This window comes from Aethalodelphis obliquidens, unplaced genomic scaffold (genome assembly GCF_003676395.1).
Source record: "Aethalodelphis obliquidens isolate GAN/ISIS:26980383/991018 unplaced genomic scaffold, ASM367639v1 scaffold12, whole genome shotgun sequence".
NCBI lineage: Eukaryota > Metazoa > Chordata > Mammalia > Artiodactyla > Delphinidae > Aethalodelphis > Aethalodelphis obliquidens.
In genome coordinates this window covers 5,166,871-5,234,789 of record NW_020837956.1, presented here as the reverse complement: position 1 = coordinate 5,234,789, position 67,919 = coordinate 5,166,871, and the positions used below count along the sequence as shown (strand labels likewise).

At 47.3% G+C, this 67,919-nt stretch overlaps 3 long non-coding RNA genes across 3 annotated transcripts; 1 reads left to right on the top strand and 2 right to left on the bottom strand.

The window, feature by feature from the left end:
• Positions 1 to 8,120: 8,120 nt before the first annotated feature.
• LOC113623743 (uncharacterized) lies at positions 8,121 to 22,894 on the bottom strand. Its single transcript, XR_003434043.1, has 5 exons — positions 22,475 to 22,894; positions 17,581 to 17,805; positions 14,812 to 14,942; positions 11,564 to 11,699; positions 8,121 to 8,473 (listed from the first exon to the last, which is right to left on the bottom strand). It is a non-coding gene; the product is annotated as an uncharacterized LOC113623743 (long non-coding RNA).
• A 1,076-nt stretch (positions 22,895 to 23,970) lies between these two features.
• LOC113623742 (uncharacterized) lies at positions 23,971 to 31,024 on the bottom strand. Its single transcript, XR_003434042.1, has 3 exons — positions 30,733 to 31,024; positions 29,310 to 29,431; positions 23,971 to 25,483 (listed from the first exon to the last, which is right to left on the bottom strand). It is a non-coding gene; the product is annotated as an uncharacterized LOC113623742 (long non-coding RNA).
• On the top strand, positions 29,538 to 37,993 carry LOC113623741 (uncharacterized). Its single transcript, XR_003434041.1, has 3 exons — positions 29,538 to 30,423; positions 34,759 to 34,889; positions 37,536 to 37,993. It is a non-coding gene; the product is annotated as an uncharacterized LOC113623741 (long non-coding RNA).
• The last annotated feature ends 29,926 nt before the right edge of the window (positions 37,994 to 67,919 follow it).

Sequence of the window (67,919 nt, the reverse complement as noted above, 5' to 3'; positions counted from 1 at the left end):
ACAAAAAAAAAAAAAAAAAAAAAGAAGAAGAATTTCACAGGTTGGCAGGAGGATGACGTTAACTCAACCAAAGCAAGTGAAAACCATAGTAGATAGTGTATCATAAAGTATTAAATCAGGTGCCACCAATTTCACATTGAATGAAATCAGAGAAAGGGAGCAACCCTTGGGACGTGGGCCGGGGTGATCATGGAAGCGGGAGTTGAAGCTGAATTGGCATCACATGGATTGAGGGGAGAGAGGAAGGATTCCAGGGAAGCGTGGGTCTGCGCAAAGGCCCAGGCTGGAGGGGAAAGTAATCCTGGGGAGTAAGAGAGCCAAGCTTTGCAGGCCTTGAATGCCAGCTTTAGAGGTTTGGGTTTTAGCCTAGACTGTTAGATCTCAAACTTTGGTGTACTGCAGTGTTGCCTGCGGTGCTGGTTAAAATAAGTTGCCCTGGCCCTGGCCCTTTATGTATGGGGCATTTTAAACAAGCATCTTAGTGGCCCACAGTCGAGGTGGCTGCAGGTCCTCTCCTCGGCATTTCGTCCCTCCTGTGGGTAAAGATGGGCTTTGTTAGCACCATGGAAACCATGAGGCTACAGAGGATTCCCAGCTTCTGTTAGGATGTTGATCCTTGTCTCCTAGGAACCTGGAGGCTGGGGCAGTGGATGATTTTGACTACACAGTAGCCAAAGGGAAAGCAGTCCTGATGAAAAACAAAATAGAAGAGTTACACCTGTAGAACAGTGGAGAAGCTACCTTAGATCTTGGGACCCTGTGGGCCCCCTCTTAAGCTATCCCACTGAGTAAAAAGTGGAGCCAACAAAGAAGTTTGGTGGAGATATTTTTTATATGATAAAGGTGTTCAGCTCTAGGTTTCTTTCAATAGCCATCGCCCCTTATCGTTGTAACATGCATCGGGTCCCAGACCTGCCCTTTAATTCATGGTTTTTATGGTAAGTTACTGGCCCTCCCTATTAAACCTATCTGCTCAGCTTCTCGATTTCTACTGGGAAATTTTCAAACCTAGAGAAAACTTGAAAAGATAATGCGGGAAAACCTATAAATCTTTCATCTAGACTTACCGAGTGTTAACATTGTCATTTGTTTTTTTTCTGTCTTTATACAAGTATATAAATATTTATATAAATATGCACATATTTATATACTATATACATACACTTTCTTTTTACAAAAGCATTTAAAATTCACAGATATCCTGACACTTCATCCTAAACACTTAAGAACCATTCCTCCAATAATTCCTCCTATAAGCACAATATCCTTATCACACCTAAGAAATTGAACATTGATACAGTAATATTAGCTTATAGAACATATTTAAATTTCTTTGATTCTCCCAAAATATTCTTTATGGCTTTTTAAAAAAAAAATCCAGGATACAATCACGATTCACACAGTATATTTAATTGTCATGTCTCTTTAGTTTCCTTTAATCTAGAACAGTCTCCCTGCGTTTGTTGTTCTTGTTTATGACATTGGCATCTTTAAAGAGTCTTATAAAATGTCCCACAAACTGGATTTGTCTGATTTGATCCAGGCTAAATATTCCGAGGCAAGAATATACTATGAAAGTGAGGCAGTGGCCTTCCCGTGGCATGCCATGGTGTCAGGAGTCACGCCATGGCTGTTTGTCCCATTGGTGATGATGAGAAGTTGGATCACTTAGCGAAGGTGTGCACTGGACATTTTGACACCTGGTTTCATCTAAGCACCGCACAGATCTTATTGATCAGTTCTGCCGGATTATAAAGTGCTTGAGGGCAAGAACTGAGTCTTCTCCTTTGGAAAAGAATGCTTTCCAGTTTACCAGACTCTTTCATATAGATTATCCTATTTCCTCTTCAGACACACTGATGGAGAGATTTTTACTCCCATTTACAGGAGCGCAAAATTTCACAGTGCTCGGGAACCCTGACGTGGAATCCCAGACCTACGCTTTAGTTAATGGGTTTTATGGCAAGTTACTTAACCTCTCTTTTAATTCTCTGTTTGCTCAACTCTAAGATGGGGATAATAATATCTTCCTCCCAGAGTTGTTGTGGGGACTAAATGAGGGTACCAAAAAGAAAGTGTTCGACATAGGTCTTAGCACATAAAGAATGCTCAAAAAAATGAAAGTGTTGTATGGATAGAGCTAAACACATCACACACACAAACACTCAACATGCGCGTCTACACCAATACTCGGAGAGGTAAAGGTCTGCCTTGTGGTCACTCGGCTGAGCAAAGAGCAGAGCCTGGATTCAAGCCCCATCCCCCTGACTCCAAATCCAAATTGTATCCCCATACTCCACACGCCATCCTGCGGCAATGCGCTAGCCGGCACGGCCACCTAGGAGCCATAGGATCAAAATCATACGAGTAGGGCTTCCCTGGTGGCGCAGTGGTTGAGAGTCCGCCTACCGATGCAGGGGACACGGGTTCGTGCCCCGGTCCGGGAAGATCCCACATGCCACGGAGCAACTAAGCCCGTGAGCCACGGCCGCTGAGCCTGCGCGTCCGGAGCCTGTGCTCCGCAACGGGAGAGGCCACAACAGTGAGAGGCCCGTGTACCGCAAAAAAACAAAACAAAGCAAAACAAATCATACGAGTAGTGTGTGAAAACTAGACTTGATTTCAAACGTCTTATTCACACCTAATTTCAAGATGCATGCAGCCAGGCACTATTGCTCTGATCATCCAGGGTTGGCCAAGGGGCCCCTCACTGATACCCCTTCTTCTGCCACGTATGGCCTTCAGCTCATCGCTGTGTCACTTGGCAATCTCATAACATCCCCGAACTCACCACATTGAACAGCAGTCACCGTGCTCCCGGATGCAGTGCATTGTGGCTGGAGATCACTGTGTGTTCAACCAAAAGGTTTCCCCTGCCCTGCCCCTGCAGAGCAATTGGTCTAGAGTAGGGGCAAGACTGGAGAATTGTCCTTGGTTAAAGTGGGGAGGCTTTAGGGTTCCAAGCCAGGCAGAGGTCCCTGAAAGTCCCCTATTGTTTTCACTGGAAATTCCCCTTCCTTCTTTCTACCCCAGCCCCAATCCCAGTCTACAGAGGGGAAAGCCAAGCAGCAGCAAACCATCGTTTTGAGCCAAAGGTCTTTATCCCATACAAACTAGGATGCGTCCAGTTAGGAACTAATCCCACCTGGCTGGGATGGTGAAGTGTGTGTTTGCTGTTCAGATGTGTGTTTGGGGTCCAGGGGAGGGAAAGATCATTTCTAATGAAGATTTCACGGAGATGGTGGGCCTTGGGGAAGAGTGGGTTGGAGCTGGATAGGAAGGAGGAGAAGGAGGAAGGGTCGTCCTTATTTGGGGGGGGTGACGCTTGGGGCACAGAGCATCAGTAAAGGCACAGAGGTAGGATAACAAAGGGCCTGGTCTGGGGATCGAGGGCAGGTGTGTGCTGGGCAAGAGTGGGAGACAGGCACTGAGCAGGCGCGAGCCCCTCCCTTTCAGGCGCAGAGCAGACCGTGACTGTGGAGTGGCTGAATATTTCATTGATGGAAAATTGGATGTGGCTGTAGTACCTGGGATGCAGATTCTGATTTCATGGCCAGTGTACCCAGATGGCTGATTAGGCCATCTCCTAATGGAGGGGGAGACACCGCCACCCTCCTCCCCCAAATTTCCCAGCCCAGGAGGGCACAGATACTGACCTTCCTCCCCAACACCTCCAGAGCCACCTTGGCTCCAGTTACTCAACAGACATTATTTAGCACCCATTGTGTGCCAAGCATGATGTTAAGCACAAAGGAGACACAGATGCCTCTGCCCTGGGTGGCAGCTTGGGGACACAGAACCCCTAACAGGTCTCTAACTGTGGGAAGAACAAAGCACTGTAGAGGTCTGGGGGTGATTCAATTCCCTGGGCCTGAGACTTCACAGAGGACTGGCCCCCTGTGCTGATGGGTTCCCTAGACAGACAGGAAGGGAAAGGATGCTAAGCAGCATTTAGCGAGGACTTCATTTTGGCAAAGCACTGTGCTAGGAGTTTGTCCTATACTACAGCCTTCAATCCTCACAGTCATGGTAAAAATAGATATGCTAATTCCTAATTGTGTACACAAAAGGCATTTCTGGTGGGAACATGCACAGGAACACACGCGAAAGGACTTGGGAATATGGGGACCGTTTAGCAATTTGGAGAGGCGGAAGCCTTGGAGGCTTAAGGGGAGGCTGGCAAGAAATGAGCCTAGGAAGGCAGACTGGGGCTTTTCACGTCAGGATAACAAATCTGGACTTTATCCACTTGGCCGTGGAAAGCCTCTGAAGAGTAATGAAGAGGACGGTGCCAAATGTCCCACTAACTCTTTCTGCACTGATGGCCTCCCTGGTCCTGGTCTCCTCTCCAAATCCTAACCACTGCTCCTCATATCAACAGATACTGACTGTACACCTCGACTGTGGGCCAGGCGCTGTGCTGGGTGCTGGGCATGTGGCAGTGAACAAGACAAGGCCTAATGGAAGAGGGGGCAGTAAAGGGAGACAGACATAAGACAACACCTAGTAAACAAATACACAAATAAATAAAAGACCACGATAGGTGCTATGACAAAAATAAAACACATAAAGGGGACAGAGAGAGTTGGGGGCGGGGAGGGGAGGCTGCTTTTAGTTGTTTTCTCTCCTGTCCATGGAGCTCCGGTTGTTACGGGGAACAGGGGTCTTAGAACAGGGAACTGGGTGGGGGGTGGTCAATTTCCCCCATCGCAAATTCTCTTCTGAAAGGAAGTTAAGTTCTTAGAGAACCATGGTCCATGCTTCCAACATTCCTGGGCCACTGATGCTGCCTCTCCCCAAGACCCAGGCAAAGAGCACCTAACTATAAACCAGCGAGAGGCATGGGCTGGGGCAGCCAGGGCGAGCAGTGCCTGAATCCCAGAGCTGGAAAGGAGGACCGCAGAGACCACACAGAACAGATGGTAGATGTTTGGAACCCATTTCCAGAGATGGGTTTCTTTCCCTTCACCCATGAGCCGCTACAGAATTTCATCTTCTTGGCAGCCAACAGGGTTCTTCTTTCTCTGAACCGACCCCTGTGCTTCAGGGCCCAGTCTTGGCCATTCCTCACAGGCAGGGAGAAGACAGACTTAAACCCAGGCCAGTGGTCCTCAGAGAAACCAAGTCTGTCTGAGTCATCTCTTCACAAGCTCACAAAATCCTGAGCCCTTTCAACATCTCTGATTACCCGCCCTTGGTGGCCAGATCGATGTTTGTCCTGAGAGTGAGGGAGGAGTACGTGGGATACTGGCGGGGGGGTGGGAGGGGGAGCTTATCATGCCCCAGTTTCTGGAACGTGGAGCTGGAAAAGCCAGGAGGGCTACGCTGTGGACCTAGAAAGCCCAAGGAGGGGCCCTCAAAAATGAGCCGAGTGTCAGAACTGGAACAGACCTGATGGGACGGGGGTCTATATGCCTGAAGGGGATGGCGAGCAGGTCAGACTGGTGGGGCTGGATCCCAAGCAGGGCCATCCCGGAAGGAGATTGGGAAACCAGCAGATGCTAGGCGAGGCTTGGAACAAGAGCCTAGCTAATGACTGCATCAGCCTGGAGGGAGGAGGGAACAGGTTGGGGAAGGGAAGGGTGAGGATGGGCCCTGGACAGCCTGCGGGCCCGAGGCTGTGTCGGGGTCTGGACTAAAGTTAAGACGTTCTCCTAAATACAGAGAAGGAGGCAGTCCATGTTGGCCGTCAGTGTCTTTCATCCCTCAGAATAATCCCGCTGGGTCTGGTCTTATCACAGCATTTTTGCCCTCCTGCAAACATGGAAACAATCTGGGGCCCTGGAAAATAATTTGGTAGCCCCCTCACGTGCTTAGAGGACCTCTTTCCACCTTTCCACTCTCCCTGGGGGATTTCCTAAAGCCCAGCCTTCTGAGAGCTGACAAGAAAGGAGAGCGTTTTCTTGATTTCACAGAGCAGAGCATTACGCCTACCTACCAAAGCTCAAGATGATGCAGAATTTGAGGCCGTGTGTGTGAAAGAGTGCAAATCCATCCTCACAATTTTTCTGAGATTCCATCTCAAGCATCCTTAGGCTGAATAATGAGGAATTCAGCACTCTTCCCTACCCCCTTCTCTCTCTCTCCACACACACACACACACACACACACACACACACACACACACACACTCCCCCGCACCCATCTCAGAATCTTCTCTTTTTTCTGCCACAGTCTCTGCTTCCTTCTCCTTCTTCCCACCTCCCATCTCAGCAGGAACACACCAAGACCAGCAGCCTCCCAACCACAGGAACAGGTTTCTCAGAAGGAGTAGTTAATGCAGACCTGACCACAAAGTCAGTGCTGCCCTAAGCCCATGTCTCAGTCTCACCACATCTAATGTAACCCAAGGAATGATGCAATTGCATCCTGCAGCTTTTACCCAAACAGGGCCTGGGGTTGCCCTGGAGAGCTGGCTCTGCTGCTGTTTTAGGAGCCGACCTCACTTCTTGTGGCAGGAGCCACTTGGTCCCTTCCCAGGCATCAGCTGCTCCCATGGGCTTGGGAAGGGCACTTATAAAATGGGGATTCGTAAACAGGCTGCAGAGGGTCCCCAAACTGAATGCACACGTGTGCGTTCTGTCTGATTCTCAAAGGAATCAGAGACCCTCCGAATGGTTTTACTAGTCTGGGGCAATAGGTAAAACAAGGATTTGAAATTCGCCTCCTCTTATTTCGTTCCCCAGTGCGTGTGAGTTTTATGCAATTCCTCATCTAAAAGGGAAGCCTGAGCCCATGGAAGTCGGGGGTTTAACATCCTGAATATACAGTTCTTTGGATAGTCACCAAAAGAGGATCTGAGCAGGAAACATGAGGTCACCTTCAGGGAGGAGACTCTTGAGCTGTCTGGAGTGAGGGGACGAGGAATGAGGAGGATCGGCGGCCTTGAACCCCACAAGGAGAGGCCAGAGAAACTTTCTGGGATGCAGTCCAGGCTCTGCCTCGAAAATGCAGCTCCAAAAGAGACGCTGTGCAGATTCCAAGCTGCCAAATCCCGGAGGCCCTATTGGACAACCCAACCTCCATCAACCCAGATGGTACTGGGCATCCTGGGCCCTACCCCCCAAGATCAGGAGCCCAAAGTGCAGAGCCACTGCAGAGTCAGACCTGAGAAGCTCAACACCAAGCCCCAGCTTCCCTGACCTCCCACGGGAGGCGTAAGAGAGAATGGGAGCCTCCACCCACCCACTCACCAGCCTCTGAATCTCTAGTCCTTGGCATTGGTAATTAACAGCCGGGAAGTTATGCATCAACCTCAGCCAGCTAATGTGGCAGGAGCTCCCTCCTGACAGCAGAGCTAATAAGAAATTTGCTAATGCAATTGATCACTTTAAACAGCCATATGTCAGCGGGGATGAGTGCTTCTTTGCAGCAGCTAGTCTAATTGTCAGAGCAGAGCAGCGAGCTGCTCTCCAAAGGGGGCGAGGATGATGTCTTCACTGAATCAATGGTGCAATGCAGCAGGCAGGGCCTGGGAGGAGGGGGTGTGGTGCTGAGCACGAGGCCCCCAGCTCTTGCGGCTCCCAGGAAGCCAGTCTCTGCAGGCCTGTTCTAAGGACATATTAAGAGCCCTGAGCTGCAGCCCCTGCTGGAAGCTGCACTTGCAGTCTCTCAGTTTATGCCGCAGTATTAAAATAAGAAACAGCTCTGTCTGCAGTGACAGCTGATCTCAGCCTCAGCCCGTGAGTGTCAACACTCCAGACCCCACTCAGCCTTCTGCTGGGGGCAGGGCTGATACCTCCGGCGAATTTGCTTTTTCTCTCCCACACCCCGCAATGACTCCATCCACCAGTTCTGAGTCAGATGCAGGCAAAGAAGATTGAAAATCCACCTCAGGGGACTTCCCTGGTGGCGCAGTGGTTGAGAATCCGCCTGCCAATGCAGGGGACACAGGTTCGAGCCCTGGTCTGGGAAGATCCCACATGCCACAGAGCAACTAAGCCCGTGCACCACAACTACTGAGCTCGCGTGCCGCAACTACCGAAGCCCACGCACCTAGAGCCCGTGCTCCACAACAAGAGAAGCCACCGCAATGAGAAGCCCGCGCACCGCAATGAAGAGTAGCCCCCACTCATTGCAGCTAGAGAAAGCCCGGTGCAGCAGCAAAGACCCATCGCAGGCAAAAATAAAAATAAATAAATACATTTATTTATTTTAAAATAAAGAAATCCACCTCAGGCCCACCAAAGTCTGCTCCCAGTTGAGACAAAAGGCAACTTTCTCTGAATACCTGGTGTTTGACAAAAACAAAGTATGTTTTCCAGAAGGGGGAGAAACCTCTGCTGTGGGATTTTGCTTCCAACACTCACTCCAAACCATTTGCCCTCCGAGCAAATCCATAGAGAAGCAAGACAATCAACTGACCTCTGTGGGAATGGAGCTCAGGGCTACCAGGAACACTGTTGGAGGGATTAAGGATGTCCACGTGTCTGGATCCCCACTGCTTTCTGGAATAGTCCTCACTCTCAGTTATCTGTGGGAATGAGGGGAGGGTGGGGAGAGGGATGAGGGAGGACAGGCCACCAACATGCAGAGAAACGTCATACCCAGTCTCGATCAGTTCAGCTTTCCTCTGAACCACATGTTGATCCTGATTGTTCCCCATCCTTTACATTAACGCTTTGAATTTTGGGTGGAGACAAAGAAGACAAAACACAAGGACCCAGGTCATAACCAGTGTGTGTACCACACCCAATAACCCAGAGGAGCCTAGTTCCATGTGTCGGCAGTGCCTGACGCAGCAGGCTGCCTTCCTACTCAAGACCTTCCTTGGCCTGATGACTCCCCTAGCCTCTGGGGTGAGGGCGAGGCCAGGTACCAGGAACTGGTGAAATTTCTTTATGAGTCTCATCTGTAGGAGAGGAGGTTTTGCAACAAGGCCCCCCAGTGAGTTGAAGCCACCTGTGTGTCTGTGAGCAACCTGAAGGCAGTTGGCAGTGGGCAACTCCTCTGGCTTCCCAGAATACCCTGTCCAGCACCGGGGCAGAGCAGCTAGGGCGGCTTGGGGTCTGAGCAGCACAGCCTCCAAGCCCTGGTCCAGGGGCTTAGCGGCCAAGGATACAGGAACAAAGAGGACCATCCTCTGGACCTGCTCAAGCTAAGGGTCCCAGGGGCCCCTTTATGTGCCCTTGAAAATGTACTTTAATATCTAAAGTCCTATTCTCTTATTTAAAAAATTATTTTTTTAATTTCTCCTGGTTCTCCTCCCAACTTTATTTTTCCCAAATCAATTTTAATACTATTTTGGCCAAATTTAAAACACTGATTAGAATAACACTGAATTGGATTTATTTAGGGAAAGATTTTCACTTTTACAAAATTGAGTCTTTCTACTCAAGAGTATGGGCATGTTTTGCTATTTAAATAAAGCCTTGCTATCCAAGGACTTTTAAAAACTCCACATTGGCTCTGTATTACCTCCCTTGAAGGCTCATTGCCAAAGGTCCCATAGACTGTTTCTCACCAAGGCGGTAATGTGTTACTTCATCCTTGGCACTGGGGTGAATTACACTCTAAAGAGAGCTTCCTGGGTGCCTTAACTGAAACCAAAGGCAATGGGACAAACGGCCACCTCAGGGTGTCTTGGCTCTGTGACTTCTAACAGAGATCCCCTCAGTTTGGATCCACTCGACACACAATCTCTACTCCAAGGCCAACAAAACTAAAACACCCCACACTTTCACCTGGTCAACGGTGAGCACCTCTGGGTCCCAGGAAGGAGACCTAAGGGAAAAAAGGCCCCTTCCTTTAAACCCAGGGTTGGTGGTTAACTTGCGAACAGGTGTTAGTACAGACTCTCCCCCCACTCACACTTTTCTTCAGTAACCCCTCTGTAGGGCCAGCTTCACGAGGGCGACCTTGTTGTTGCCCAGGGGCTGTGCTTAGATGGACCCTGCGCTTGGCTGCAGGCTATCCTGTCACAATCTTGGAATTCTTAATCATTTTGAATAAGGGACCCCACATTTCCATGTTGCACTGGCCCCGGAAGTTACATAACTTGTCCTGCTCCTCTGCAACACTTGCAGGCTCAGAGACGGTCAGGACCAGCCCAGGTCACACTTGGAGGTGGCTGGCATTCGAGCACAGGCCAGTCCAGGTGCTAAGCTGGGCCCCCGGGGCCAGGCTCTGTGTCCAGTCGCAGGCAAGTCCTCACTCCCACCTGTATATAGGCCTGGCTGATGGACTTTTAAGGGACACATCACAGGGGACTCGATGCTTCCTTCCTGGGCTCCTCCTCCCTGCCCGCCTCCCAGGGTCCGGGCTCTAACAGCCCACTTAGATAATCCTCGGCAAAACTTGCTGGCTGTCATCTGGACTGCTTCAGGCACGGGCCTGCTCAGTATTTCCAGAGTTTAGACCCCAGGAGCGAGTGAGCAGTCTGCGTTCTCTCTCCAGACTTCTGCCTCTCTCAAGACCTCCTGGGAGTCTGGGTCAGCAGGAGAGAGCACTTCCAGACCATTAGCAGGAGCACATCCGGTCTCCTGGGCCAGAGGAAGCCACCGCAGTGGGAAAGAGAAGGGCCAGGGACATAATCCATGAGGGTTACTCAGCCACCAGTCAGTGCAGCTGGGAAGGAGGATGAGGTGGGGCTCCAGCCTGGAAAGCTCGGGGTCACATGTGCCTGGGAACCCTAGGATCTCCCCTCCTTCAGATCCCTCAGCCAGGAGGATGGAGCTAGCTTGGGCAATGAAGGAGTCAGGGTACCACCGGGAGGGAAGAGGCTCAGGGAACTCCCCATGGACATGCACTTTTGAAGGAAGCCTTTCTTCCTGAGGCCCAACCATGAGGATTCTGGCAGCAAGAGAAGGATTCGTTTGTAACCTCCCAACTGGAGAGGTGGAAGGAAAATGTTTAAGTGTTTATTTAACTCCATCTATCCATTTACACATTCATCCCTTCATTAATTTAGCACTTACGTGAATGCTTATTTAGGGATCAGTTGTGCCAAGTGCTATGAGGACTATCGACTCACACGGTGGAAAGAAGGCAAGAGTACTCTCTGGGGTCCCTTTTATAAGAGCACGAATTCCATGCATGAGGGCTCTATACTCATGACCCGCTTAATACCTCCCAAAGACCCCACCTCCTAATACCATCACATTGGGGGGTCAGGATGTCAACATATGAATTTGGGGGCAGACACAAACATTTCATAACAGAGTATAAGCTCTGTGGGGTGGGGACCATGTCTGTCTTGCTCACTGCTGTATCCTCAGCCCTTGCCCAGAGGGTGGCACATAACTGGGGCTCAATAAATACTTCTGGAATGAATGGATGAGAGATCTGACTGCTCTTTGGAAGCTCTATAAGAATTCAGAGAACATCTATGTGGGCTGGAAGAGCTGGTGTTGACTTCATAGATGAGACATAAACACAGAAAAAGTTAAATAACGACACAAGACAACCGTACAATAAAGACGACAAGGCAGCATGGGACACACGTCAGGCAAACAGTGCAAATACTGTGCGTTAAAGCAAAGGAGGGTGTATCAGCTCTGTTTTTGTCAGCAAGTAACAAAAAACCTCAACTCAGACTGTCCTCAACTGCAAGGGGATTTATTACCCTTCATAGCGCAGGTTCAGAGGAAGGGCAGGCTCAGAGCGTTGACACCGCAGCTCACGGAGTCCTTTCCCTCCTGCTCTGCCATCCTCGAGTGGGCTTCATCCTCATGTCGGGTGGCAGGATGTCCACAGCAATTCTAGACATGGAAACATCCTACTGAAGCAGGACAAACTGTCTCTTCCCATGTCTCTTTCCCAGGAGCTTTCCAGCAATTTCTCCCTTCATCTCACTGGCCAGAGCTGGGCCACATGCCCAATCCCAGGCTGACTATTGGTGAGGGGAGTAGGATTCTGTGACGAGCACAGACCAGCCACAATCCACTCTTGGAGCTGGGATGGGATAACTGTCCACTGAGTTTAAATGGAGGAGTAAATATCCCATAGAAATTAGAATCTGTTAGACATGAATAAATGGGAAGATGAATGTTGGCTAAAAATCAACAGTAGCCACTGCAGCCCACCCCTTCGTATATCTAACGTCTACTCGCACCATACAAAGAGGTCCCCCTGTGCCGAAATTGTCTAAAAAAGGCTTGATGGAGGAAATAAGATTAAGTTACGTCTTTACAAAAAAGGTAGGACTTGTACAAGTGGAGAACGGGCAATAAGAAATGCGAACCTGGAGGTGAGAATTAGCCAAGATTGCACCCAGAAAATGCCCCCCCAAGAGACCAAGAGCTCAAGAGCTACTTAAACCCAGGCAATTCTGTGTAATGGAAAGAGCTGGACTTTGGTGGCAGAAAGGCTTAGGTTCACATTTTGGCTCTGCTACCTGAGTTTCTTAACGTCTTGGAATCTCCATTTCCCCCAGTGACGTAGGACTGGAGGGTCTGCCTCCCTGGAATGTGATCAGGATCACGCCAGACTGTTCAGGACAGAATCTTGCACACAGAAAGTGCCCACCACATGTTTTTCTCCTACCTTCTCCTTCCTTGGAAAGGAAGGCTGTTCTAGAGAACACTGAGTTGCCAACACAAACTTCAGCCCTACTGTGAAACAGAGGAACCAGCCTGTGCTCTGATGCCAAGAATTGAAGCATGAGTTTTCACTTCTCACTTTAGTCTTAGATGAATGTTGGGCCTCTTCTCGCCTTCTTTATTTCTAACCCTTGACCCCTTGTGGTATAAAATTTGACTGCAAAAATCCAGATGAGAAGCAGAGAACCTTATCTAGAGCCACGGAGGCAGAGATGGAAAGAAGGGTCCATGTAAGTGTCTCGGTTAACAAAGGATCTAGCGAAGGGCCTGACTGCCCAAGGAGGTTAGAGCTGTGCTTCAGGACCATTGGGGCCATCACACACCCACGAGAGAATCAGAGAATGTTGTAGACGCTCTTATCAGAGAAATGTACATATGTAAAAAGATTATTGTACATATATTATTACATATTATTGCATATAATTTCCACAGGTTCTGGGACACTCTAAAGTATCTCTTTAAACCCCAGAATGAGAAGTCCTGCATTAGTGAGTTTGTTTGGGATGGTCCAGGCCTGGTTTCTGCAAGCAAATGGGAGAAGAACTGGCTTTGCACCAGTATAACCCCACAGAGTGACCTGCAGCTTCAGGATGGGGACGCCGCTGCCGGCTCCTTTGTTCCTGGCTCCACACTCACACTGGCCTGAGCACAGTCTGGGGGATGGACTGTGCACCCGCCGACCCTTAGGGAGGGTTCGGGTGATGCTGACACTCTTGCTGACTTAAGAGAAACCAGCTCAATGTGTTTTGGATGACGGGTTCTTTGTCCTGAGAGTGATGATTACCTCCCTAAGAGCTCTTAAGAATACAGGGACAAAGAGGCAAAGCCGAAAAGACAAAGACGCAGATCAAAAAGGGGACGGAGATTTCAGAACAAAAGCAAAAAACCATCGGGAGAGCTGCCTCGGAACTTGTCACTGTGGCGGCGGGGGAGGGGTAGCTAATCAGAGCCGGGGTCCGGGAAGGGGCAGGTGCGGGGTTTAGGGCTGCGGATCTGGACACCGTGAGCAGCACTTACGTAAGACTGAGAAAACATCGGTTGTCCGGATCAGAGAATGGGGGAGGGGTGCCTTCCGGAGTTTAAGAGGAGGCTGAAGCCGTCCCCGGCCTCCCACCGTTGGCGCCGCCTCTGCGGCTCCAGCTCTGCAGCCCCGCGGTCTACAGAGGCCCAAGGACGCCGGCCGCCCTGGCCGAGGGTTAGCTGCTGCGAAGATGGCAGCCGGGCCCCTAAATGGAGCTCCCCAGGAGCCCAACTCGATTGGCTGCCTGCATTATTAATGCATTATGTCATCCTTCCTTGCACTCGCTCTCAGCTGCGGAAATTTTATAGAGCAGTATTATTAATTGAAGCAATTAGTGCGGGGGATATCAGCACAGCTACGTCAGAGGGCTGCGGACATGCAAGGCCAGGATCTCTCCCTCCCTCTCTTTGTGCCCCGCTCTCCCTCTCTCCCACCTCCTCCCTGTGCCTCCCCAGCCCCTCCTCCCTTGTTTCTACCCGCCCCCACTTTCTTCTCTCCTGCTCTTCCAGTTCTCTCTCAATATCCCTCTGGGGAGACTCAGGGTACCCACCACCCTTCCCAGGCTGCAATCATTCCATCTCCAACCAGCACAGGCAGGCAGACAATAACAGCATCACCGTGGCTGACTCCTGGCCTAGTTGAATTAGGATGGAAGACCATCCCTCATGGTTCTTATCTTGGCTCAGAGCCCCTAGTGGGGGTGGCGGGTGGCAGGTAGAAAAAGGAGGGGCTCACTACCTGTCAGACCCATTCATTCATTCATTCATTCATTTTTCCTCTGTGGGTACCCAGCCTTATAGTAGGTGCTGTGGGAAATAAAGAGGAGATAACAGAGCTTAGGCCCCGGAACTGAGGTTGTAACCAGAGAGACCAGACTGGCCACTGAAACAGAGCAAAATAGGGTGCAGCACAGGGTCTCAAGGGAGTGATCCCCGACGGGTTGATTGCCCAGCCCCGTGAAACACCCGCTGTGGCCCAGGAAGTGAGAAGTAAGGCCTAGGAAAGCAAAGGAGCCCTGAGAGGTGAGGAAAGCGAACTACCGGCAGGCTGCAGGAGGGTGGGAGCAGATGCAACTGCAGCGGAAGGAAGGAAGGAAGGAAGGAAGGAAGGTGCAGGCTGAGCAGGTTCAGGGCAGAGCTTGGGAGGGACTCCAAGCTGTGCTCCCTGCCCCCCCGGCCCCCCCCTGCTCCCCTACCTCCCCCGGCCCCCCCCGCCCCCCCACCCCCCACCCCATGATACTGAAGCTCTCACCAGCGGAGGCCGAGACCTAGAAGCAACTGGAAAACCTGGCCAGAGGCCAGGACACCAGGATACCTGGGCCCACACCCCAGATCCTTTCATCAGGAATCGGAGACACCTGAGAGGCCACAGGCTCAGGTTCCCTGTAAAATAAACAGATACCAGGATGGAAACATACAGGATGAACATTCACCCTCTGCCCCTCCCCACTCTCCCTGCTCCCCTCCAGGCTCATGGGAACAGGTGCACCTTGTGTTACAGAGAGAAACCTCCTTGGAAATCTGGGGGCAAGTGGTCTGCTTGGATATATTAAGTTTTAGTGGCAGAATGCTCTTAGCTTTTAAACTTGTTTTCTTATGGAAATTTTCAAGCATACACAGTGAGAGAAGAGACTAATGAACCTTCATATTAATATAGCTCAGCTTCAAAAATGATCACCTCATGGTCGGTCTTCTATCCACCTTCCCCCAACTTTTGCGGGGCAGGAGCACACGCTTTAAGGTAACATGCTCTTGTAAAAAATGGTCTGCTCGGGCTTCCCTGGTGGCGCAGTGGTTGAGAGTCCGCCTGCCGATGCAGGGGACACGGGTTCGTGCCCCGGTCCAGGAAGATCCCACGTGCCGCGGAGCGGCTGGGCCCGTGAGCCATGGCCGCTGAGCCTGCGCATCTGGAGCCTGTGCTCCGCAATGGGAGAGGCCACAACAGTGAAAGGCCCGCGTAACGCAAAAAAAAAAAAAAAAAAATGGTCTGCTCATTTTTCTTCTTTTTTTTTCTTTATTAAAAACAAATGCACGCACACCCCCTCTGACAGACAGATTTTCATATACAGTGCTTATTTAAATGTGAGAAAAGGATCTATCATGGGTTAAACTCTCCCAATGTGCCTGGGCAGGGGTAGGGTGTTAATTGTTTACTCCTCCCAACAGCTGGAGAAGTAGAGATAATTAAACGGTGAGAGGAAGTTCACACACAGTAAATTACAGAGGCCCACAGGGTCCAAGACCCCTGCTGCTACCCTCTACTGCCCCCTATCTCCTTACTCTCCAAGGGCACCCCTGGAGAGGCTAAGGCCAAAATGGGGGGAAGAAAAGAAAGATGTTGGGGAGTGAGGCTATTGATGGCTACCCCTGTGATCTGACCTCAGTTCCCTGAGCTCTGTTTACTCCTTTTCCTGGCCTGGTGGTGCCCACTCCCCACCTTCCAGGACCCTCGTGCTGACCACTTTTACCCCATACCTCTACTGAGACCTATTCCAAGGAAAGGGGCTCAGATTAGTGAGTGAACTACAGTATCACCTACATCAGGCTGCCCAACAGACTTTCTATGACGATGGAAATGTTCTATTCTGTGCTGTCCAATATGGCAACCACAAGCTACATGTGGTTGTTAAGCACTTGAAATGTGGCCCTACATGGAAAGTCTTGAAGAAGGCAGGATTTTGTCCTCGGGGTGGTAGGGAATTTTAGGAGGTATCTGAGCAAAGGAATGTTTTATGGGAGCAGGAAGGCTTTATGGTTTTATGTGCTTACTGGTTTGATTGCTACCGTTGACCCATCACGGCCTTCCAGGTGATGGACCCTGGTCTAAGCTCATGCACAATCTCATTTAATTCTCAAATACAGCCCTCTGAGGTTGATGTTTTACAGATGGAGAAACTGAAGCTCAGTTATGGTGAGTGTCATGCAGTTACTGAGTGGCAGAAGACATGAACCCAAGTCTGCCTGATTCTGAAGCCTCAGAGCACTGTGCAGCGCTGACTTTAAGAAAATTCAGCTGCTAACAGGACGTGAAAATGGGCTGGAGGAGGAGAGAGATGAAGTGCTCAGAAACAGCACCGGCACTCAGAGCGGCTACGTAAATCCTTGCTCACTTAAATTGAATTGAGTGAAGGTTCTGGAAAGTCTTTAATCCCAACCAGGTTGCCAGGAACTAAATATGGCCCAGGCCTCTAAGAAACCAGTTTTCACCTGGCAAGCTGGGGCTCCACAGCCCTTATAGGCTCTCACACAATTACTGTCCATTAGAGAGGCTAACAAGAGAAGCCACTTGGCAGGCCTGTTCCTGGGGGCTGTGGCCAAGCCTAGGACCGCCTGAAGGGGACAGGTGTGAAGACTTGCTGTGTGAAGGTGGCATTTCCGCTGGTCCTATCCTAGGGCCCTGCCAGTCCCCAGGTCCTTTCCAGGGATATCTGAGCTAACCTCCCCAGCTGGGAAGAGGGGCCTGGACCAGGGGCCTGTAAGGCCCAAAGACAAGGTCAAACGCAGAGATTCAGAGTTCAGGGAAGCAGGATCAAGAGGCTCTGATCTCCAGAAAATCACTTTAAGTGAAATTTGTCTTCACACCCTGGTTCAGCCCTGAGTCCTCTCCCAACCTACCCTCAACCAGAACTTCAGTTTCTCATACCCCCGAGGTCCTCTTGTCAGAAAACTTTCTGCAAAACACATTTATCCTAAGATGTTAGGACATTATAATCATCTATTCCCCTTACAGGAAAGTTGTTCCATGGTGGAATTCCAGGTCCTCAGTTTGGGAGGATGGAATTTGAGTTAAGGTCTAACCTGTTTGTAGACAAGACCAGTCTGGCTGATATGGAAGCAACTGGGAGAGAGTTTCTGAGAAAACAAGTAGGCATAACTAGGCACATCAAATTAGATGAGGTAACTCCTTCAGTCTGCAAGTATTTCCTGAACACCCCATCATATTCCAGGAGCTGAGAGGCAAACAGAACAGTGAAAGAGACAGCAGGTGAAAGAGCTTTGGAATTGGTGACAGAAGACATACCTGAGTTTTGAATTCGAGCTCTACCACTGATGAGCTGTGTGATCTTAAACAAATGATTGGCTTCTCTGAGTCTCATTTCCAGTTTTCTTTGATTTGGTAGACAGAGCCGAGAGGTTAAGAGCTTAAGCTTTGGCAATAGACAGACCTAGGTTTGAATCCTAGTGTTGTCACTCACTGGTGGTGGGCCTTGGGAAAATTCCTTGATCTCTGCCTCAGTTTCCTCATCTGGAAAATGGGGACAGCAGTTATACATTTCCTGGTTGTTGTAAGAATTAAATATAATAATAAATCTACAGTGCTTCATATACTGTCTCAGATAGAATCTCAATATGTTAATTATTATTATATTCATTGCTTGTTGCCCCAGGATTAGGTGTCAGACGAGGAGGAACAGGAAATGCTGGGAAACTGGGGGATGGATATCAGAAATGAAGCTGGGTCAGTGGGAGGATGAAGCCAAACAGAGATGGCCCAGGCTCAGGACCCAGGCAAACTTACTCAGAGCTGTGCGATCATGCACAAAGGTGATGGCTGAAGGTGGGGGTGGGGGCTGAAATCCCACCTCAACCCCACTCCCTAAACAAGCTTTGCCTGTGCTGGCAGCATCCTGCACAGGGCCAGGCAGGCAACAGGACAAGACCTGCTCTAAGGGGTGGGAGCAGGCCAGCCTCTGGGAAAGGCAGAGGCAGAAGGAAGGCAGTCTCACAGCTGAAGGAGTCTGGTGGCAGCAGCTGGTGTTCCAGGGACAGGACTCAGCTGCAAAGACCTTGCATGAGAGGGAAGGGCACAACTCAGTTCCCAGAGCCTTTCAGGGCTGGTAGGAAACCAAGGCAGGTATTCACGCAAGGGGCTACACAAACATGATGGTCAGCAGGCACAAAGCAAATGGCCCTGATGATGGAACAGACCGCAAGGTCAGGCCGGGCCCGGGCACAAGGTTGACCCTCTCCTGGGTCACAGAGGATGAGCGACTGGGGCCTGAGTTTGCTGCTACTGATGATGCAGTGGGCAGCTGTTGATGCTGGAGGGGGCAGGCTGTGGGGACAGGGAGCTGGGCAGATCTATACAAATTTTTTTCCAAACCCTTTGGCAATCGAATGCTCTTCACGATCTGTGAGGCTGTGTGGTAGGATTTACCTCTCTCAGGAAGGGTGGCCTCCCTAATGAAATGGTGTTAGGAGCAGGGGGATATTCCTCTGCTCAGGAATATTGCCCTTATGGTTCTCTGTGCCAGTGTAATCTCTTTGGATAAAGTCAAAGGTCACAAGCTCAGATGCTACAGGAGCCAGGCAGTGGCATAAATGGGAGAAGGAGATCAGACATAACGATAGGGAGCAGTAGGGAGTGGTAGGGACTGTGGCAAACCAGCAAGCGGATGTTTTAGCAAAGGTTTAAGGAAAGTAGCAGATGCTCAGCACAACCAACTCTTGCCCAGTGGGAATATATGACCAGCACTTTCAGTTCTTCCAATTTTCCAGAAGAAGCCAGAAACCTAAATTTTTATGTAAAAAAATTCTTTTAAATACCCGTTCTTTAATACCAGCAATGAATTATTATTTACTTTTTTTTTACAAAACTCTTGATGTTATCATGATCTGACCAAACCCACAAGCATTTGTGGGTCACACGTGGCCTCTGGTTTGGGAATTCCTCTCTCCAGGATCCCCTGGAGATGCAGCCCCCTCTGAGAGACGTCTCACATTGGGTCCCTAATCTCTCCAGGAGGGAGTGCTACTCCAATGTACTCTTTCTTTCTCGCCCCTAGGGTGCTCCTTCTTCCTTTCCCCCTGTCAGAGATCACGGGGTAGTAAAGGAGGCGGGACTCGCCCCCTGAGCTTTGGCATTTGTTTTATTATACATTACGGTCAGGGTTACAGGCTCTGTCTCCCAGAGGTCCTTCCCCAACTTCTACCCCCTCCCCCAACTTCCAATTAGGAAGAGGGTTTGAGACCAGACTGCAGGCCTGTGCCGGGAGCTCTCTGGAGAATGCAAGAGAAATGCAAGATGAAGTCTTTCGGTCTGGCTGCTAAGAGGAGACACACGTGGAACACCACAGAAAGTCTCCATTGTTCCTTCCTTCCTTCCTTCCTTCCACGGGCATTGACTGGGCCCCAATTGTGTGGCCTGTAACCCACTGGGAAGAAAAGACTTTGACTCCACCATGCTAAAGCTGTAAGCATCTTTTTGGATCATCTACTTATGGTTAATCTGGAGTTTTCGATCTCTCTCCCTCTCTCTTTCTCTTTCAGCAGCATTTTAGAAGCCTGGTCCATTAATCAGATTAAGGTGGGTTCTCTGATCAAAGCGGGTAGGGGAAATCCTGAAGTTCCTGTCCACTCGGTTTTCCTCCCCACCACCCAACCTCCCACCCCCAACCCCCAACTTCCAGGCTTCTGTGAAGTCTCTGAAAAACCCTCCTGAGAAAAACAGTTTGAAAAATCATTAATCCAGTCCAACCCCTGAAAATCCCAGTTTTGGAAACTGAGACTCTGAGAGGTTAAATTACTTGCCCAAGGTCATACAACTGCACCTCCTGATTGCACGCAGGTCTCTTTCTTTGGCCACCGTCCCATAGTAGTGTAAACTCAAAGTCTCCAGAAAGGGAAGGTAATTGGTGGGAAACCTGGAAGGCAGACAGCTCAGCATGGGCCCGCTCCCCTGTCAGGGAGGCAGGAAACTTGAGTGGAGGCCCTGCTGGGTGGTTGAGGGGGCAGAGGGTCAAGCAGGTGTTAAATTCCAGAAGCCTAGAGATAAGCAGTGTGAGGCCAGTGGAAAACTGGGATGGGGCTAGGATCAGGTTTGATGTGGAGGAAAGGCCTAGGGGGCAGGCTTTGGGTGGAGGTAGAGTTGGAAGATTGGTTTTTTTTCCCTCTCAGTTCACCCAGTTGAACCTGCTGATGGACCCCAAGCGTTTTCAACTTTGAAAGCACAACAGAAGGCTGCAAAGCCCAGGCAGACAGGCAGGCACACAGTCGAGTGAAAGTGGTGTATTAAGTAAGCCTTAGGGCGGCAGCTGGGTTGCATTAAAAATGAATCAAGAGGGCCTTCCCTAGTGGCGCAGTGGTTGAGAGTCCGCCTGCCGATGCAGGTGACACGGGTTCGTGCCCCGGTCCGGGAAGATCCCACATGCTGCGGAGCGGCTGGGCCCGTGAGCCATGGCCGCTGAGCCTGCGCGTCCGGAGCCTGTGCTCCGCAACAGGAGAGGCCACAACAGTGAGAGGCCCGCGTACCGCAAAAAAAAAAAAAAAAAAAAGAATCAAGATAATGTTTGAATGAAAACAAGAATGGAATGCTGGGGAAAAGGTGCTCTGAGGGTGGCCAGGGCTGGGCAAGGTTCCAAAGCAGGGCCAGGTCAGCCCCAGAAGCCAACTGGTGGCTCCCAGTATCTATGCAAACGAGACAGGAAAGGTGGAGGTAGGCTTGGAGACTGCCCCTTCCTGGGAGCTTCTGGGGACTTTCATTCTCTTACCCACAAAATGGACACAACCATCTCAACTCAGCCTTCATACTGGAGGCTGTTGTGAGAAGCAAATGACATCAAGTTGAGACCCACTGAAGGCTTTTACCAAGGCTAGGGTCGCGACTATACATGCCATCAGAGGTGGCGAAATGTGTGCAGTGACCCTGGAGTAAAATTAGCGGGGGTAGAGACTGGAGAGTGCTTGCCCTGCCCGAAGGCTTTCAGATGAAAGATTCTAAAGCCACATTCTGGCCAAATGAAATGCACCTGCCCCGCACCCTGTCCCCGGCATGCACTCCCTGAACTAAGGTTTTAACAGATGATTGCTTAAGGTCTGAGCCTCCCAGTGGGACATATATTCTAGAGAGTCCTCAAGAACTGCCCTGTCCCTGATAATAGCCACTAGCCCCATGTGGCAATTTACATTTAGATTCCAATTAATTAACATAAAAAATTTAGTCAATCACGCTAGCCAAATTTCAAGTGCTCCATAGCTACATGGAGCTAGTGGCTACCGAACTGGACAGCGCAGATATAGAACATTTTCCTCAGCACAGCAAGTTCTGTGGGTCAGGGCTGCTCTAGGACTATAATCGGTGGAATGATAGGTATTGCAGAGGGAGGTTTCTTCCCTGGGGCTTCTCAATATAATACATCACATATTGGCTTCTTACTCAGCCTAAATTCAAGGTTAATCCTGGAGCCCTTCACTGCTTTCCCACTTCCTGTAAGCCCCAGGCTTTGTTAACTCACTAACTCCTAAGAGTGAAATCTTCATGCTCATTTTGCATCCGCTTAGGACACAAGGTCTACTGGGAGAGGGCAAGGGCGACAACTGCTGTTTTCCTCTTCTAGCCAGAGATCTTCTGAGGTTACCATGTCTTCCACTACATTAATGATTAAGAGCAGGAGTTTCTGAACCCTAAGGGAGATGGCAAGAATGACAGAACTGAGGGAGACATTCTGGGCCAGTTAGGACTGAATGGTACCCAAACAGCCTGGTGGAGGTGGCCACCTGCTCTCCTACCAGGGAGGTAGGATAGCAAAGTCGTGACGAGCACATCCCAGCTCCTCCACTTACTAGCTGTGTGACTTGGCCTTTATATACGCTCTGAGTCTGTTTTTTCATGGATAAAATAGAAATGGCACTTACCTCAGAGGGCATTTTAAGGATTAAATGAGTTAATGGAAGGAAGGCACTTAGAACAATATCTGGCCTGGAGTAAGCATTAGTAGTAGTAGTATTTGATTATTTGTATCATGGCCTTGATTGAGGTTGTGAATAAGGCAAGTTCACATACTCAGTGCACTGGTATCCTCCCAACCCTCCCCACACACCTGCTAGATTTTTCCATCATGGCGCCTGTTGAATGCTTAATTATTTGTTTCTTCAATTTTAAGAGCCACTGCTGGGCCCCATCACCAAGGACTTACCCTGCCTTTGCCCCACCGTAGAGCTCCCTTGGTTTTTCCAACACTGCCTCTCCAGCACTCTGACTACTGCCCAGGCCAAGCAGTAGGCTGCCTCCCAGGCCCCAGGGCTCCTTCGGGAGAGCAGCACAGGCTTGTCCTTATGCATGGCAGTCGAGGGTTGGTCCTGAAGGTCCACGTGATCCAAAACCAGTGCATCCAGACACGGGTATCTCAGAAGGAGAGCAAGTGAAGCCAAAGACAGGTTGAGTCAATCAGATTCCTTCTCTCCAGAATCTGAATAAAGGAAGACCCAAAGACTGCACAGCTTGTTAGCAAGAAAGGCTAATGTTGGGGACTTCCCTGGTGGCACAGTGGTTAGAATCCGTCTGCCAATGCAGGGGACACGGGTTCGAGTCCTGGTCCGGGAAGATCCCACATGCCGTGGAGCAACTAAGCCCGTGAGCCACAACTACTGAGCCAGTGTGCCACAACTACTGAAACCTGTGCACCTAGAGCCCGTGCTCCGCAACAAGAGAAGCCATCGCGATGAGAAGTGTGTGCCGTGATGAGAAGCGTGTGCCGCGATGAGAAGCCTGCGCACCACAACGAAGAGTAGCCCCCCACTCAACGCAACTAGAGAAAGCCCACGCACAGCAAAGAAGACCCAACGTAACCAAAATAAATAAATAAATAATTTTTTAAAAAGGCTGAAAAATGAGGGGACCACAGAAGTCCACGATGGTCAAATGAGAGCTGAGGGGAAGGGGCAACAAAAATTACGTATGCAGGAAGAGAACCACACAGGACTCTGGGCTGGGAAAAGAAGATCTCTGGCTAGAAGAGGAAAACAGCAGTTGTCACCCTGTGCTCCACATGTGCTTCCTTGGCACTTGTCCAGAAACGTTGCTTCCTTTGCCTTCTTCTTCACTAGAAGCCTGGAAGGGACATGGAGTAACTATTAGCACAAAGGCTCCGTAAGCACCTTTAGGATGTGCTAGAACCACTAATAGAAAAAAGCAGCCACCATCAAAATAAACAATTTCTGGGTCAAAAATGTCAGCGCAAACACAGCACAGAGCACCCTCAACTGCCCAGCAGCTCCTTTCTGGTGGGCAGATGAGTGTCTGGACCCAGGGCCCGTCAGAGTGATGACTGCTTTCTCCTCCTGGCTCGAGGGTGTCCCTCCATCCAAGAGAATTGGCTTCCTAGGTAAAGAGGCCACGCTTCAGTCAAGGGTCTGCCAATGTGATTTTTTTTTTGTAATATCCTCTGTCTCTTTATTTTTTTATTGTTTTTTTTTTTTGCCAATGGGATTTGATGAACTCACAGTAGAGCCGTTCTCACCCAAAAAGACTCTTTGGATGAAAAGAGATGAGTCAGGGCTTCCCTGGTGGTGCAGTGGTTGAGAGTCCGCCTGCCGATGCAAGGGACAGGGGTTCGTGCCCCGGTCCGGGAAGATCCCACATGCCGCGGAGCGACTGGGCCCGTGAGCCATGGCCGCTGAGCCTGCACGTCCGGAGCCTGTGCTCCGCAACGGGAGAGGCCACAGCAGTGAGAGGCCCGTGTACCACAAAAAAAGAGAAAAAAAAAGAGAGATGAGTCAACCCAGGTGGCAATGTTAACTCCTTGAGCAAGTCCATTTACCTTTCCGGGATGCAGGGAACTTGTCCGCAGAAGAGGAGGAGAGAATATGGAGTAGATGCATATCTGGGGCTCCTTGCATTTTATTCATTGATCCCAGGGACCCTCAAAAGACACATCTCCTACTTTAGCCTATCAGCCCTTGGCCTTCCTAGCAAGCTAATCACCTATGAAACAAACCACAGAAATCCTGCTCTTTCTTGGTTTGTCTCCCCCTTTCCTTCCTCTGTCATAACAAAGGTCTGTGTTGGGGATCCTCAGCTGGGCTGTAGGGTAAGAACAGTTAATGGGTAGAAGCGGTGACAGGGTCCCACTGAGCAGTGAGGCCTGGCGTCAGCCTTAGTTGTTATGTTGACACCCCACTTACATGGAAAACTGGGTGAGGCAGCCTGGCATGTTGTAGGTACCTCTGGGAAAACTGCGAAAGGAAAATTTTAAACACACACCCATAACAACCACCACTTCCTAGGCAGTCAGCGCCTCCTCTGCTTGTGAAAAGGAGCCTGGCCCTGTTTTGGGGGTGGAGGGGTGTGGGGAGAGTGTTAGGCCCTACCTACCTGGGCCCTGAGGCTCTGGGAACGCAGAGGCCATTTTCATCCAGCCTTCAGAAGTTTCCTTTTGTGGCATCGCGGGGATAAAAATATTCCTCCCTGAAGGTGCAACCGCGGCACAGCAGATGTCCCTGACTGAGCACTTGGGAAGGAGCTATTAAAAGGAATGTAATTAGGTTGTCATCCTGGGGCCTCCGAGCCAGGCTTCCGAACGCCATCTTTGTTGAAAGTTTTCCAGACGTCAAATATTTGCGGAACCCGATTTACCAAGAAGGTTGTCCTACACAATAGGACTGAGCGCAGCAAAAGCAAAATGACACGTCCGGTCAACGTTGGCCTCAGGCCCTAAGACTCCTTTGTCTGTGTCTTTTGCCCATTTTGGGTCCTGGCCTCTCTCCCTAATTTCCTCTCCCTTCCTCCACACACATAGCCTCCCATCACAATTTGCTCTTAGGAAAGGCTCTCTCAGTCATTTACCCCTTAGCATGAATGAGGGTAACCCTCTGAGCACTTCTTCCCTCTCCAGGAACATGGGATTCATGCCTGAGCTCTGTACACTTCAGGGAACAGAAGGCTTTGTCTCCTTTTGTAAAAGGGATGTGAGGCACTGGAGCCACGGTGGGGGGAGTGCCTTCCTAGTGACCCTGCAATTGTGTCACAGGCAGCTACCTACTAGTCTGTGTCTGGAGCCAGTCCTGATTCCAAGCTCCTTTCTTCCTTGGAGTCTGTTGTAATCACTCCCCTCCGTTCTGCTTTTTTACCTGCAGGTTCACCTCCCCATCCGTCTTCTCGGCCATTCATCTATCTATGCATCCGACAGCTATTGAGAGGAGCTGTGCTGGGTGGGAAAGAGAGGGGTGAGCACAGCACCCACGAGCCTTGTCATCATGGAGGGAGACAGCGTAGAATCAGAAAGACATTCATCAGATAATTCCAGAAATAAGTGGAAACAAAGGAGAAGGAAGTCCATGGTGCTGTGAGGATGTGTTAGAGAGGAAACTGACCTGTCAGGGACAGCGTGTGTGTGTGTGTGTGTGTGTGTGTGTGTGTGTGTTGAGGGGGATATGTGTTATGTGCTTGGTAATTGGTTCCTTCAATTGGAACAGCTTGTGCAAAGGCCCTGGCTGAGCCTGAGAGGAAATAACACAATTTTCACGAGATCTTTCTCCTGCTGGACTTCAGGAAACATCAGGGATTGTGGTTATAAAATTTTAAAAGCAGGGAGAAGGAAGGAGAATCGGAAACCGGTTTCTGAAATCCTCTGCCGTAAACAAATTTCTTATAGGGAGTTGAGAGATGGCTCTCCAAACAAACAGATTTTCTTTGGTGGCAAAGAGAGCTGGCCCTGACCTCCTCCTCCTCCCAGAGGCCTTCCCTGATATTTCAGCCAGCTTTTTACCCTTTAGCAATATATCACGGTATTTCCCCAGGTCAAGAAGTACTATTTTACAATAGGATTGTTAATGGCCACCTAATACTCCAGAGTAGAGGAAGCCACAGTTTGACTCAATGAAGCCCCTGTTGTTGGACATTTAGCTTGTTTCTAATGCTTTGCAACCCTAAGTAACGCTTCTATGAATGAACATGCTTGTATATCAACTTTGCCCATTCCTTGGACTTTTGCTCAGGATAAATTTTGCTACATAGTAACTAATAAGGGCCAGTTTTACTAAACACAAGTTTTCTTAACTGCTGAGCCTGTATACCTGATATACAGGTATACATATACGTAGTGCTCTTCCCACTCTGCAGGGATCCTGCTGGGTCCTCATCCATCCACTAAATTTGCAGGAAGGGATGGGAGGAGTCTCAGCAGGAAAGAACCTGAGTGGACAGTGGCTAAGGGCTGTGTGTGGGGGGGGATGATCAAGGGCTCAATCACCACTTACCTCTTTCTCCACCTGTTCTTCCCCAACGTAATGGACCCAGTCTGTCTATGCTGGTGGAGGGCTCTGCCCTGATGCTCAGCACTCCACCTGCGTAGACAGAGCCTGAGAGTGGGAGGGGCTAGGACCTCTAGCAGGGAGCTCTCTGCAGGAACTTTCTCCAGAAAGCTCTCAGCCCCGAGAAGAATTGTGGGGCTACATGGAACATATGCCAAAAGAGAGAGTCCCTGGCGGAGACAAGGCTGAGAAACAGGATACCAATCTGTGGTTCAGAGTTCGTTACAGATGTGTTGTGTGAATCACCTAATCTCTCTAGGCCTCTGTTTCTCCATCCATCACATGGAAGTATCCTCTTCTATCCCTACTTGACCAGGATGATGCAAAGATGAAGTAAATGAATATATATCTACTTAAAATGAGCTACTGATTATGAAAGTATATGGGAATACACAGGCAGAAAAGAAACCAAGATTGAATAAAGCCATAGAGTATAAGTGGGCTTTGTGTTTTATCCCCAGGGCCTAGAACTGTGCCTGGCATATAATAGGCACTCAGTACCTATTTGTAAAATGAACGAAGAAACACATAAACATCTACTCCATCCTAGACACATGCTAAGTGCTTCATAGGCATTTTCCCACTTAGCCCTCACAAACAGCTCTTTACCATGGAGGTATAAAATACTCCCATTTTGCAGATATAAAAGCTGAGGCTCAGACTGGTTAAGTAACTGCCAAGCATCATACAGCTAGTGTTTGACAGGATTTAAATTTAAATGTAAGTTCTTCTGATGCCATTCTCTCAACTCTTCCCACCTCTGTTATATGTTGCAGGAGAAAACTTGCTGTGATGTGTGCTCATGTCACTGTGCATTAAATGAGATAGTACTTGTTGAAAGCTGCAGCACCTGGCATGCAGTTAGTGCTCTACGAATATATTATAATACTCTACTCATTAATTTCTATTTTTTATCACTGCATTGTAAGCACCTCAAAGGCAGGGGTTATTCCTCTCCACAAGCAGGACAGAGTAGTTGCCTAACATACCAATTAACTAAAGCATTATTTTTGAATATCATAATGTGGAAGCAGGATTGTTTCCATTAAGGCAGGGCTTTGTGCTTTGTGGACAAAGCTAATCTGACCATGACTTTAATGGGAAGCCAGAGCAGGCCATGACTGTCCAGTGGCTTGGAAACCTGGTGGTCAATAAGGAAATGGGTAGAATCAGACACCAAGGAAAAGAACAGTAACCGTCAAACGGAACTCCCGCTCTGCCCCTCCATTGACACCAGGCGACCATTCTAACAGCCTCTGGCCCCACCCCTAGGGCCTGCAATCTGATAGGCTCAGCAAAGCAGAGGTGGGTGGGGCCTTGGAGAGACTCACCCAATCATCTGGCTCCACACTTGCTGCCTGGGACTAGGTGGTACAGGAGGTGACTGGACCCCGCAAGAGAAGTCAGGGGTCCTGGAAAACTTCCCTCCCCCCCCCCCCAGAGACAATGCAGGAAAAGAGACTTAGTCTTTCAGTCTTTGGCTTTGCACTTTACTAGCACTGAGCCTCAGTGCCTTCATCTACAAAATGGAATAGTAATTCCTTTTCCATAGGGTTGTAACAATTAAATAAAATATAACATGGAAAATTGCTTAACATAGGTACCTAATTCATTTCAAGTGCTCAAAAAAATCAGTTGCCTCTGGATACCAATGTGCCTGAGGGCAGGAACTATATCTGAATCACGGCTTGCCTGGGTGCCCTAGTACTTTTAATTGTTCATACAATGTTGAAGAATGAATGCCTGAATGGCTGGAATCCTCCATTCATGCTTCATCCCATCTGGTTAGCTTTGCCTGTTTTTAGTCTCTCAAAAAATCTCTAGAAGATTTAACACGTTAATCGTTTCCCCCACTCCCAGGAGGGCCTGGGTACAACATGAAGGCCTGGGTACCTGGGGAGGAAAAGGGGCACTTTCATAACAAAGACAACTTCATGGTGTGACTAGCCCCTCCCTGGCTGCTTGCACCCTCATTTTGGACCTTCTTGCTCCAGGATGCTAGGACAATGGCTTTGACCCACTGCGGGCTATATGAAGGATATTAAAGATACATCAGGCTGACAGTGAAGATTTCAGAGGGGCTGAGTTGCCCTTAGGGGTGGAGTGCTGTGTTCCAGTTAGAATTAAGGAATGAACAATTTAGATGAGTGGTTAGAATTGGGGCATTAAGATTAGAGTTTGGAAGTCAACTGGAGTTAGGGTTTGATTATTAGTTACCATTGAATTTCTGAATGAGAGATGGAGAGTTGCTAGTAGCCAGATATGGTGGGGGCCGTCTCATTGATCTAAAATTTAAAATGTTCTATTCCAAGGACCTGTCTCCTTCATTATGGGGAGCGAGAAATTTCTCTCTTCTGACTGGCTCCTCAACAGGCCTGAGTGTACCTGCAGACTGAGCAGGTTAAGCATCTACTACGTCTCAGGTGTGTCGTCTAGCATATATGGTCCCCAAAGTGTCCAGGACACAGACCCCTATAATGAAGCTGAGGAGACCAGGATGTGAATGATCTGGTCTAGACCCACCCCTGCCATAGCCCAGTGACTTTGGAGGAAACGTAAATCTCCTAGCCTCAGTTTTTCCATCTGGCAAATGGATGTAACCTCAGAGGTCTGTTTGGAAAACCTCAAGTGATCGTGGAGGAAGAACTTTGAAGTGAACATGCTCTCTGGCAGAGTAAGCTGTTCCAAAATGAACTATAAAGCAAAGTCTGGGTAACTTACCCTCAGGAAAGGCTGAAGATCCTCCTTCCCTCCATGAAATTCCAGGTTTTCCAGCCCTTGCCACACTCAACCAGTCTTTCCCAAGACCATTTCCGGCAGGGACTTATGCCTCTGAACAGGAACTGACAAAGAAGCAACTCACACCAAAAACTTTCCAGGCTCCTAGTCCTCCCCAACACACACACGCACGCACGCACGCACACACGCACACCAGCCAGCTCTGGGGCTGCAGTATGTATGACGAATCCTATGAGACACATGGATAAAGTGAGGACTGGACAAATATTTATCACATGAATGAATGAATGAATGAATGAGGGTGTGGGTGAGTAAGTGGCTGCATGAATGAGCAGACACACCCTTAGAGAATGAGATGGCTTCCTAATCCAGGATACTGAGTGCGCTCAAAGAATGTCATTTGGGGCTTTCCTAGTGAGCGCTCCATGACGGAGCCATACCCTCTTCTTTTCCTCGAGCCCCATATGTCTTATTTTCTCCCCAACTTCATTGTGGGGGACTATGTCCTAGACTCCTTTGGGAACAAATATGCTAGACTCAATATGTGGTATATAGTAGTTGCCCAATAAATGTGTGATGAACTGAAGTGGAAGATAAATAAGACTTGGACCCTTACACTTACACCCTCTCTCACTTACAATTTAGTGAGAGAGAAATCATAGGCATATAAGTACTATATGACAAAGCATCACAGGTAACTGGTACCAAAAAAGAGCCAAGGAATATATGCTATAGGTCAGAGCTGAGAAAACTTACTATGGGTTGAAAAAGCAAGGGAATGCTTCATGAAGGAAGGGAATGAGGTTTAAAGGCTACACCCTGAAGGAAGAGAAAGATTCGGAGGCAAGGGAGAAGGTGATGCTGATAGGGGCAAAGGGCTGTGCCCAGGAGGAAGGCCAGTTCAGAAAACCTGAGTAGATTTAGTGTAGCTGGACAGCAGATTCAAGCAGAAGAGTGCGGCATGTGCCACAAGTAGGTGGTGGCGACTGTAGGAGAAGGGATTTGGATCCGGAAGCTAGTGAGGGCGTTTGAGCAGTGGAAGGAAGTGCAAGGAATGCTGTGAGGCGTGGAAAGATGATCTGGAGGAGACAGACAGGTAAGCAGCAAGGTGAGCGGCAAACCCTGCTGGGAGGTAATGTGCCAGCACAGGACTGGCCAGAGCCGAGTCTTGGGCAGAGAGACCACTTTCCATTTCTTTCTTTCTCTCTCTTTCTTTCATTCATTCAGATATTGATTGCCCCCTAGCAGGCCCCGCACAGGTAAACAGAGCAGATGCCTTCCCGCCTTTCCCGGGCCTGGGTCTCTACTCTCGGCCCCCACCTGTGTGCCCAGCCCCAAGGCTTGGGGCCATACGGGCCAAGGGCGAGGGCTGGGTGTGGAGGTGCAATTGGCTCTGACCTCTCACCTGCAGCTTCTTTCCACGAAACCTCTAATCCCCACGGTCCGGGGTCCCAGGCCCACGTGCTCCTGATCATGCCCCACCCTGACCACCGCCGTCCCCCACCGGCCACACCTGAAAGGGAAGGAATTGCGGGAACGGGGGTTGCCCTGTGGACGGGGCGGCGCCACCAGAATACGGGCTGAGGCCGCGGGCCGGGGCAGGGGGCTGAGGGACGGCCTAGGAAGGCGCTTCCCGCAAACGGCCACACACGCCCAGAGGCTGGGTGGGGCCGTGAGGCGGTGGGGCGCGCAGCCGGCCGGGCGGGAGGAGGGGCGGGGGACGGGGAGCGGGGCTCCGGACGCGCCGAGCGGGTCCTCTGCGCCCCCTGCCGAGCGCCGGCCTCCACTGCACGTGCCGCCGCCGCCGCCGCCGCCCCTGCGCGCCAGGAGCGGGACCCGGCGGCGGGCACGCCCCGGGAACCCCGCCGCCGACTCCTGACCCCTCCCTACCGGTCCGCGGTCTCCGCGTTCCTCCCTGGGAGAAGGGAGGTGGGAATTGGAGGCTTTTTTGTAATGGAAATACAGGCGCTCGCGGAAGTCCCCTGGCCTAAAGCACTTTAGGAGCCGGCCTTACCAGGTGCTTGAAATTCCACCATTAGAGATACCATTCTTTGGAGGGGTGGAGTGGTGACGTCTTCAACTTTTATTGGATATTTTAACGGTGAGGACTTACCAGATATGCCTGGGAAGGGGCTTGGAAGGAGTAGGTAGGCAAAGTCGTTCATTCCTTCTCTCAGTAAAGCTTTTATTAGAGATCATTTGCCAGGGCTATCCTGAAGGTAACTCAGAGCCAACAGTCATACTGTGGCAGTGCTGGGTTGTGAAAGGCTAGTTTCTCCTGTCACGTTTTGCCTTTTATTAATCACTGGATAATTGAGCCCCCCTACTCCGGGAAGTCTGCCTTGACTTTTTGGGTGTATGGTTACAGGCAAAGTCAGTATCTGTCAGTTTAGCAGGCCAGGTTCTCTGTTTATTTCCCACGAGTTCTGTCTGGTCTCTCCAGGCTCATTCGGTGACCAGGGACAGAAAATCCTCGTCAGCTGGGGCACTTCTCTAAGGGACAAGAATCAAAATATAGAGTACAAGGAGCCAACGCTCCCATTTCCTGTCCCATCAGGGATAAGCCCATGCTCTCCTCAAGAGCCATTTGCATCTGGTCCCACATTCCATATGACCTTCGTGAGCACCCAGCCTGGACAGTCTGTTCTCCAAAGAGAGCCAGGAAGTCACATAAGATCATGAATGCTCCTAAATTTAAGTTAGATCGTCTCTCTTCTCAAATCCCTGCCATGGCTACCCGGCTCACTTGGAGTAAAAACTGAAGCTTCTACCTTGGCATGAAGGGTCAAAGTGCCCTGGCCCCTCTCCTACTGCTCTCCTATCACTCACTCCCGTGACCATATCAGTCCCCTAACTGCTGTCCCTTGAATTCAACAGAGACACTTCCACCTCAAACTCTGGCACTTGCTGTTCCCTCTACCTGGAATGCTGTTTCCCCAGGTGCCCACGTGACCCACTCCCTCCCCTCCTTCAGGTCTATATTTAAATGCCACCTTATGGAGAGGGGCTTTCCCTGACCGTCCTGTCTGAAATAACACCCATCATCCTCTGTGCCCTTAGCCCCCTCGATTTTTCTTCTAGCGCTTATCACAACCTGACATGTTACTTATTTCTGCTTATTTGTATGTTGTCTGCCTTCCCAACAAGAATGTAAGCTCCAACGAGAACAGAGAACTTTATCCGTTTGTTCCTCATCCAGCACCTAGAAAACAGCCTGGCACATAGTCAGTGCTCAATAAATTTGTGAAATGACTGAATGAGTGTGTCAGGCACTAAGCCAACTACGGGTACAGGCCATGAATAGCCTGGGCTCTTGCCCTTGAAGAACAGATGGGCGGACAGGCAAATAATTACAAACCAGAGTGATGAGTATTCTATCCAAGTACAGATGTATGTAAAGTACACTCGAAGGCTCAAGGAAGGAAATAATTCACTCTGCCTGGAAATCAGAGGAAAGCACAAGGATGACATCATCGGGTGGAGGAGAGAGGGAAAAGGCATTCCAAGCCGAGAGAAGAGTGAGAGCAAAGGCAGAGGTGTGAAAATACGAGCTAGAGCAAAGGCAGAGGTGTGAAAATATTTGACTAGTTTGTGGGGGCGTAGCAAGTAGGCTGGCCTGGCTGGAATGCAGGATGCAAGGCAGGTGTGGCAGGGGATAAGTTTGGAAAGACAGATTGAGGATGTATTATTAAGGGCTTGTTAGAATGATGATGATTGACTCTCTAAATTTCAGAACCGTGCCAGGCCTGTGGGGACATTTCAGGGCAAAGAGCTTACTTCTAACCTCAGACAGGGCACCACAGGAACAGCCACGTCCTGCTGCTGGGAAAGGCCTGGGAACACAGTGGGGGTCTCCCCGGGGCCTCAGGCTAGGCTCTGAGGATCCATGGGAGCAATCTGGCAGCACTGCTTGCCTTCCTGTTTCTGATCTAAACAGGACCCTCAATAAGGACTGTGCCCAGCTCCATGGAGCCCAAGAGTCCTGGGCTACATCACCAAGAGTCCAAGTTTCAAAATGTCCTTATTTTCCAATCTGACTCAAAAGGGTGGGGAAAAATTATAGACAGCAGCCATCAAGGGACATTGGCTTAATATAACTGGTGACCTGGGAAACGAGAGAGGCAGAAAATAATTTCCCTCTCAGACTGAGGAGCAGAGAGGGCCTCTTACAGCTCACTCAAAATAAAGACTTTTCCATCAAGCAGAGGGAGAGCATTTGTGTGTTTGCAGGACAAGAAGATTCTTTTCTTTGGCTTCCTCCTTGGTTATGTTGTTCCTCCCCCACCCACCCATCCCCTTCTCCTGCCGTCTCCGCCCTCAATCCTTCTCTCCTGACTTTTCCTTTCTTTTTCTCTTTTCCCGTGTCCTTCCACCCTGCCCACTTCCCTGCTCTCCTCTCCTCCCCTCCCTCCCTATTCCTTCAACTTAAGCAGGAGACAGCTATTTAAAACTGTTGAGGGATAATTATTTTAAATGGAAAACCATGACTCTTATGCAAATATAAAATGAACACGTGGCTTCTACTTCATTTAACTAATTAATTAATGAGGGAACCAGTAAGATGTTACAGTCAGTTCACAGAATCCAAAACACAGACCCATTTATATAGACAATCAAGGATGGGGGAGGGAACTTGCTAACTGATGCGGAGCTGGCATCTTCATTTGCATTCCTATGAACAGAATCTTGTGCCTCTGCTGCAGCCCTCCATAAGTTAACATCCATCTCTACAGGGATGCAACATCATGAATGACAATAAAAGGCGCAGATCCCCATAGAATCAGACAACTCAGGAAGGGTCCTCTAGTCTAGACAACAGTCTAGACAACCCCTGACATTCCATTGAAAGGATGCCCAAGGACCTTTGCCCATTTCAAAGTCTTTCACCATTTTTCTTGACAAGACCTCAGAAGAGTACAGGAAAGAGAGGTGGGAGCTGGTTAATTTTCACAAGACTCCAAACTGGTCTCTGTTTAAGGGTGGAAATTGATTCTGGCCCTGAGGCTCAGGCCCAGGGCAGAGGGGGGATGAGAAGAATGGTTGCCTGGCCCTGAGAAAAGCTGTGGGTGATGGGGCAGGTGACTGTTGGCCAACACTCCATAAACCTTCATTCCCTTCCTCCTGCCATCAACCTCAAACCTTGGAGACACAGGGAAGTTAAGGGCAAGGGTGGGGCAAATCCACCCCACATGAGGCCAGACCAGTGGAAGTAGTACTGGGCATGAAGGTGGCCATGGGCCTCCTCCAAGTCAGTCCCACTAATGTCCCTGCCATTTGGGTCTTCCCCTAGATGACAGCTTTCAGGACCACCTCACCAGGCTTTCGGGTGCATCTCCTGGGGTCTGTAGCAGTCGCTACATGGCTCATACCTTTGCACTGATCCTATTGCCCACTCCCAGACCTCACCCAAGTTCCCCCTGTCTCTTCCCAGATGTGGCCTTCCTGGACCTCTCTGTCATTATGCAGAGAACGACCAGGGACATGTCCAAGATGCACCTTCTAATGAGATATGTGAGCTTGGGAGCATGAAGCCGCCAGCGAACGTTCCCTGGAGGCCACTGGGTGAGCTGCTTGGCAGATGCTGGGGTGACGGTTGAGGAGGGGATGAGAGAGGGTGGCATTTGCAAAGAAGATGTGATCCCTGCTCTCAGAGAATTTCTAATCTAGCTTGGGAGGCCAAGTACCAAAGAAGCCCCAACAGCTGGTAGCCAGGGGCAGTGTGTGTGGAGAGAGGGATGTTGGGGGCAGGGAGGGAGGCTAGGGAAGCTCTGACCACAGAACCATCCCTAGAGCAGGACAAGGAGACCATCCCTCACCAGCAGAGTTCCTGCAGAATCCCTCATCCCCATGAAAGAAAGGCAGCTACCTTGCTTACCTGTACCCGGAACGGGTGTCTTCACAGCCATATGCATAGGGCCTCATCCCCATCCCCCATTTCTTCTTTCCCACCCTCCCAGAAGAAAGAACTGTTTGGCCTGAAGGTAGAAACACCAGGTGGGTAATCAAATGATTAAAAGCATTTCTAGGATACAGAGGTAAGGCAGGTGATGAAACCTGTTCCACCAAACTTAGGGCCTTGAGGCAGGCTTTGAACCAGGTGGAAGACACCCAGGTTTAGTTCTTCTGGCTACTCAGGTAGCAGTGTGATTCAGAGCCAATAATTTCTCAGCTCATCTATCACCAAGGGGGTTGGACCCCCTAATTGATTGATTGACAATTAAATATTTTTATTGTGGCAAAATATTCATACTATAAAAATTTCCATTTTAACCTTTTTTTTGTGTGTGTGGTATGCGGGCCTCTCACTGTTGTGGCCTCTCCCACTGCAGAGCACAGGCTCCGGACGAGCAGGCTCAGCGGCCATGGCTCACGGGCCCAGCCACTCCGCGGCATGTGGGATCTTCCCGGACCGGGGCACGACCCCGTGTCCCCTGCATCGGCAGGCGGACTCTCAACCACTGCGCCACCAGGGAAGCCCAATTTTAACCATTTTTAAGTGTACAGTTCAGTAGCATTAAGTACTTCTACATTGCTGTGCAACCATCACCACAATCCATCTCTAGAATTTTTTCATCATCCCAAACGGAAATTCCATAACCATTTAAACAGTAACTCCCTGTTACTCCCCTCCCCCGACTCCCTAATAACCACTTCTCTACTCTGTCACTACATATTTGACTACTCTGGGGACTTCATCTAAGTGAAATCATACAATATTTGTCCTTTTGTGTTTGGCTTATTTCACACAACATAATGTTTTCAAGGTTCATCCATGTTGTAGCATGTGTCAGCGTTTCATTCCTTTGTAAGGCTGAATACAATTCCATTGCATGTATATACCACATCTTCTTTATCCATTCATCTATAAGTGGACACTTGGGTTGCTTCCAAATTCTGGCTATTGTGAATAATGCTACTATGAACATGGGTGTACAAATATCTCTTCCAGTTCCTGCTCTCGATTTTTATATATATATATATATATATATATATATATATACCCCAAAGTGGAATTGCTGGTTGATAATTCTATGTTTGATTTTTTTGAGGACCCACCGTAGTGTTTTCCATAGTGGCTGCTCCATTGCTACATTCCCAAAGGTTCCAATTTTTCCACATCTGCACCAAAACTTGTTTTCTGTTTTTTTCTGACAATAGCCATCCTAAAGGGTGTGAAGTAGTATCTCATTGTAGTTTTGATTTGCATTTCCCTAATGATTAGTGATATTAAATATCTTTTCATGTGCTTATTGGCCATTTGTATATCTTCTTTGGAGAAGTATCTATTCTGGTCCTTTGCCCATTTTTGCATTGGGTTGTTTTGGTTTTGGTTATTACAGTTTAGGAGTTCTTTCTATATTCTGGATATTAATAACTTATTAAATATATGATGTGCAAATATTTTCTCCCATTCTGTGGGTTGCTTTTCAGTACTCTGTTGATGGTTTCCTTTGGTCCACAAAAGTTTTTAATTTTGATGAAGTCCAAATTGTCTATTTTTTATTTTGTTGCCTATGTCTTTGCTGTCCTATTCAAGAAATCATCGCCAAATCCAGTCTTAAAGCTTTTCACTTATGTTTTCTTCTAAGAGTTTTATAGTTCTAGCTCTTATGTTTACATTTAATCCATTTTGAGTTAATTTCATTTATGGTCTTAGATAAAGGCCCAACTTCATTCTTTTGCATGTGGAATCCAGTTTCCCTAGCACCATTTGCTCAATCCCTGATGTCTAAGATCCTGTATCAGTTAGGAATTTTGTTTAGCTTCAAGAAATAGAAGCTGCAGTAGCTTAAACACAGACATTTTTATTATTTCACATAGGAGAAGTCCATGGGTAGGCTGTGCTCAGCTACTGAGAAGGTTCCACGGGGATCTAGGCTTCTTCTATCTTTCTATTCCACCATGCATGACTCCCATTCTAGGTCCACTATGGCTGCTGGAACTCCAGCCAATATTTGTGAGTTCCAGGCAGCAGGAAGGAGGAAGAGGGAGGGATAAACGAGTACCACTTCCTTTAAGGAGCCTAAGTCCTGAACAATTCCTTAAAATCTCATTGGCCAGGTCTTTTTTTTTTCCCCCCAAAAGAGCAAAGTTTATTTCTCTGGTCACATTCCTTATAATGATGTACATTGCTACGAACTTCATTTCTTTGTTCTTTCTGTCTGTGTTCATTATAACAATGTGCCTATATTGCTTATTATGTGTCAGGCATTCATCTTGACATTTATAAATATTCTGCTTAATCGTCATAATAATTCATAAGGGTAGGTACTATTATTTTTCTCACTGTGTCATTGGCCAGATCTCAATCACGCAGCTGCAAAGGAGTCTGGGAAATAGAGACTCTTCTCTGGGTACAGTGCCATCTCAAATAAAATCAGGACACTCTTACCAAGGAAAAAAGGGAGAAGGAATGCTGGCTTAAATATTTAGAAGCGTCTGCTTTGGGCACCTCGTCCATCTGTAATTCTGTGGCAATTTGTCTCTTGGAGAAGAAAATGAGAAAATGGTTGCAAAGTGCTCAACAAAATGCTTTGCTCAGGCTGTGTACTCAAAACATGCTAGCTGGGGCTTCCCTGATGGTGCAGTGGTTAAGAATCCACCTGCCAATGCAGGGGACACAGGTTCGATCCCTGGTCGGGGGAGATCCCACCTGCTGCAGAGCAACTAAGCCCGTGCTCCACAACCACTGAGCCTGTGCTCTAGAGCCCGCAAGCCACAACTACTGAGCCCACGAGCCACAACCACTGAAGCCCGCGTGCCTAGAGCCCATGCTTTGCAACAAGGGAAGCCACCGCAATGAGAAGCCCACGCACCGCAACAAAGAGTAGCCCCCACTCGCCGCAACTAGAGAAAGCCCGCGTGCAGCAACAAAGACCCAACGCAGACAAAAATAAATAAGTAAATTTATTTTTTTTAAATGCTAACTATTATTTTCTTTTATTATTCTCTGATCTCAGGCCTTTCCAATATCTGTGCAGTTCTCTGCTTTAGAGGTGAAAACTGCCCCCCAGGTATCTTCCACACCAATGCCTTGAATATACCATTAGTGCTCTAAGTCTCTGTTTCTCTATTTAGGCCTTATTTTCAATCGAAAGGGGGTGAAGTAGGAGGGGCACAGGTAGCCTAAGGAATGACACACTCAGCCACTCTCAGCCTCTGTCTGTCTGATGCTTTTTTGCCAGGCTGCTGGCTGGGATCTGGGCTCCAGGGGAATTTGAGTCAGAAGGGGAGGGTCGTACACAGCCCAGAGGATACCAGATGAGTGTGACACTGTGGTGAGGATGAAAAGTGTAGGAAAGGGGCTGGATGGCTGCCTTTATATATGTGCAGAGGTGAGGGCATTTAAAGGTGGTGGAGGACGTGCTTTGCCCCTCTCTGCTGCTCCTGGGCTTATGTGGACACACTGTCAGGCACAGCCCGGTTAATCCCAGTGAAACAGGGCAGGATGGGAAGGCCTGGAATCTGAACCAAAACCACCCTTCAGGTGTGCGGAGGTGCTGCAGAACCCAGAGAGAGTGCCCGAAGATGTAGCCAAGCCCAGACAGGGGTCGGCAGTATGGTTACAGAGACCTGAGTTCATTCAGGCCGTCTCCAGAGTGATTGGTCAGAGAGAGGAGGCCGCAGACAGCGCCATGCTGGGCTGCAAAAGTCCTTCCTGGGAAGACTGTTCGGACCTCTATCCTTGGGGCAAGGTGTCAGCAGGTACACACCGCCAGGGAGAGGAGTGCAGCTGGAGCTGGCCACGTCAGAAACTGGGCCACACGGGGCCCATTTAGTAGCAGAAGAGGGGACCAAAGTCAACTCCAGGAGCTGTGATATTCAGAGCATTGAATCACAGTATGGCCAGACTCCCACCAGTCAGGGCAGACACAGGCCTCAGAACTGGGGCAGGGTCCTGGAAGCCTCCTACTGGGCCAAGGGCCAACCCTTTACCTTGTGGATCATGGGAAGGTCCCGGGGGCTGTGGCACAGGGGCTGGGGGGCTGGGTTGGCAGAGGGCACTCAGGGGATGTGTGGCTGCAGTTCGTTACTCATTGATACTAACATATTTCAGTAGTTTAACCACTGGTACAACTGGAACCATTTATTAATCAGCCTTGACCCCAAGGGGACAATAAGTATTGACTTTCCTACAGTTTAGGGTCAGCGGGATGGACTTGTTCAGAGCTGAAAGAACAGTGGGCTCCTTCCACACACTCAGGCGCACACTCACCCCATTTTATTGGACCCCTCCGTGTAGGGGTCCCGGGTGGACCTTTGGATTTCTGTCTTGGCTGAATCAGCGCTCTGACTTGGGCCCAGGGACAGGTGTGCAGGTACCTGGGGTTGGTATTTGCTGGAGGTACGTGAGCCAGAGGCAAGCAAAGGTCAGATTCTGAGGTAAGGTCAGTCTGCAGGGTCAACTTCCGGGGAGAAGACAGAGAGCACGAAGAGGAACTGGGACAGAGCCAACAGCAGGGGACAGGCACCAGGGCCCGGGGACCTCCTGGTGGTGTGCAGGGGGCGACGCCTATGGCCACGTCTGGGGTGAGGGAGCTGTTTAGGCCTGACCTCCTGTTGGTGCTGCCAGACCCCAGGGGAGAGCTAGGAAGAGGCCACAAGAGTCCGTGCCGGCCAGGTCAAAGGCAACCCGTTCGGCTCAGTGGTGAGCAAACACGGCACTCCCCAGTTAGAAGCATAAATAGCTGTCAGACAGGGTCAATGGCAGCACGTTCTAGACGGATGATTGGGTGACCATCAGGAATAACTTCAGGAAGACTTAGATTCAAGGGGACATGGTGGAAAGAGAATCTACATGGGACACAGGGGCTCCAGTTTCCTCTCTAAGCTCTGCCATTAACAGGCTGTGTGACCTCAGGTGAGTCACTGCCCAGCTCAGGGCCACATTTCCTCTACCTGCAAAATGAGGGCTCTGGCTTCGACCTCGCAAGGATCTCAGGGGGAGAGATCATGATCAGAGGAAGAGCCAACCCTGAGTGAGTTGAGGACCAGCCAGGGACTGCTCAGAGTATATCACAGTGGGATTTAGCTTCGACATCTGGGAAGACTCCTGAAATTCCCAATCCAGAAAATGCAGGGGGGCAAATGTTGTTCGAAACTTGGCCTGCTTCCAGTGATGCTCAGATCTCAGACACACATCAAGTCCAGAAGCAAGAGGCAGGGCTTCCCTGGTGGCGCAGTGGTTGAGAGTCCACCTGCCGATGCAGGGAACATGGGTTCGTGCCCCGGTCCGGGAGGATCCCACATGCCGTGGAGCGGCTGGGCCCGTGAGCCATGGCTGCTGAGCCTGCGCGTCCAGAGCCTGTGCTCCGCAACGGGAGAGGCCACAACAGTGAGAGGCCCGCGTACCGCAAAAAAAAAAACAAAACCAGAAGGAAGAGGCAGAATTATCTTGAAACCAAAGAAGCTACAGCCTCCTCCACTTGCAAGGGCCTCTTTCAAGATCTTGGAGAGGCCCAGGCCATATGTTCACATTTTTTCCCTTACGGAGCGTATCCCAAAATTGTATAAGGTTTAAGCCCCACAAAACCTGGCCCCAGCCCTGTCAGTTGCCCTGGGATTTGGAGCCATTATTATGGCAGGTGGAGCACGCTGACAAGCACCCATCCTAATCAGATGGGCAAGGCTCAGCAGCAGACAGCAGGCGGCCACACCCGTGGTGGCTTGACATGACTTATTCACCTGTGTCTGACAAAAAAAAAAAAAAAAACCATACACACCTATCCCACTTTCACCTTCATTGTCACATTCAATCTTCCCCACAAGCCTGACCAGTCTTATCACCTGTGATTTAGATGATAAAACTGAGGCTCAGAGAAGCTAAGTTTGCAAGGCTGGCTGGAGACAGAAGCAGGATGCAAACCCAGGACTTTCTCAGGACCAGTCCAGGGCTCTTCAGTTTTCCGATTCAGGACCAGACACAGTCATCCTAAAGCATAGCATAAAGACATTCACCCCAAATCTGCCTGGAGAGTCTGCCAGTGGCACGAACATCTCCACCTTGGTTCTGGGGACAAAGGAGGCACACGTGGGGATAAAGCACATAACATGACTTAGAATCATAGGACCACAACTGTTCAAGAACTTGGGGAAGGAGAGGGTTTTTCGATTTTCCCCTTATTTTCTTCCTGAACTTTGCATTCCTACTCAAAACACAAGTCATTTGGATCAGCTATATTTATACTAAATATAAACACAAATGTTCAAACATGGCAGTAATTCAGTTGGCAATAGTTTCTCTACAATATCAAGCCTGCAAACAACTAGAGGTTTAGGGGCCCAACATAAACACACACACACACAAGCACACACATGCCTCCCTGTGACAACTCTAGTCTCTCAAAGCCACACACCACATCAATAAAAGACAAAAACCACATGATCATCTCAATAGATGCAGAAAAAGCATTTGATAAAATTCAACATCCATCATGATAAAAACCCTTACAAAAGTGGATATAGAGGGAACATATCTCAACATAATGAAAGCTATTTATGACAAACTCACAGCCAATATAATACTCAATAGTGAAAAGCTGAAAGCCTTCCCACTAAAGTCTGGAACAAGATAAGGATGCCCACTCTTACCACTTATATTCAACATAGTATTGGAAGACATAGCCACAGCAATCAGACAAGAAAAAGAAATAAAAGATATTCAAATTGGTACGGAAGAGGTAAAATTGTCATTATACGCAGATGACATGATACTATATATAGAAAACCCTAAAGACTCCACACCAAAACTACTAGAACTGATAGATGAATTCAGCAAGGGAGCAGGACAAGATTAACATACAGAACTCAGTTGCATTTCTTTACACTAACAATGAAATATCAGAAAGGGAATGTAAATGAACAATCCCTTTTAAAATCACATTTAAAAAAAGGAAAATACTTATGAATAAATCTCACCAAGAAGATGAAAGACTTTTATCCTGAGAACTACAAAACGTTAGTAAAGGAAACTGAAGATGATTCAAAGAAATGGAAAGATATCTCCTCCTCAAACCACAACGTTGTGGGAGAGGGAGGTCCAGCCTCCACCCCACATGTGAGCCGGATCTTTAGACTTGGTTTGGTCTGGTGCAACATCCCCACCCAGGAAACCAAAACAGCTGGCAAGGAAAACAGCTGCAGAGTGAGCTGCCCAGATCCCTCCAGTTGCTTTATTCTAATGAGGCCACCTGGGACCCCAGCCTAAATAGGGCCCAGTCTCAGGGGCACTTGAGAAACTATGCATGTGACCCCTCTAGGGCAGGATTCCAAACCTAGGGAGTTTGCCGAGGAGCAGTTTGTAGGAACCGTGCTGACCTTTTTGACCTCACCTCAGAAGGTGGTGTCTACATTCTCAACCCAGAGCACCCCAGCAGACTGGGATTCATTGGAAGGCAGCTTTGAATGTTCCTACAACTTTCTGGCTTTAAAAAGGGAACCCCTCTCCATTCTCCTGTAATTTGGCAAAATGGGATCTCTTCCAGCCCCTTTATATATTCCAATCCAGTTCTTTCCTTTTTTCTGATGGGTGAGTCTAAACCCTTCCTACACTATTCCTCAGTGAATTTTCCTCCCTCTGTCTAATCCCTGCTCATTCCTCTGGCTCTTCTGCCAACAGGTGCAATCTGCTCTTTTGAGGTGTCACAGCCAGGATTTAGGGTTGTGTTGAGAGACATAGAGGGAAATTCCCAGCTAATTCCATTGAAATGGCCCTTTATCTTATGGCTTATGTAGCAGTCAGCCTCCAAGGTGACCATACAATGGCTCTGCCCCTGACATTCACACCCTTGTATAGTCCCTTCCCACCATGGGCTGACCTGTGTGATCAATAGGGCATTGTGGACATGATGGAATGTAACTTCAGAAGCTAGGTCATAAAAGACGTTGCAGCCTTCACCTAGAATAACTACTAGAATAATTTGCCAGAGTTCCAAACAGTTCTCTGTCCTCTGTCCTCTGGGATCGCTTGCTCCGGCAGAAGCCAGCTGCTGTGTTGTGAGGACACTCAAGCTGCCCTATGGAGAAGTCCATGTGGTAATGAATTGAGGCTTTCTGCTAACAGCCAGCATGAACTTGCCACCCATGTGAGAGAGCCAGCGTGGAAGTGGATCCTCTAGCCCCAATCATGGCTTCAGACGACTGCAGCCCTCACTGACATCTTGATCCTGCAACCTTATGAGAGACCCAGAGACAGAACTACCCAGCTACGCTACTCCCAAATTCCTGGCCAACAGAAAATGTGAGATAATAAGTGTTTACTGTTTTATTATTATTATTAGTGTTTACTGTGTTAAATCAGTAAGTTTGGGGGTAATCTGTTACACAATATTAGATAACTAATACAATTAATAATATTATACACCAAAGCAAAAGGGGACAGAGTACAGAGGACTGCTTGGAACTCTGCCAAATTATGCTCGTTCTGGTGGGATGCCCAGGCCTCCGTGGTCCCAGTGATGGGCACGTGATCCCTGCTTGGCACATCGTACTCTGTCTCCTTGGCTCCTTTCTAACTGAAGCTTCTGGAAGTCTGAGTTGAACTTCTTTCTCTTGCAAATGAAAGAGTCCTGAGATAAGAGGATCTCACGTGGAGAAAAGCGGCACAAAGTAGAAAGATGAGGAGAACGTTCAAGGGCTCTGTACTTCAGCTCAATCAAAGAGTAACAAGGAAAAAGTTCCTAGTAACTGGAATGTGCATTTCCTTAACTATTTCTGGTATGAATTCCTATGCCTTACTCTTTTGAAGGGAGAGGGTGACACTATTTTCTTCCACCTATTTAATTAAATGGATCAAACTCAGTATTGGATTTTATGGAGCTGCATTTTTTTCTCCTACAATTAAGGAAAAGAGGAAAAAGTTTGTCTCCATGTTCTGCATATGGAAGTAGATAGTTAGGGGGGGTGGGGGCGCAAGAGTTGGAGAAAGTATGGTCCCTCTCTTTTAATAACTTACATCTAAATAGACAATCACCTCTACTGGGAAGAAATGCTACAATTGCTAGGGCACAAGGCACATGCCGTCACAGCTTCTGAAGTCAGCTGGCCAGACCTTCCAATCTGAGTCTGAAATAAACTCTGGCTGTAAACTTCTAGGGGAGGAACGCTGTAAAACCCACGTTTGCCAGCAACTTCTTAAATCAGTTGCCATTACCATGTTATTGAATGTTGAAAACCATGGTATCATTCGAATATTTAGAAAACTGCAGCAGGAAACTCATGGTACTAGTGAATGGTTTTGATTTTTTTTTTCACAGTATTTCTTTTTCCTTTTTGAAAAACTTGAGATATAATTTACATACTATAAAACTCACCATTTGAAGTATACAATTCAGTGGTTTTTAGTACAACGTTGTGCAACCATCACCACGATCTAATTCCAGAACATTTTCATCACCCCCCAAAAAGCCCAGTAGCTCAAACTATTAGGTATAAAATAAGCTAGGATATATTGTACAACACAGGGGATATAGCCAATATTTTATAATAACCATAAATGAAGTATAACCTTTTAAAAATTGTGTATCACTATATTGTACACCTGTAACTTATATAATATTGTAATCAACTATACTTCAATTAAAAAAGAAGACAAATATATTTATCTTACCTTTAAGGTCGCATTTGTCCTAAATATTGGACTAAACCCAAAGAAGAGGTAGAAGACATCAAACAGCATTACTGATGAGATATCCAACTGTTGGAAGAACGCATTCACAATTATGTTGTGTTTCCATGCTTTTTTGGATGTGAATTAATTTACACCAATGTATGTATGTAAAACCTGACCAGTCACCATAAATTATCTGTTGTTTAATACAAAATTACGTTCAGTTAAATATGCACGGTGTCGCTGAAAGTTGTATTAGCACCATGAAAACAAGTATACTATTTCGTAGCCTGCTTCCAATGAATTTCATTTCCAACTGCATGCATCTGATCTCTCCTTAGGCACTGCATTTTCTGGGATTTTTGTTGAGCTGTCACATATATTTCAGAGATGGCATGGTTGCTAATGTTAAAATACATTTTAAACTTGGGGCTCTTGGACTGAAAATCAAATCCATTTTTTATTTTATTTGAAACCATTGGACATTCATTGCAGTGATATATTTTTATGTTTCAGCCAATTCTCCAGTGTTCAGGGCTGATTATATTGTTGGAGGTTCATCTAAGACACCTCAGTTCTTTCTACTGCTGTCTACTTTGGACCATATTGCTAACGATAAACTGCTGTGAACGTGTCTGTCAGAGACTGTGCAGGCTAAGAGAGAGAAGAGGAAAGAAATCAGTCCCATTTACAATTAGTCAGCAGCTCCAATGGGAGAAGGTATTAAAAGTACTATTATAGGGCTTCCCTGGTGGTGCAGTGGTTGAGAGTCCGCCTGCCGGATCAGGGGACACGGGTTCGTGCCCCGGTCTGGGAAGATCCCACATGCCGCGGAGCGGCTGGGCCCGTGGGCCATGGCTGCTGAGACTGCGCGTCCGGAGCCTGTGCTCCGCAAGGGGAGAGGCCACAACAGTGAGAGGCCCGTGTACCGCAAAAAAAAAAAAAAAAGTACTATAATTTGTCATGTATTTAAATTATTCTGTCCTTCTATTACCCTGGTAATTGTGAAATGACAATGACACACTTGCATACTTTCCCAACTGCAATGATAACAATAAAAAATTCTTTTATGTAAAGAAAACAAAACCAAAAACGTGTACCTGCTAGAAGTCACTTCCATCCCTCCCTCCCTCCCCTCAGCCCCTGGCAACTGTTAATCTACCTTCTGTCTCTACAGATTTTTCTATTCTGGACATTTCATATAAATGGAATCATACAATATGTGGTGTTTTCTGACTGGCTCCTTTCATAGAACATGTTTTCAAGGTCCATCCATGTTGTAGGAGGGATTAGCACTCCGTTTCTTTTCGTTGCTGAACAAGATTTCCGCTACATGGATATACTACCTTGTGTTATCCATTCATCAGCTGATGGACACTTGGGTTGTTTGCAGTGAACAGTTGAGGGAAGCCTGATCTACATTGAGTTCAAAATGATTATAAATGCTATTTCCTGTCCCCTCTCTCCTTGCCATAGAACTCCCCCAGGAAGTGGTATACTCTGTTGCTGCAGTGCAGTGTTCAACACGTATATTGTGTTCTGTAAGCATGAAATCAGCTACATAGCTCTGCATTGATCACAGGAAGCCCCACATCATGAAATTCCCCCACTGGGCATTTTTCTTGGTGTTCAGCCAGTGTAGCGATTATTGCAAGCCTACCCCAGTGAGCTTGTGAGAATTCCCTCCCAGCCCTGGGTCCTGCAGAGAAAGCCCTTGGCAACCTCCCGTTTCCAAACTTATTGATAGCAGATGTTTTGAACCCAGTTTTGAAAGCAAATGTTTTGAAAGCAAATGATTGCCCTGCCCCAGCATAGAGATGAAGTAGATGACCATCCTTGATTGGCTACATGTGGAGAGGAAGCAGAGTTGTGCGTGAGAAGGAGAGCAAAGATGATGACCAGGAAGGAGTTCTTTTAAGAAGCCACATTACTCATTCAGTCTGTAAGTATTCAGCCCTTCTGTGGTCCTGTCCCTGCACGAGGCACTGTTGGGGAGAGCACGTATCACTTCCTTTGAAAGACTTTATGACCTGGATAGGGAGGCTATGAAATATCGCAGTAAAAGATGACCAAGGGCTTCCCTGGTGGCACAGTGGTTGAGAGTCTGTCTGCTAATGAAGGGGACACGGGTTCGAGCCCTGGTCTGGGAGGATCTTGCATGCCGCGGAGCAACTAGGCCCGTAAGCCACGGCTGCTGAGCCTGTGCGTCTGGAGCCTGTGCTCCGCAACAACAGAGGCCGCGATAGTGAGAGGCCCGCGCACCGCGATGAGTGGCCACCGCCTGCCACAACTAGAGAAAGCCCTCGCACAGAAACGAAGACCCAACACAGCCATAAATAAATAAATTAATTAATTAATTAAAAAAAAAAGATGACCAAAAAGCCCCAGCTTCTATAATGTAGACAGGAAAACTGCTTTGCACACACACAGAAAAGAAGTGAATATTATGCCAGCGAACCAAAAGTCTGAACCTTTGAAAGGGAAGATAACTGCTAACAAGAGAAGTATAAAGAAACTACAACTCTGCTTCATTTACTAAGTGATTATTAAGAAACTAGAAAAAGCTGGGTATGCCATTTATTAAGCTACTACCTCTCAGCTCCCCACCCAGCCTTTATACTCCACCTGTGATGCTGGCTGGGCTGTATACAAGCACTCTTCTTCTTAGCCATCTGCTCCTGATCGCCTCTACTAGTAGCGGGTAATTGCAGGCACCTGCAAGGCTGGAGCAGGGACATGGGATTTGCTCCTTCCTGTTTGCTACCTGTTCCTGACAGCGTCACCCCAGCAATGCATCTTCACCTGGCAGTGGCAGTTCCTTCCAAGGAGCAGCAGAGTCACCTTCATTGCACTCCCCTCAGAGGCACTGGCAGGGTTCGGACTGCAGCCCCTCCTCAGAGGCTAAGTTCCAGCTCCACAGAACCCCTCCTCCATGTTCTACGTTTTAGTAATCCCAACCTCTTTGCTCTGTCCCCTCAGCCCAGCGGTGGCAGGAGCTCCCCACAGTTCTTACATCTGTGATTAGTTGGTATTTTCTTTTTGCCTTGTCAGTTACCTTTTTACAACTAGTCAACAATGATTTATTCTGAACTCTGTTGAAATAAATGGGATGGTTTCCATCTCCCAATGACCTCTGAACCCTGACTGACAGAGTGGAACCAGAGAAGCTGAGACAGATGCTTTTGACCAGGGATGATAATTTGTCTAATCCATATAACCAGTATCAAAAAATTAGAAAGTCCAAATTAATTCGGCTTTCCAAAGAAAACAAAAAAAATAACCCCAAATCTTACCTAAAATGAGATGTACCTTTACGTTACACTCCACATTGCGATAAAATCAGGATGAAGCATACGGCTGTTTTTAAACCAAATCAGTCTTATCTGTTCAAGGATTCACCTCTATTAAGGGTATTGGTGGGCTTCCCTGGTGGCGCAGTGGTTGAGAGTCCGCCTGCTGATGCAGGATCCCACATGCCGCGGAGCGGCTGGGCCCATGAGCCATGGCCGCTGAGCCTGCGCATCCGGAGGCTGTGCTCCTCCCACGGCAGTGGGAGACCCATGTACCGCAAAAAAACAAGACAAAAAGAGTATTGGTGAATGTGGATCCAGATATAATTCTGCATTCATGCATCAAATATTTAAAATACTTCATAGAAGTTTTCCTTAGTACTTTTTAAATGACTGTGTATTGACTCTATTTTCTAATTTTCTGTATTAATATTCAAAATGCTTTGGCACTTGAGGCCTTGATCCTAGACAGACTGCCTCTCCCAGGACTAGCTAATTCCTAGAGAGCAAACACCCCCTCCTGCTTTCACACCTTTGATATACAAATCAACCAGTCCAGAGCCCACACCCCCAAACATCTCTTTTATTCAATTGTCACACACCTAGTCAATATTCCCCTGGCACTAAGTCACCTCAGGGTTAGATACCAGGCAACTAGGGACCACCTCTACAACCCAGAGCCCACCAAAGTTGTTTATCTAATACTAAGCTTACTCAACATACCTACCCTGTTTCGCCCATTCCTTCCCATGAAAACCCCAATGAAGGCTCTGGGTCATGCTTCCTCCCTTCTGTCTCCTAATGGAGCCTGGGGCTTCCCCACATGGCCCTGTATGTCATGCCCTGCCTCTAGCTTCTGTGAGTATAAACTTCTACCCATGACAATCATTGCCATGTTTGCCCGTCTTACCATACGTGATTGAAACAAAACCTCAGTGCATTTTTAGAACAGACTGCTAATTATTAGCTTGATACCTATTTGCATTTCTTTTCCTTCTCTTGAGATCCCTATAATGAGTACAAATGACAGATTCCTATCATCTGTTATCCCAGCTTCCCCTAATGAAGCCAACTACAGATATACAGGGCTACAATTACAAACAGATGGTCATAAATGGTCAATTCCTTTCCCTCTGTGGGGAGGGGCAAAGATTTTTCTCATTTACAGATACACAAACAAGAACCACAAGTGTCAGTACTACAACTTCAGCCATGGGTCAAACACAAATACCGACACTGACACATATGCATTCAGGAAAAAACAAACAAAAATAAACTGCAGGTAAACAACCCTGAAAGTGCACAGCTGGACAAAAAGAAAGCTGTAAGCTACTACCTTCTCCCCATCCACTCTGGGGATCTTTCATGGTTCCATCCCACAGAATTCCTTAAACAAAGAAATGTTGACAGAAGCCTGCAAGCCCAGGTCTCTACTTCACCTTTGGAAGCTTCCACAGACTTTCCAGCACAAGCCATGGTACCACAGACCCTAACCCAGGCTTCTGTTAAGGAACTGTTGGCTGAAACCGCCTGCCTTGGCCAGGCACAATGGTAACCACTTGCCTGAGTTGTCTCACACAGGAGGTCCTGATAAAGACCACGCTGCTGCCACAGAAAACTAACCAGGAGAATTCCGGAGGGGCCAAAAGGAGGAGGGAGAAGACCATATGTCCTGCCAACCTCGCAGAAACCCTCAGGAATCCAACTTGGCTGAGAGATGAACATGCCACCAGGAAGAACCGTGAGTCAGATGGCCAGAGACAACCCAGAAACTTACCCCATTACCATAAAGTCTGAGACTGCGAGCCACGTGGCAGAGCAGGTCTCCTGGGTTCCCTTACCCTGCTGCTCTCCGCCCGGTACCCCTTCCCGATAAAGTCTTTTGCTTTGTCAGTACGTGTGTCTCCTTGGACAATTCATTTCTGAGTGTTAGACAAGAGCCCATTTTTGGGCCCTGGAAGGGGTCCCCCTTCCTGCAACACTTCCAGTCTCTAAGCTGGAAGATAGGCGTTCAACGTCCAACCTCGTCTACCAGGCCTTTTCTCTGGTCAGCACTTCTGGGGCCCAGACCTTTCAAATTCTCCTCTGAGAGCCAATAACTAGGTCCTACAAGTTTCCAGTGGGCAGATACACATGACTTTGAAAACCACATTTTCTGTTTCTAATTTTTGAAAGACAGACATCTTAACCACAACAGACAGATAGGTACGATCATCAGACTTGGATGCATAAGAGCTATGAAAATGAGTCAAATACGCCTTATCCTGGCAAAAATTCACGGGTTGGTTAAAGCAACTCTGACACAAGAATGCTGGGGAGGAACAAAGGATCTCAAAATTATATTTTCTGTGGGTTCTTCATCTAGGGGCTGCTCTCTACTTTAGGGAGTTCTTGGGAGGCAATAGGACCTCCCCAAACTGTGAAATTGTTAAAATAACAATAACAATCAATTGTTCGTCAAATGCAGTTATATTTCTTCAGAGAATCTGCTGACCCTCAGCTGGGCCTATTAGGGCATATTCTCATATGATATTAAAGGTCACACAAATATCTCTCTGCTTTATTTCCAAGTTTTGTATTATTTTTTCCTGAACAAAACTTCCTTTCTGGAGAGTAGAAGCAGCAACCACAAGGAAAAGCAAGTTCAAGTGCTGGATTTTCTGGTTCCTCAGAAATGAGAAAATATTAGCAGAAACATTAATAACATAGATGCTAAAAGTGTTCACAGGCTTTGAGTTCAAAATTCCACCTCTAAGAGCTTATTCTATGGAAGTATTCGGAGCTACTTGTGCCTGAAGCTTCATGCCCAAAGATGTTTATCTCAGTGCCTTTGACCATAAAGAAAAACTGGGGACAGCCTAAAGGGTTCACTGATGATGTGTAGTAGAAGGCTTCGACTCCTTCAACAGGTTCAATTTTATCCTGACCCCACTCCTTACCGACTGACTACGTGCCCTCAACTCCTAGCATTTACTTCCTGGTCTATAAAGTCAGGACTAACAATGGTCAGGCTTGGATTACCCAATATACAGATACGTTCAGGCACTGGTAAAGCCGGGGCACCAGAGACAATGCTTTCGAAAAAATGTCATGTTTGATAGAAAGGGAAAAAAAACACTCAAATACTCAGAATACGAAATGTACACTTTCGTACACTGATTTTGTGTTTTGTTTTTTAGTTTATGAATAATCTTTAGTTAGGTTATCTTAGGCTCAGATTTTGGGGGTCTGCGAATTAAACTGACAAAAGATAGATTAGCAAGAGAAAAGATGGATTTTAATCACGTTTGAATGGGAGTTCACAAAGAAGTGTGGTTCAAAGAAGCAATTAGAATTTGGGGCTTATATACCATCTGTCAATGAAAAAATTAATCAGTCGATCTAAGAAAGAAATGGAAAATTTTATTTGAGCCAAACTGAGAATTATAACCCAGGTACAGCCTCTCAGAAAGCTCTGAGAACTGCTCCACCCATTAGAGGTCGAAGCACAGTTATATACTTTTTTGAGACAGAGGACCGTGCCCTAAATGACATATTATTGACAGTTTATACAATCCAGATCTACATGTCCAAAAGTAGTGGGTCATGGGTCATGTGGCCCCTTACAAGATTAAGAAGGTTATCTCCTAAAAAATATTGACTCTTGATGAGATTAAGAAGGGATGTTATATATACACTACCAAATGTAAAATAGATAGCTAGCAGGAAGCAGCCGCATAGCACAGGGAGATCAGCTCGGTGGTTTGTGACCACCTAGAGGGGTGGGATAGGGTGCGTGGGAGGGAGGGAGACGCAAGAGGGAGGGAATGTGGGGATATATGTATACATATAGCTGATTCACTTTGTTATACAGCAGAAACTAACACAACAATGTAAAGCAATTATACTCCAATAAAGATGTTAAAAAAAAACACTTTTAGGGCTTCCCTCGTGGCGCAGTGGTTGAGAATCTGCGTGCCAGTGCAGGGGACACGGGTTCGAGCCCTGGTCTGGGAAGATCCCACATGCCGCGGAGCAACTGGGCCCGTGAGCCATGGCCGCTGAGCCTGCGCGTCCGGAGCCTGTGCTCCGCAATAAGAGAGGCCGCGATGGTGAGAGGCCGGCGCACGGCGATGAAGAGTGGCCCCTGCTTGCCGCAACTAGAGAAAGCCCTCGCACAGAAACGAAGACCCAACACAGCCAAAAATTTAAAAAAATTAAAAAATTTAAAAAAAAAACACTTTTATACAGTAAAAAAAATAAAAAATTTAAAAAATAAGAAGGAATGCTATTTCCTAAGGAGGTCTGGTTAATGCAGATGCACAGTATATACTACAGGGGAGGGAGGAGGCCCAAACGGGCAAAGAAAAATTGTATATTTAAATTTTTCTTGTCTTTATGAATTTTATTTCATCACATCTTAAGAGATGAAGGGGAGAGGAGGAAGGGCACCATATAAGAAAGATAAGTGGGCCCTTAAGGGTGGATGAGAGATACAATGGTTTTGTGACCATGTCTGTTTGGGCGTGGTGCTGACTTGTCTCAGATTAGAGTTGCTCCTAGAAAGGGGATTTATGATAATTGAGTTCTTTACAGTTCTTCTGGGAGGCTCTGCTTTTAGGCAGATAAGGGATTCAAGAACTCAAAATATTCCCCTTCTAACTCCAAAAAAATTTTTATAACTTAGTTACAGAGGTTTAAAAGAGGACCCCATCCATCTTCTCATAGGCAGGCCTCCAGAGTCAGTGATTGGGTGTTACAGGGAAAATCTACTTCAGAATTTGGGAATGAGGAAACAAAGACTGTTCCAGATATCGAACTGAAAATGCTGTGACTAATGGATCAGAGAACAGATGTCACCGAAAAGAGGCTCAGCTGGCCGGCAAGACTGGACTGCAACCTGATTAAGTATATTAACGTATGGAAAGAAAGAGTCACTCGGAAGGAGGGCTGAGCTACTCCCCTACTGCTTGCCTTTAAAGCAGACTGCCCACAAATGTTTATGAATTTGAATTGGAACGGAAATACAATTTACCTCCATGTATTATCCATCAGATGCCAGACATCGTGCTAAAAGTCTTTAGTACATTATCTTATTTGAGTCTCATGATAGCTGAAGCCAAGATTATTAGCCCATTTAACAACTGTAGAGAGATGCGAGTGTTGCCCAAGTGATACCTCCAAGCTGTCAGGTAGCAGAACTAAGACCAGACCTCAGAATCCAAGCTCCTGTCTTCCACGCTGCCCTCGTCCAGTCTCCATCCCAGGTATCCTTCGCCTGGACCTCGAGTGGTTTGCTTGGATCCCCCCACCCAAACTTCTGCTCATTTTGACAGTGAACCAAAGAAGTGGGAAGTAAATTCAGCTTTCCTGCCCCCCATTTGGGTGACCCACAAGAACATAAATCTTGTAGGGTTTTTAACATCCAAGCTGCCTAAAACCTCAGACATGTCAAACCCGAGCATCGCTGTGGAAGAGAACCAGAAGGTCCCTGTCTGAGCCCTGATTCTGCAAGCGATTACCTGGGTGATATGAGACAAGTCGCTAAGCCTCTCTGGTCCTAATTTTCTCATTTTAAAATGAGAGCAGTAGACGTGCTCACGTCTGACCAGATCAGTATTATCATCCTGGGATTCTGTAGTTTGATAAAAGGGGTAAAAGTCTCCATAGAGGTAGAGGTTGCAAGGTGAGAGTCAGAATCCTCACTAAAGTGTTTCCAGTTCCAGTGATGGAGCTATTTTTAGATTTGATCTGGTTCTCTCATGCATGATACATGTCGTAGGATGGTTTTCTGGGTCAACCTTTCTCAAATAAACTGTCATGTAATCCATGACCGGGACAGTTGCCACGATACAGTAACAACTTTTCCCCACATTAGCACTGGCTGTTTTAAAATTGCTTTACCCCACTTACAGACCAGACTTCAAAGAACTGTGATGTAGGGGATCCAGTGTCTTGGTTTTGAAAGGGGTATCCTGGAGGGAGTGGTTCTAGTCTGTCATATGTGGAGTTTCTCCTCCAACCTTTATTCATGCATTCATTCAATAGTTTTGTTTTTCTTGTGTGCCTACTTTGTGCCAGGAACTTAGAAAAGGATAGTGAGCAGAAATAGACAGAACCCCTACCACCAAGAAGCTTACACTGGGGGAGAAGACATTAATCAGATAATCATACAAATTTTAATTGTGACTGTAACATGTGCTACAAAGGAAAAGCACAGGATGCCCCGAGGGCCTAAAACTGGGCGGTCAGAGAAGGCTTCCTCTGGGAGGTGCTGTTTGAACTGAGTTCTAAGGATGAGGAGTAGTTAATAGGTGGCAAGAGAAGGGAAAAGCATTCCTGGAAAAGGAAAGAGGTCTTTAGAAAGAGGAATTATGGGACTAAAAGGAAGCCTGTATAGTGGAGTACAGAGAACAAGAGAGTGTCAGGGAGGAAAGACTCTTTGTCTACCCTCCTAGGATCTGTCATGGGGGCTTGTGAATTAAACTAACAAACAAAGAACAAGTGAGCAGGAGAAAAGAAACCACTCATATGCATGATGGAGATTACAAAAGAAATAGGTCAATAAATGGTTAAAGTTAGAGGCTTATGTTCCTAACTTAGTAGGGAAAAGGGAAGGGGAGAAAAGACCTCTATGGGAAGAACAAATGGGTTTCTTTAGAAAAGACAAATGGGTTTCTAGAAGAACAAAGGGGATATAAAAAATGTTGTGATACCATACACAAAAATAAGCTCAAAATGGATTAAAGACCTAAACGTAAGGCCAGAAACTATCAAACTCTTAGAGGAAAACATAGGCAGGACACTCTATGACATAAATCACAGCAAGATCCTTTTTGACCCACCTCCTAGAGAAATGGAAATAAAAACAAAAATAAACAAATGGGACCTAATGAAACTTCAAAGCTTTTGCGCAGCAAAGGAAACCATAAACAAGACCAAAAGACAATCCTCAGAATGGGAGAAAATATTTGCAGATGAAGCAACTGACAAAGGATTAATCTCCAAAATTTACAAGCAGCTCATGCAGCTCAATAACAAAAAAACAAACAATCCAATCCAAAAATGGGCAGAAGACCTAAATAGACATTTCTCCAAAAAAGACATACAGACTGCCAACAAATAAATGAAAGAATGCTCAACATCATTAATCATTAGAGAAATGCAAATCAAAACTACAATGAGATATCATCTCACACCAGTCAGAATGGCCATCATCAAAAAATCTAGAAACAATAAATGCTGGAGAGGGTGTGGAGAAAAGGGAACACTCTTGCACTGCTGGTGAGAATGTGAATTGGTACAGCCACTATGGAGAACAGTATAGAGGTTCCTTAAACAACTACAAATAGAACTACCATATGACCCAGCAATCCCACTACTGGGCATATACCCTGAGAAAACCATAATTCAAAAAGAGTCATGTACCAAAATGTTCATTGCAGCTCTATTTACAATAGCCAGGAGATGGAAGCAACCCAAGTGTCCATCATCGGATGAATGGATAAAGAAGATGTGGCACATATATACAATGGAATATTACTCAGCCATAAAAAGAAACGAAATTGAGTTATTTGTAGTGAGGTGGATGGACCTAGAGTCTGTCACACAGAGTGAAGTAAGTCAGAAAGAGAGAGACAAATACCATATGCTAACACGTGTATATGGAATCTAAGAAAATTTTAAAAAAATGTCATGAAGAACCTAGGGGTAAGACGGGAATAAAGACACAGACCTACTAAAGAATGGACTTGAGGACATGGGGAGGGGGAAGGGTAAGCTGTGACAGAGTGAGAGAGTGGCATGGACATATATATACTACCAAACGTAAAATAGATAGCTAGTGGGAAGCAGCCGCATAGCACAGGGAGATCAGCTCGGTGCTTTGTGACCACCTAGAGGGGTGGGATAGGGAGGGTGGGAGGGAGGGAGACGCAAGAGGGAAGAGATATGGGAACATATGTATATGTATAACTGATTCACTTTGTTATAAAGCAGAAACTAACACATCATTGTAAGGAAATTATACTCCAATAAAGATGTTAAAAAAAAAAAAGAGGTTTTGATAATGGTTGTTCATTCAGGTACAAGTGGTCTAACTTCTTCATGGTCATAAAACTCCCCCAGAGAGGGGATTATAGTAGGTTTACTCTTGGTCTCCTTCTTGGGAGTAAAGCCACCCTGAAGAAGGAATATGGGGCAGACTTATTTCCCAGAAGTTTCTGCTTTTAGTCAGAAAAGGGAAGCTCCGAGAAAGCTTCTTTCTACATCTGTTGAATCCCTAATGTCTTCACCTTAAAATAATCTTCATACCAACTCTGGGGTCCAAGCTGGGTCCCCACAGGAGACTGCTGCAAGGTTATGCCAGAGAGGTAGCAGGGGCTAGATAACACACAACACGGTAGGCTATGTTAATTTCATCCTTTTCCTCGGAGCAGTGGGAAGAATTGAAGGATTATAAGCAGAGAAAACTACCGGATTAGATTTGCATTTGTTGAACTTGGGGTGCATTTAAGAACTCCAAGAATTGATGATGAATAGGCAGCTAGCTGTATGTACCAATTTGGAGCTCAGAGGAGAGCTCTAAAGACCTTTGTATGAGTCATCTACGTATAGATGGTAATTACAGACCAGTGTGTGGAGGAGATCACCTAAGGACAGAATGTATAGGAACATAATGTTCCTTCCCACCCACCTGTAAATGAAAGAAAGAAAAAAGGTTGGGGGCGGGGGAAGGAGAGTGAGAGGAAGGAAGGAAGGAAAGGAAGAAGGAAGGAAGGAAGGAAGGAAAGAAAGAAAGAAAAGAAAGGGAAAGGAAAGGGAAGAAAAGAAAAAGGAAAAGTTGTAGGGAAAGAAGGCTAGGATGCAGGAAAGCAACCCATTTCTAGGTTTGCAGATAAGACCTCTGTGAAATTGTAACTAAATTATTACTATTACTTCATTGCAGCTTGGACCTTGGAGTTGTCTCTTTATCTGACAAATGGAATTAAAAATCTTTACTTCAGCTACTTTTAAAGGGACTGCTGGAACTCAGATGAATATGAAAATTCTTCAAAGATACAAAGTATTATAATATTGCTATTGTTGCTGTTTTTCCTAATATTATTATCATATCATTGTTGGCTGAGAAGGGAAAGAAAGTGAAGCAGAGGAAAACAATTTATTGTAAGTTTACTTATATACTACACTGGGCCAGCCAATCTGCATTATTTTTTTAAATTTATTTATTTTATTTATTTATTATTTTTGGCTGTGCGCGGGCTTTCTCTAGTTGCAGCGAGCAGGGGCTACTCTTCGTTGCGGCGTGTGGAATTCTCACTGCAGTGGCTTCTCTTGTTGCAGAGCACCGGCTCTAGGCACACGGGCTTCAGTAGTTGTGGCTCGTGGGCTCTAGAGCACAGGCTCAGTAGTTGTGGCACACGGGCTTAGTTGCTCCGCGGCATGCAGGATCTTCCTGGACCAGGGCTCGAACCCGTGTCCCCTGAATTGGCAGACGGATTCTTAACCACTGCGCCACCAGGGAAGCCCTCAATCTGCATTATTAATCCTCACTACAACCATAGCAAGGTAAGTACAATACCCCTTTTTATGGATGAGAAACTAAACTGAGGCTCAGCAAGGTAAAGAGATTGCCTAAAATTTCATAGCTAGGACATAATAGAACTAAGATTCACACTCATATCTGGCACCATTACCCATGCTTTTCCTTTTTAAAAATTTTTTCTCCCCTAGTTTGCAAACCATCCCCTCACTCCCAAACACCCCCCACCACCACCACCACCCGGGACACACACACACAGATTTTTCAGCTCAAACAGTGTAATACAATCAAAGTAAATATCGAATGTCACAGGGCCATAAAGTCCGGCCTGGGCCACTCCCCCAGCCTCCTCCAGAGGGGTAAAGCTGTTATTCTGACACTGAGGAAATGAAGAACAGGGTCACCCTGGGTCCCAGCTGCCTGCCATACAGTTTGACAAACAGTGTTACATTGTTTATCAACATACATATCATCACAGACTTTTTATATGAAGGATTGGCAGTTGTTTATCTAATCTCAAAGAGCTAGAAAGTTATAAAATTCCCATCTCAGTGCCATGCTGATCAAATCCTATTACATCAAAGGTATTCCCAAACCTCAGCCAACCGTTTTTCCTTCAGTATAAGAACAACTCTCAATGGAACAGCAAGGAAAAATTTTGGACCGTATAGGTGGACAGTTATTCAACAAATATGTACTGAAAACCTTAAACACTATGGAGGATATATATATATATATCTCCTGCCCTCAAAGAGCTTACACTCTATATATCATATAGCAGCCATCCTACTGGTCATTGCAAGTGAGAAATAGCTGCTCTCGCTTTAGTGACTAGGGAGGCTGAGGACAAATTCACAGGAGTAGAGCTGCTTGAGTTTTGAAGAAAAGGCAGGGTCCAGATGGGTGCATAGGGGAGCATTCCAGGCGGGGGGAACCACACCAACAAGGTACAAGGTTGGAACTAAGAAAGGGAGGGTTAGGGGGACTTCCCTCATGGTCCAGTAGTTAAGAATCTACCTTCCAGTGCAGGGGACGCAGGCTTGATCCCTGGTCGGGGAACTAAGATCCCACATTCCGCAGGGTAACTAAGCCCGCACGCAGCAACTACTGAGCCCTCACACTCTGAGCCCACGGCCCACAACTAGAGAGAAGCCAGTGTGCTGCAATGAAGATTCCACGTGCCGCAACTAAGACCCAACACAGCCACATAAATAAATAGATAAATAAATAAATAAATATTTTTTTAAAAAGAAAGAAAAGGCAGTTAGGAATGGCGACAGGACCACCTGAGGGGAGCAGGAGTGCGTGGTGGGAGCCATGTCTGGACATGAGGGTGAGGGGCACACCACCACAGATGCATTGACTACTGAGTCAGCTTAACCCAGGGTTCCTCAGCCTTGGCACTGTTGATATTTTGGACCAGATTTTCCTTTCTGTGTAGGAGGTGAAGTTGGGGAGGATGGGAGCCTCCTGTGCATTGTAGGATGGTTACCAGCACCTCTGGTTTCTACCCATTAGATACCAGTAGTACCCTCACCCCCAGTTGTCCCCTCCACTCACTTGTGACACACAAAAAATGTCTTCAGACATTGCCATATGTCCCTGGGGAACAAATCATTCACTAGGTTGAGAACTACTGAGTTAAGGCATTGTGATGGTGCACGTGAGCTGTGTGTGGTGTTTCTCAGGGTCAACACATTCCTCCATTCATCATCAGGGCTCCTGTCCTCAAGGCCGTGTGACGGCAACCTGCAGCCCATAGAGAATCTATCCCCCTGTTGGACTCCGGGATCCAGTTGTGGATGGTATCCTTGTTCACCAGCCCCTCCCTACTTCAACATGCCTAGAGAATGCCTCTAGGGGAGAAAGGACGGGTAAAAGGCAGAAAGCCAAGGTTAATGAGGGTGGCCTGGTATCCCAATGGAAATGAAACACCTAAAACAAAGATACTAGACAAAAACACATGAAAAGCTCTGAAGCAATTTAATATTAAGATCAAACCTCACACTCATCAGGGTGACTACTATCAAAAAAAAAAAAAAAAAAGAAAACAAAACAAGTGCTGGCAAGGATGTGGAGAAATTGGAACGCTTGTACTGTTGGTAGGAATGCATAATGGTGCAGCCACTGTGGGAAACACTATGGAGCCTCCTCGGAAAATTTAAACTAGAGCTACCATGTCATCCAGCAATCCCACTAACGGGTATACACCCAAAAGAATTGAAACACCTAAAGAGATATTTGTACACACGTGCTCATAACAGCATTATTCACATTAGCTAAAACATGGAAGCAGGGCTTCCCTGGTGGCACAGTGGTTGAGAGTCCGCCTGCCGATGCAGGGGACACGGGTTCGTGCCCCGGTCCGGGAAGATCCCACATGCCACGGAGAGGCTGGGCCCGTGAACCATGGCCGCTGGGCCTGCGCGTCCGGAGCCTGTGCTCCTCAACGGGAGAGGCCACAACAGTGAGAGGCCCGCGTACCGCAAAAACAAACAAACAAACAAACAAACAAAAACCATGGAAGCAACCCAAGTGTTGATTGACCAATGAATGGATAAGGAAAATATGGTATATACCTACAATGGAATATTATTCAACCTTAAAAAGAAGGAAATTCTGCAGTATGCTACAACCTGGATGAACCTTGAGGACATTATGCTAAGTGAAATGAGATAGCCACAAAAAGATAGATACTGTATGACTTCACTTACATGAGGTATTTAGCGTAGTCAAAATCATAGAGACAGAAAGTAGAATGGTGGCTGCCAGGGGCTGGGGAGAGAGGGAAATGGGAAGTTATTTTTCAATGAGTATAGAGTTTCAGTTCTGTAAGATGGAAGAGTTATGGTGATGGACGGTGGTGATGGTTGCAAAACAATGTGAATAAATTTAATACCACTTAACTGTACACTTAAACATGGTAAAGATGGTACATATAATAGATAAGCAACAAGGATTTACTGTATAGCGCAAGAACTATATTCAATATCAATTTCCTATAATGGAAAATAATCTGAAATATATATATACTGTACACCTGAAACTAACCCAATACTGTAAATCAACTATACTTCAATTTCTAAAAGATGGTGGCGATGATCAATTTTATGCTATGTGTATTTTACCACAATAAAAAAAAGTGGAAAAAACTAACATCAAGAATGATGGGAAAATGTTCAATTTCCTTCTGAACACTGAGCTCTTTAGCAATAAAAGGACACATTGTGATTGTCCCAGAGTTGGGCAGTGAAATGCCATCCAATTAGACCTGGCATCAAGCCAACTAGAGCCCCTGATTAATGCCAGCTGGTTGCTTAGAGGTGGGTGTATTGTTTTCTTGCCCTCTGTGACAGGCAGGTTGTTGATAGGAGAACTCTGTGAAAATGTTTACCATTATTCTGCCTTTTCCGAATCAGAGTTTCTAGAACTCAAACTTTCCTCAGGGACTCTGACATGGGGAATGGAATGTCAAGGGCAGTGCAGGAACAGAGCTGGAGTGCAGCTGAGTGACCTCAGGGGGCCGAGCTCTCTATCTCCCACAGCCTTTCTGCAACTTGTTCCCTTCTGGTTTTGTTGGGAAAGAAAAGCTTGTAAAACAACTGTGGTGGAGCCCAGGGAAAATTTAGCAATTTCATTCTAGTACTGTTCGAATGAATATTTGAGAGACTAACTCTCCATTAAAATGATAGCTAGTATTTACTGAGTACAGGCACACCTCGCTTTTTGGAGCTTCGCAGATAATGCATTTTTTACAAATTGAAGGTTTGTGGCAACCCTGAGTCGAGCAAGTCTATCAGTGCCATTTTTCAAACAGCATTTGCTCACCTCATGTCTATGTGTCACATTTTGGTAGTTCTCACAATATTTCAAACTTTCTCATTATTCTTATATTTGTCATGGTGACCTGTGATCAGTGATCTTTTTTGTTGTTGTTGTTGTTTTGTTTATTTTTGGCTGTGTTGGGTCTTCGTTTCTGTGTGAGGGCTTTCTCTAACTGCGGCAAGCCACTCTTCATCGCGGTGCGCGGGCCTCTCACTATCGCGGCCTCTCTTCTTGCGGAGCACAGGCTCCAGACGCGCAGGCTCAGTAGTTGTGGCTCACGGGCCTAGTTGCTCCGCGGCATGTGGGATCTTCCCAGACCAGGGCTCGAACCTGTGTCCCCTGCATTGGCAGGCAGATTCTCAACCACTGCGCCACCAGGGAAGCCCAATCAGTGATCTTTGATGTTACTAGTGCAAAACGATTTGACTCACTGAAGTCTCAAATGATGGTTAGTATTTTTTCCCCCTTGGGCATGAAATTTTTAAAAAATTTATTTTATTGAAGTATAGTTGATTTACAACGTTGTGTTAATTTCTGCCATATGGCAAAATGACTCACTTATACATATATACATTCTTTTTCATATCCTTTTCTATTATGGTTTATCACAGGATATTGAATATAGTTCCCCGTGCTATACAGTAGTACCTTGTTGTTTATCCATCCTATATACAATAGCTTGCATCTACTAATCCCAAACTCCCAATCCATCCCTCCCCACCCCACCCCCATTGGCAAGATGGTTAGCATTTTTTACCAATTAGGTATCTTTTTAATTGACGTACAGTTGATATACAATATTATATTAGTTTCAGGTGTACAGCATAGGAATTTGATATTTTTATCGATTATACTACACTTAAAGTTATCACAAAATACTGGCTATATTTTCCTGTACTGTACAATATATCCTATTGCTTATCTATTTTATATATAGTAGTTTGTACCTCTTGATCCCATACCCCTAAGTATTTTTAAATTAAGGTATGTATGTTGCCTTTTTAGACATAATACTATTGCACACTTAATGTACTACAGTATAGTGTACACATAATTTTTATATGCACTGTGAAACCAAAATAAAAATTCAGGTGACTCACTTTATTGTAATATTCGCTTTATTGTGGTGGTCTGGAACCAAACCCACAGAATCTCCGAGGTACGCCTGTATTTACCATCCGTAAAGGTGGTACCAGCCCAGCATGAGGAAGTTGAGGTTTGGAGATGATAAATGACCTACAAGGACACACAGATGGTAATTTGTACAGTGAGAATCTGAACCCAGTTCAAGTTCTGTGTCTCCTGGAACCCCCTGAAATTTCAAAAGACATTGATATTCAGCAGTCAGGCCTGTCTGCGTAGGAAGCTGACATGTGTCTCCGACTGTCACAGAAAAACCTGTCTCCGTTGATATGTGCTTTACATTAAGCCTGGGAAACGGCAACATCTTGTCTGAGTCCCCTACCTGACCGCTTTCACCTCGTACGTAGCAGCTGAGAACCCACCACTGTTCCCTTCCTGCTCTTAAAAAAAAAAAAAAAAAAGTTTCTTTTGGTTATTTATTCACTGTAGAAAATTAGAAAAATCCTGAAAAGCACAGGAGGCAAACTTTTAAAAAAATCATCCACAAAACCTCGAGAAAATCCCCTTAAACAGCTTGACGTACTTCCTACATACAATGCATCTTTCAGAGGCCTGTTGATCCAGCCTCTGCATGCGCTCCTGACTCCTGAGCGTTGGTAGTGTTCACAGGCAGGCCCAACCCAAGGAGCTGCTGACAGAAGGTCCAAGAAACGATAACCTAGCACACCCTACCTCATAGAAGTTTCTCCCTTTACTCTCAGGGGTGAGGAGTTTTCCAAAGTGGCCCCCACAAAACTGAGTCCTGCTGACCTCAACTGACAGTCAGAATTCTGGAGACAACTTTTGGAGAAACTTGGAGAACTGATACTCAGAAATGGATACATCCTTTTTTCCCTGAACTTCTTATTCTGAGCGTAACGCTAATTTGGTTCAAATCTGAGCCTGGTACCTTTAGAAGGCAGGCACCCCACCCAGGCTAATATGGGGTATATAGTCACAGCCTTAGTAGTTATTCAGGTCATAAATCACCCGGTCCTTATCCCTCTATACTGTCCAATAGAAATATAATGCAAGCTGCATGCACAATTTAAAATTTTATAATGGTCACATAAAAAAGTAAAAAGGGGGACTTCCTTGGTCGTCCAATGGTTATGACTCCGCACTCCCAATGCAGGGGGCCTGGGTTCGATCCCTGGTCGGGGAACTAGATCCTGCACGCACGCTGCAACTAAGAGCCCGCGTGCCACCACTAAGACCTGGTGCAGCCAAATAAATAAATAAATATTTTTTAAAAAAGGGAAAAAGGGGGCTTCCCTGGTGGCGCAGTGGTTGAGAGTTCGCCTGCCGATGCAGGGGACGCGGGTTCGTGCCCCGGTCCGGGAGGATCCCACATGCCGCGGAGCGGCTGGGCCCGTGAGCCATGGCCGCTGAGCCTGCGCGTCCGGAGCCTGTGCTCCGCGACGGGAGAGGCCACAACAGTGAGAGGCCCGCGTACCGCAAAAAAAAAAAAAAATATATATATATATATATATATATAAAATTAATAATCTATTTTATATTCTTTTTTTGTGTTCAGCCTTCGACATCTGGTGTGTATTTTACCCTTAAATCACTTCTCAGTTTGCAGCAGTCACATTTCAAGGGCTCAGGAGCCTCAAGGGGCCAGTGGCTGCCATATTGGACAGCGTAGTTCCAGACCAACTTTAGCTCCATTCGGTGACCCGCAGCGGCCTCTCCGACCACATCCTCATTCTTGGGTCATTTCCCAGCTAGTCCTGAATGCTCCAAGGGTGGGAGAAATGAAGAAAGGGCCTTTTTGCACCCTGGAGAGGCCCTGCCCTCCATAGTAGGGGGCAGGAGACAAACTGATGAGAGTTTCTGCAGATCGGATGACGGTGGGTTCGGCATCATCTTCATATGTGAGCCCATATTGCCCTCAGGGAAGAAAGGAGAAGCAGAACCCACTCCCTTCTCAGAGCCCTCCCCAAGGCTTCCTACTGCAAACACAATAAAGTTTAAACTCTGTAGTCTCCCACCTGGCACTGATTTACCTACTCTCCAACTTTATTTCTCATGACTGCCCTATGGGACCTTAGCTCAAGCCAAGTCAAAGCAACCTGACACCCCACCAACATGCCCGGCATACCCTGTGTACCCTTGTGTATGCCGTATTTTCCCAGCTAGAATGTCCTCTTCTGCTGAATGAGGACCCAATTCGGAAGGCCCTATTCTCCAGCTCTTCCCTGAAGCCTTCTTTAAGGCTTCTTTGTCCTCCTCTGATATCTACAGCACACTTATCAGCAAGAACCAGGTCAGTGGTTCTATTTTAGGATGTGCCTTACTTACTTTTCACTTAAGGCTGTAAATACCTGAAGAGTTAGGGAGTCTTGGGTAATGATAATAATAAATGATGGTTAATGTCTACCGAGCATTTACTTTGTTTCAGTCACTGTACTAAGCATTTTACATTGAATCCTCACAACAATCCTGGAAAATTAGTCCCATTTTATAGGTGAGAAAACGGAGGCAAAGAGAGACACCTTATCCAGTCACAGAGCCAAGTGTGGCTTCAAAGCCAGGCAGTTTGAATGCAGAGCCTAATCACTTCCCAGCCAACCAATGCACTCGCCCGCCTCTCCTGCTGTGGTTGTTCCTTCCCTAACATGATGCTGTGAACTTGGTAGATAGTAAACACTCATTTAATTATACATCAGCTACTTGGGGTTTTTCCAGAGCATCTAACAAAGTATTAGGCACATAATAACGATTTAACAGAGACTTAAAAATTAATGCTCTGAACCTGCTCGGCCACCAGGGGACCGGACATTGCTTGCACAGCCAGAGGGGCCCATTCTTCCGTCTCCTACCCCCTCCTCAGCACCTACGGCCTCAGGCTGTGCCCTCAAAGGCTGCCCTATAACTAGATGTCAGCTTTCTTCTCAGTCTGGGCCGCCTTGTGCAGCCGAAGATGCGGATCCGGAGAGTGGAGAGCAAAGACCATGCCCACGGGACACAAGGAAATCCTCCCCATTTTTATCAACCTTATCTGCTTACTTGGGGCTCTCATCTCTAAGAGATTTAATCCCCCCTCCTGGATCTAAAAGTCACATACCCATTCCCCAGGGAGCTGAGGTAATAAGAAAGCCCAACGTTTAGGATTACTCTTTGATAAGAGTCTTGTTTAAACAAGATCGCATATAAAAGCTGGGCTGATCTGCACACCCCTCTCTCCTTTCTTGCTCTCTTGCTTGGAAGATGGCAAGGTTGTGCAATCCGCTCCCCAGACCCACCGGGGCTCTGACAGACCTACTGCAAATTGCTTTCAAACACAACCTGTTTCCCAGCCCAGGGTGTCGTCCTCCGCTCCCCACGGCGCACCGGGCCGCAGCGCTCCGCCTCCCCCCTCCCTCCCTGAGAGTACCCGCTTGGGGCTCCCCTGGGGGCTGATCGCTTAGACCTTCTTTCTGGGCCCTTACTACTGGCACTTGCTAATTTACATTTTGAAACTAGAGCAAAGTTCGTGGGTGCTTGTCTTCCGCACCCTAGGAGTTGCCTAATCCCGCTTAGAAAACCACAGACAATAGCAACCTTGGGAAACTGCCCTCCGAAAATAGCACAGGCCCACAGTATTTTGGCAACACATTTCTTTGTAGTGAGTCTCTGGCTTTGCCACGGTGGAAACACCCAGGGATTTAAATAGTAATGAGAAAAGGCCACTTGCGCCACTATTCGGTTTTGTGGTGGCAGGTTTTTTTATCCCCCCGACAAAGGGTCGGTGGTCTTTTTACTTTGTTTTGTTTAAACTGGAGGTGAAAGGGTCCACATCACGCGTTGAGGCCCTGGGGCCCTGCCCTTGAGCTGTGAGAGCCCCTTCCTTCCCCCCACTTTCAGTGCCCTAGCCCCTCTGTCTCAGCATTGTCCTCCCCCAGGTTCCCTTCTGAAGACCAGTCACACCAGCTGCAAAGTGGGGCTAACGCCACTGCAGCCTCAGGAGCTGGGAGCGTTGAACGAGGCGGCAAAGCTCCCGGCCTGGTGCCAAGCCTGCCTTGAGAGTCCACAGCATCTCGGCCACGCCCGCCGAGGCTGGGGTTGTGGCAGGAGGGCGTGGTGGCCCGGTGGCAGGACTGGGGGACCCTCTTGGCCCTCCCCTCCATGCAGGTACACAGCAGGCTGGCCCAGCAGCTGGGTGGGGCCCTGGGGGCCTCAGGTGGAAGCAGCCCCCCTCTGATCCCCGTTTTCAGGATTCCAGGCCAGGCCTGGCAGCCCTTCGCACAGAACTTTTTGTACATTCCATGGCAACTGAAAGGGCTTTTGTTCCCACCCGGGAAGAACAACGACAAAGGCAATTGTGTGTCTCCTCGCAGGCCGGCACAGCTTGGAAAGAGAAACTTCCTTCTCCAAGAAGCCGGCTCTACCTAAACGGCTGCAGTCTGCAGATGTGGTCACACAGCCTCGCAACTGGGGAGCTGGGTGGTCTGAGTTGCCATGGGTGTGGCAGGGGGTACATCACACGCACAGCACACACACTCACACACACACACACACAAACCCAGAAACCGCTCCTGGCCAGACTAGCAGGGTCGTGAGTCACAGATGGCCCAGCTGCAAGGGGCCTCGGGAGGGCATGCATAAACCAGGGGGTCCTACGACTTGTCACAGGTCACACTGTTCTTTCAGGCCTCACAGCCCATTCTCGGGAAGAACATTGGGCAGCATCAGAGAAAGATCTATAAAGTCTATCCTGGGGTCCCTTCAAACACATAGTTATTTATGGCCTATTTGAGAGGGTTGAAACTCCAGATAGCCCATGTGAGATCCATTACATGGAAGAACTAATTCTGACCGAGTGGGGGTGGATCTCTCCTTTTGCCATTTTCTCCCTTTTTATTTTCCCCTTTCTCCTGTAACAGCCATAACAGGGGAGTGAAGGTTTGGGAGGTTTTCAATTTTGTTTGTTAAAGGAAAAAGCTTTTCTTATCAAATAAAATTATTATGCATCATTTTATTGCCCCCTTGAATGGAATCACCCAACTTGTTTTCCCTGCAGACGTGGCTGCCGGAATGTTCAGTGCTGAGTTTGGGGATCAGTTATGGTACTTAATTCATCCCAGGTGCATGTGGTACTCCTAACAGGTGTCTGCCCTGCTGTTTGCTTTTATGTTTTGTGTCTTGTTGTATCCTGAGTTTAAACATCAAAAACAATCTTCGTACTGTGCAGAAAACTTTCATCAACCTAGAGGGGTTGGTAAATTTCAGTGTTGTCTCTG